A 72,089-nucleotide genomic window follows, 5' to 3' on the forward strand; every position below is an offset into this window, starting at 1 on the left:
CTTGAAACCGAGACATGTGAGTTGTAATTTACAAGTCGGTTGCACATCGATAATATGTAAACGCACCAGTAACTTGGTGTTATAAACCATATTGTTGTGTGTGATTTGATGAGTGGGTACAAGCGAGCATTTGAGTCGAAGTTTATCCGTTCATTTTACCCTAAGAGGGATAAAAGCGATATATGTGGGCCCCTCGATGATTTAGTGATGACACCCTAAGCGTTTGGCCAAGCCTGGACTAAGTTGATGTGTTCAATTGTAGTCTGTTTTTAGTCGTCATAAATTGGAAATCGGGAAACAACACATGAACAGAGAGTATGATTAAAATCCATGTATCAGTTCATACGATATCTAGAATGGAGGAATATATGATCCCTTATCTAAAGGACGCGCTTCTGATAAGATCAGAGTTGACAGCGGCTTTTGAAAGCTACGATTGTTGATTAGGCCGTACTTACAAAATAGTTATTAGACTTATCCAAGTGGGAGACTGTTGGATCAGGTGTCTAAGCCCATAACTATTTTGGTATGTACTTGACCCGATTATGAGCATGGTCCTTTTGGGTTGCCTTCACCATAGCAACTGACATGATGAATTAAGGAGAAATATGATTAATTATGATTTATTAATATATTATGTGAATAATATATCAAAAGAGAAATCATATTTATAATTAATATTAGTCAAGATTTAATTAAGAATTAATTTTGTGGCTAAAAGAGATTAATTAAATAAAGGGGGCTGATATTGCAATTGTATGATAGTTGCAAATTGGGCTATGGATTCCTAATGGAAAGGGTATTGGACGAAATCTATGGGAAGCCCATATGATTTTCGTCCAAGGGCTTTCTAGAGGGACTCCATGGGTTGCTTAAGGCCTAAGCAGAGAATTAGGGTTTCACCTGAAACCCTAGCAGCCCTCACAAGTATATAAAGACCCCTAGGGCTCCCAAAAACGTGGCTAAGCATTCCTTGGAGTATCTTGGACGTTTTTGGTACCTCCTCCTCCCTCTCCTAAGTCATCTTGTTGCTAGTGGTGTTTGTGACTCCATTAGAGGTGCAACACTTGAGGCACTAAGCTTTCTAAAGTCAAGATCAAGAAGGATTGTGATTGTTATTGCTACATAACAATCAAGGTAAAGTTTCTAACCCTAATCTGATGTCAATTTCGATAGTAGAATGTTAGATCTAGGGTTTATGCTTTGGTATTCAATGTTGTTGTGTTCATAGTAGAAAACCTAGATCAAAGCAATTAGGGTTGCATGTACACCATAGGAATGATGTAATGCTCATAACCAATCACCTTTATGCCTTTGCGTGGCACAAGGGAGCTAAAAACACAACCCTAACTTAAATTATCAACTAAACTTCCCTACTTCTTGCATGGATGAAAACCAAGGCCCAAGCTTGCATTTTATGACATTAAACACCCCAAAACGACTGAAAGGACAACTTAAAGGCCCTGGAGTATTCCATACTCACAAGGATCAAGATTTTGGGACAAAAGGGTATAAATCTAAGCTTGAACAAGATCTAAAGGAATATGCATCAAGGTTAAAGCTTTATACCACCAAAAGATGCACAAGGATGAGTAATTACTGGATCCCAAAGGCTTGAGTGAAACACTACAACTCCAAGAGTCTTCCTTCACCACCAAGAACACCAAAATGGCCTTCTAAGACTTCAAAAAACACACACACACATAATTAGGGTTTCGAAATGGAGGCTCTGAGAGATGAGGTTGAAGTTAGGAAAGGGTTGAAGTTCATAATGTCCTTTAAATAGGGTCCAAACCCCAGAAATTAGGGTTTTCCCTCTGCTTGCGTACGCCCAACGTACGTGAGGGGGGTCCGCGATCATCACTTAAGGTCCTACGCCCGACATACCCAACCCGTACGCCCAACGTAGGGATCAATGTTGCAACTTTTAAAGAAATTGGGCCATTACTGAAATTACCTAGAACACTAGTGTTCCAATTTTAAATTTGAAAAGAAAATCGTAATTTAAAAAAACATAATTTATTTAAATTTGAAAAAAAAAATCATATAACTAATGTAATTTTCAAAAAGAAAATTATAAATTAAAAAAAATATAATTTATTTTAAATATGAAAAAAAATATCATATAATTTGTTTAAATTAAAAAAAATGGAGTGCTAAGAGTGCTACCACTCTCTATGAAATGCTAATAATAAGGTGCTACCGAGGGACACAAAAAAAAATGATATGACAGTAAAAAAAGTGATGTGGCAAGGTGCTAGAAATATTACCACTCTCTAGCCTTAGTAAAATTGTTGAATGAGAAAAATTATTATTTTATTCTTTAGTTTAAAAGTAAAAAATAAATACTAGTAAACCATAAAAGTTAAAAAATTCACGATTATAATAATAATTTTGACAAAAATTTGTATAAATAATAGGATTGTACTTTTAAAATCATTTCATGATAACACTATATCATTGAAATGCTTGATTTGTCAGGAATTAGGGATAACTTAAGAATCTTACAGTAGGGTTCTCTTGTGTTTTTAAATGATAAATTTGTAAAAATGGTATGTGATTGTCAAAATTACGTGGTTTTGGTCCAAAAAAATTGTTGGTGCATAAGTGGTTCAATTTTGGATACCTTATGTGATTTTAGTCCATATGGTTGATATTTTTGTCTGGTTTTGGTCTACACCCAACTTGAAAAGATGAATATGCCCTTATATAATTCTTTTTTAATTTAATATATTTAATTTATTATTATTTTTATTTAAAAAAAAATACCACCCCACCCCTCAGGCCCTCCTAAGTCACACCCTCTCTCTCTCTCTTTCTCTTAATAACACTATCACCGGTCCACCCCACCACCGTCGCCGCCTGTCGGACACCACCACCTGTTAGACCACTAGCATCATCAGATGACCACCACCTGTAGAAAACTCATCGTCACTGTCACCTACACAAACCACCTTTTAGCCACCACCACCTCCGCCTGCCTCCTTCCCCGGTGAGCCGCCAATGCTTATGGATATCCTAGAGTTGCCGCCCTTCTCATTTTCAGACACAATATCGTCGTCGTCGAGCACTCTAACACCACCGATCGACATCGACCACCGTCTTCATCGAACCACCTTTCAACCACCGCCGCCGATATGCATCGTTGACCGTCTTCGGATTCCACCAGAAATGTTCATACATCATCGATCTACGCTATAACTCTATCGATCTTCACTATCGAACGTGTGCTCCATAGATCTCCACTCCATCAATCTACATCAGCGAACATCGGCTCCATCACCCCAAATATACACTTATTCCTTCATATTTCCACAATTAGGGTTTCCAACCGCCACTACCATAGGTCGAGCTACAGTCGGAGAAGACGAGTCGAGGTACAGATCTGGACCGCGAGGCTAGGGTTTTCTCCGCTACTCTTTCTCCCTCTTTTACTGGTACGACCTTCGGTGTTCGTTTCTTGATAAAAACGGGTATATACGATGGTGGTGGCATATTTTTAACACAGAAGACGAAGACAAAGGGCAACTCAATCGGTGACGGTGGTAGTTTTGAAGAGTCTTTTTCTGGTGGCAAAGGTGGTGATGCTTTACTCCGGTGGCTGATGTGGTGGTTTTTCGGTTGGTTTAGAAGGAATGGGTGGTTCACGGTGATAATTTGGATATGGAGAAAGAGGACAGTGATGGATGTGGTGGGTGGGCTTGACTTTTAATTTTTAATCTTTTAAATAATTTAAATATTATACCAATTACAAAAAATAGGAAAAAAAAGAAATTATAAGGGCATTAAAGTCTTTTTAAGTGTACAGGGACCAAATTCATTAAAAAAATCCAAAATTGGACCACTTATGCACCAACAATTTTTTTTGGACCAAAACTACATAATTTTGACAAATACAGTGACTATTTTTGCAATTTTGTCTCTTTTAATGGATACAACTCCACTGCAAAAGATTTATGTAATAAAAAACTAAAAAAAAATAAACGTAATTCTTCAAGTTTTGAAGTTATAACAATTCACTCTATTATACAACCCAAAAAAATAAAAAAGAAATCTATCAAACGTAAAAAAGAAATACACACAGAGATCACAAAACATGGAATTGGAAACCAGAAAAAGCAATAGAAATATAAGAGAAAGATTACTACATAGCAACATATGTTTTCCCAAGGATTTCCTGTTGGAAAAGCGTCAATTGAGGCCGGATTTTTCCAGTCAAACATTAGAGATGTTTGATAAATTGAAAATCAAAGGGAGATTAATTCACATCGTTGTTCAAAAACATACTTATGCTTCTCACGATGGGCATGTTTAGGTACACAGACGAGAGCTTTGGAGAAAAACGAAAGAGATGAAGGCAGTGTTGGGTGGGTTGAGCGTGGTGGAGAGGAGAGTAGCGGTGGAATTTTCAACGCCCTGAATACTTCAGAGGAAGGTCAATGTATGAATGATTCAGATGTTAAAATGATAACTCTAACCGAATAAGAGGTAAAAGGTGCTCAACCACACTCCTGATACGAACCATTAAGAGGTTACATCTGGATGGTTCAATTTTGAGGCTTACCAAACAACCTCCTTATCCGGTAAGTAATTGTATTTAAATTTTAATTAATTCGTCAAAATAATGTCTTAATATAGAAAGTTAATGAAACAAGTTTTTTTTTTCATTAGATCTTAATTGTTTATAAATCTGCACAATCTTTTTTTCTTTCATTTCCTCAAATGTGTTTTAGGCAATGGACACATAAAATAAAATTCTATTTCCTCAAATACCCTCTTGTCAAGACATTTTCATATGCAATTTAGACTCTAAAAAATAATGTAAATAATGAAGAGTAAAAAATTATTTTACTATGGACACGATAACCCGTACACCATAGGTGGTTCTTCCCGTTATTTGTCTCCATATATAGATTCGTGTAACTTGTAAACCCTATTGTAAAATAGATAGAAGTGTCTCTTGCTTAGCTATAGAGGTAGGATGATTAACATAATCGTGTGAACCACATAATTTCTATGTTCTTTACATTGTTACTTGGTGGCGGCGACAACGGGGTGGCGGCAGTGATGGTGATGGCGACGGCGGTAGTGATGGTGTTGGTGATGGGGTAGCGGTGGTGGTGATAGTGATGGTGATGGTAGGTCGGTGATTGTGGTGATGGTGTTAGTGTTGGGTTTTGTGCATTCTAACACTCCTATGGTGTACATGCAACCCTAGATGCTTTGGATCTATGTTTTCTCTAATATACATGCAAACTTTGTTTTTCCAAAGCATCATCCTAACTAGCATACAATGGAGTATCTTTACTACAAAATTCTAGTTAGATGACATACCTTTTGTTGTAGCTGGAAACCTTGAACCTTTAAGAACTTAGCACCAATATTGTGAATGCCTCAAATGGAATCACAACACACCTTTGGACAAAGGATGACTTTTGAGAGAGAATGTCTTGTACCAAAAACGCCTCATATGAACTCATAGAACACTAGTGTATGTAGTAACCAAGTTTGGATGCTAAGGGGTTTCTTATATAGTGTGGCAAGATTAGGGTTACACCATGTAAACCCTAATGGGCATGACTTTCCATAGTCCTTAGGCTCCATGGGTTTAAACCTCCATGGATCATCCATGGATTGTCACATGGGTTTAGCCCATCCTAAGGAATCATGGATCATTGGCCCACACCATAAGAATGAATGATTTACCAAATCAACCCCTTATATTTAATTAGTCTCTTTTGATCACAAAATTAATTCCAAACTAATTCTTGATCAATACTAATTAAATAATATGATTTTATATTAATATATTAGAACTTATAATATATTAACAAATCATAAATAACCTCTTCTCAAAAGTCCATCCTATCAAATTGTCCTGGTGATATGCAACCCAAATGGACCATGCTACTCTCGGGTCAAGTACATACCAATTATAGTTATGAGCTTAGACACCTTATCCAACAGTCTCCCACTTGGATAAGTCTAATAACTATTATTGCAAGTACGACTTCACAACCAGACTAGAAATCGTAGCTCTTAAAAGCCGCTGTCGAACTCTGACCTAGTCAATGACGCGTCCATTAGATATGGGATCATATATTCCTCCTTTCTAGATATCATATGGACTGAGACATGGATTTTAATCATTCTCTCTGTCCATCTGTTGTTTCCCGATTTCTGATTTATGACGACTGACTAATTGAACAAATCAAATCAGTCCAGGCTTGGCCAAGCACTTAGGGGTGTCATCACTAAATCATCGAGGGGCCCACAAATATCGCTTTTATCCACATGGGTAAAAGGAACGGATAAACTTCGACCCAAATGCTTGATTGTACTTACTCATCAAATTACACACAACTTTTTGTTTTATAACACCAAGTTACTGGTGTGTTTACATATATTAATGTGCAATCGACTCGCAACTACAACTCACATGTCTCCGTTTTAAGAATATAAGATATTATCGTCTCACAATCACTCGTGATAAAATCCATGAAGTGATTCAGATGAGCGTGGGTGTAATCCAATACTCGAATCTTATTCCAGGAGTACTCATAAACACTGCAGCTATGTCTAAAACACCTAGACAAACTACAGACCCATTCATGACAATCTTGCCTCAATACCTACTTCCAAAGTATGATCGACTGTGGATGGTTTGAATAATCTTGTTATTCGGGAAGTCAAAACATGCAAAGTGAAAACACATGAATAATACTAATCCTATATGACCCCAAAACTTTTGAGTGCCATATTGATTACTCATTATTCATTGTATAATGTTTCAATTTATCAACTTAATACTTGAATTAAAACAATAGTTATGTCATGCTCCAGGCATGCACACTATGTTTATCTATGGTCCTTTCTTTGTGAAATAGATCAATTGAAAGCATTTCAATGACACTCATTTCACAATTCCAACCCAAATTCTCGCCATTCGCTATAATCTGTTAGATTTTAAACTTATATGCAATGATCCTCTTGTAATGACTATGCACAAAAGTCACAGAGACTTGGCAACAGACATTACAAAGTATTCCAATGAAGAGCAATTCCATGGAAACGAAGCCTCAAATTCAAAGTACATTCCTTTGAACATCCTTCTTGCATAAAAGTTTCCTAATCTTACACAGATTTAAAGAATAAATTCCTCTTATGGAAACATATCCATATTCACATTTTGACTATCACTTCTGAACAAGAGTTACCTCTTCTCAGAGTATGTCAATATGATCCATCCATTTTTATACTTCCAACTACAAGCGACCAATCCTTGGCGAACCTTAGATTGTCCTTAACATTTGTTAACCACTTTAGTCATATCCGGTTCTAGTCCTTTTTCCCTCTTAATGCCCTAGGCATTTGGAAATTTTAGAACGCGAGAATATTATAGCATATGCAATCGATCCTATACCCGAAGCATATGAGATACAATTCATAATGTCTAACAAAAAGACTGTTGGGTTTTGAGCATTCTAACACTCCTAAGTGTACATGCAACCCTAAATACCTTGGATCTATGTTTTCTCTATTATACATACAATTATGAACATCCAAGGTATTATCCTAATCTAGCATACAAAATAATAAATATAACAAGATAGAATACATACCTCTTTGATGTAGAATGTCTTCATGAAGCTTGAGTGCCTAGTGCCCCAAGTGTGACACCTCAAATGGTTCACACAACACCAAATACACTTGGAATAACTTGAGAGAAACTTGAACACTCCTTGAAATCGTCTAGCCCTCACACTCACACATTAGTGCCCGATTTCTTGAGCCATGAGATTCTTTTATATGGTGGCTATTAGGGTTACACCATGTAACTCATAACTTTACCCATTCCTTATGCTCCATGGATTTTAACCTCCATGGAGTATCCATGGGTCACCCCATGGACTTAGTCCAACATAAGGAATCTTGGATCACAAGCCCACATATATAAGAATGAATGATTTACACAATCAACCCATATATTTAATTAGTCTCCTTTTGATCACTTAATTAATTCCAAATTAATTCTTGACCAATACTAATTAAATAACCTTATTAATATATTAGAACTTATAATATATTAACCAACCTTAAGTGTTATTTCTCTCATTATAGTCTATCCAAATGCATGATGCCATGCAACCCAAATGGACCATGTCGGGTCGGGTCAAGTCTTACCAATTATAGTTATGGACTTAGACATTAATCCAACAGTCTCCCACTTGGATAAGTCTAAAACTATTATTGCGTATGACTTCAGGAACCGATCAGCAATCGTAGCTCTCAAAAGCTTCTGTCGAACTCTAACCTTGTCGATGAACTCTGACCTTTGTTAATGACTTGTCCATTAGATAAGGGATCATATATTCATCCATTCTAGATATCATATGGACTGAGACATGGATTATCAATCATTCTCTCTGTCCATTTGTTGTTTCCCGATTTCCGATTCATGATGACTGACTGATTGAACAAATCAAATCAGTCCTGGCTTGGCCAAGCACTCACATGTATCATCTTTAAATCAACGAGGGGCCCACAGATATCGCTTTTATCCCGAAGGTAAAAGGAATGGATAAACTTCGACTCATATGGCTTGTTCTACTACTTGTTGAATCATACACAAAGGCACATTTTATAACATCGAGTTACCAATGCGTTTTCGTGCAATCAATGTATAACCAACTCATAGTAACAACTCATATCTCTAGGTTTGAAGAATATAAGATATTATCGTCTCATGATCACTCGTGATAAAATCCATGAAGTGATTCAAATGAGCGCGGGTTGAATCCAATACTCAGAACTTATGAGCACTCATGAGTGTTGTAGCACCACTTTGTCCACCAACTTGGACCTCTACAAACCAACCCATGACAGTCTTGATTCATATCTACTTCCAACATATGACCGACTGTGGATGGTTTGAATAACTTAATCATTCAGGAAGAGCGACTTAGTTATTCTGGAAGTCAAAACATGCAAAGTGAAACACAAGAATAAATGAATCAAATATGGTATCAAACCCTATGAATATAAATAAACACTTTTATTTATCACCATACTGATTACTCATTATTCATTGTTTCGGTTTTATCAACTTTATACTTGAATTAAAAACACTAGTTGTCCCATGCTCCAAGCATGTACACTATGTTTTTCTTAAACAATAGCTTTGCCATACACCAAGTATGCACTCTATGTTTGTCTATGATCCTTACTTTGTGAAATAAACCAATTGAACATAATTTCAATGATTCTAATTTCACACTCCCAAATCCTTATCGAAAAATGTGAGAATTTCAAATTCCTATCATTTATCGAAATCTGTTTAGATTTTAAACTTATATGCACTGACCCTCCTGTAATGAATATGTACAAAGTCACAAAGACTTGTCAACAGTCATTATAAGGTATTCCAATGGAGATCAACTCCATGGAAACTAAGTCTCATATTCAAAGTACATTGCTTTGGACATGCTTCTTGCATTAAGTTTTCTAATCTTACACAGATAACTTCCACCTATGGAGACAACTCCATATTCTCATTTTGACTATCACTTCTGAATAAGAGATGCCTCTTTTCAGAATATGTCAATATGGTCCTTCCAAAATTAGAACTATACTTCCAACTGTCCCTGAGCAACCAATCTTTGGTAAACCTCAGATTGTACTCGACAATTGCTTAATCATTTTAGTCATATCCAAGTCTAGACCTTTTCCCTTCTTAATGCCTCTGGGCATTTGGAAAAATTTAGAAATGACAAATATTATAGCACATGAAATCGATCCTGTACCCAAAGCAAATGGTACACGATTCATGATGTCTCACATAAAGACATGATTCTAGACCAGTCTTTTGCTACAATATTTTTATTTGCCATGTTTTCAAAATTTGACTATGAAGAGGGATGCCGTAATCATAATCGAATTTTGAGAACGCAATATATAGAATTTCCTTAAGTTGAACCAATCCAACATGAAATTCATATATATATTCTTGACTAAAGATGATTAAGGTCTCAATCTAAGCCTTTAGAACTGAAATGAAGTATATCATCTCCCTTAATTATAGCAAAACAACTTTTTCAATCCCTGCAGCCACACGAATTGAAACTTTTGTTTTCTATAATTAACATTGCTAACTTGCAACACTAACAATAATTATCATGCTCCCACTAACATGATGATTATTAGCATAACACTTATGCTCCCACTAGCTTTGACATGTACTCAGAAATCAGCTGGACTTCTAGAAATCAATACTTTATTGACTTCCTTACCAAAGTTCAGATTTCTGATACAAGATGCTTTGATAAAACTTTATCAAAATCATACACCTTTCCTTAGATAGCATGCATGTGTGTCTAAACAATTTCAGAACTATGAAAAGGGATGCCATAATCATAGTCTCAATTGTTTAGACCTTTTGCCATCTGCTTCAAATCTACTTGGTGGAAGTGTTTCCTCACCATCATTTTCATGAATCGGAGAGAAACCTTATGACCCTTAGATTTTATGGTGTATTTGTTCTTATCCATGTAAATCATCAAAACCATAGTCACAAGACAAGGATAATGACAAATCCAAACTCATATGGACTGAACTTATGCAATCTTAACTTCTTGCCACCTGGCAGTACAGGGCCTGCCATTGCTTCCAAGTTGTTATGCAACCAATTGAGAACTTTCAGAACTCCTATGCAAAGCCAACTTTAACTGGAATGGGCACAGAATATGTCAACATGATATGTTATAAACCTCAAGTCGTGTGCTAGTGAAGAACCTCAGGTTTTATTCTTGATTAGTTCTTGAAATTCTTTTTAGGATCTTTAAGACTCCCACTGTCCTCTTGACATATAAGACTATCTTGCCAAATATTCAAGAGATAGTGCGGATTCTTTATCAAGACAAACACTTCACACAATTGGCCTTAGTTGGTCTTTGTTTAATCCAAAACATCACAACTTACCAACTTCAAATGTACAAGAGTAGGACACTTTTACTCTTACATTTGACAAGTGTTATAAACCTTTCTTTAAGATATGCCACTCAACTTATAGTCTTGGAGTATGACTCTAAGACTTGTTTTGGAACGAAGTATGACTCATCTTTTTGATTTAACCATTTCAACAATTCATGACTCCTCTTCTTAGTCATAAGAATGCACTAAGATGACTTTAGAGGACCAATTGTGATATGGTATCTTAATCATTAAGATGATCATAAACATGATACTAAAGTACTCTCCCATCTTTTCAGATTTGAGAAACTTTTATCTTTCTGCCATACTTTGATTCTTCTTATTCGTTCTGTCTCACATTGAAACTTCTCCAATGCTACAGACTTATACTTAAACTTATAAGTATAACCATATTTACTGAACTTAAGTAAGTCATGACGAATAGTCTTCTTGATCTTTTGTGGTGGACTTGACCAGTGCACAAGAATGTGTACTCGATCCCTTAGTCCTTTCCTTATTCACATAAGGAATTAGTCTTAATTTTCCAAGCTGAAAGTTCTCATTCATCATACTATACAACTTGCATGATTCCAAGTTTCGGTCCAATTGAACCTTGGGTGATGAGAATCTTTCCTTATTTGGTAATATTAGACACTACCACAACCGAAAGAATCAAATCCATTTTTCCAATATTGCTATCAATGGAATCTTATAAGCAACAACTTTTCACAAATGCCATTGTAAGGATACTTAAAATAAATAAAATCAAAACCTTTTTCTTTTATTTTAAAACTTTGCGGAAAAACTTATCCTTACAATCCATATGAAAACCTTGTTGTTATCTATTCCTCAGCAATATAAATATCATAACTCTTAAGTAATAGCCCAAAATTCTGATCACCGAACCATGCGATTGAAATCCATCTTCGCGATCAGAATCAGCATGTACTTAATAGAGTTAGACAATGGATTTTACCTGAAGTAGAGCCAAACTTATTGACTTTAACATCCTTAGGTAAATTTGGCAGCTTCGTAACCAATGCCCCTTCATTTGGCAATAGTTACCTATGGACCCTTGATAATGGGACTATCTCAGACTTCGCCTCTCTCTTTACCATTGGGTCAACCGAGTTGACTATGGCCGATCCCTTTCCATTGGGAAGAGAGAGCTTTACTGGATATCCAATGTCATCATTGTCAATGTCCATAGCGTTTTAGGAAGTTGATCTTAGCAAATAGATAAGATCATTAAGGGTCTTGTCTTAGTCTGTTTCATAGGATTCCCAAAAGAACTCACTATGTGACTTAGAAAGTAGTTGAGCCACCAACTTTCTCAAGACTTTGACACCCAACTCTCCCGGCTTGTCAATATGTGACTACATCTCCAAGATGTGATCACACCTAGACCTTGCCTTGCCAATAGGGCTTGAGTGACCTTAAACTTTTTAGGAACTTGTGGGTTAGGGAGAATAATTGGATGAGGTGAAAGAAGTATGATATCCATAGGACATCATCTTCATTTAGGAAAGCTTGTTTCAAGAGATTTGGGAAGATCATAAATGTCTAGACCAGACATTTTTTGGGAGATATTCAAGATAGTTGATTTAAAGTCCTTAATATGACACCCAATATGAAATATTAAGGCTAGGACCCAACAAACTATTTTATAACTTAGAAGAGGGATGCCGTAATCCAAGCTATAAAATATTTGAAGGTAGGTGAATGACGATTCACCAATTTCCACCATGAAAAACGAAATAATTTATTAGGTTTAGTTGGATTTGAAAGTCCTAGATCTTTGAGATTCATTGAACTGTTCAAAGGCATGTTTCAATCTCGAGTGTGCCCTTCAGGTTTTGTGACTGGGATGTCGAGGATCACAAAACAAGGTGTGAATAACCATGCAAATATACTTGGTACCCTTAATATTTACCCCTTAATCAGTGTACCGGTTAACCACACACGCTCCACCGATACTATGATAAATATTAAGTTACCCTTTGCCTACCTTGTTAAGTCCAGGTTAGTGTGCCGGTTAACCACACACGCTCCACTAACGACTTAAGCAAAGTGCAAAGTGTAATTTCATGGATTAGCACCAAATTCACATTTTCCTAAGTAACTAAGATTGGGTATTAATAAGAGTTTAGTTACTTAGTATTTATCATTAATACTTTTAATGAAAGGAGAATTATAGTCCTTGTCCTACCCGTTCGGCTAACGACCCTCCACCAGTCAAGGAAGCGGTGGGTGAGAGTGGACACCCATTAAACTGCCATTTTATAGGCAATAACCTTATACCCCCCTTATAAACCGGCTTCGTGAATGAGGCCTACTAACGGTAAGACTGACTTTACTCTTATACATATATATAAATATTATTAACTTATAATATTATAAAGTATGAGGGTTGAATTTTAACTTTTAAAATTCTAAGGGCTAACTTGGAATTAAAGTATTGATAAGTGAAAACTTTTCAAATTCCAAAACTTGAGGGCAAGTTTTGAAACTATTCAAAACTAAATAATTCCATAACTTATGAGTTTAAAGTAGTTTTAATTAAAAAAAAAACTCTTCAAGTTCCATAACTTGAGGACAAGTTATGGAAGACTTTAAACTAATTAAAAAAAATAATTTTTTTTATTGTAACTTATGGAACTAATTAAGGTTACACTTTTTTTTTAATTTAATGAAGAGACTCTTGAACCTCCATAACTTGAGGACAAGTTATGGAGTCATAAAACCATTTAATTAGAACTAGACTCTTCATTTTGTAACCTTTCCCAACTTTTATGAGTTTTATGATTCTTAAATGTGACTTTTCATATAACTTGAGGACAAGTTACAAAAACACACTTTGGAATCAACTCTTAGATTAAAATGGATTGAAAACAACTATTTCACACAACTTTTCTATTAATCTCAGAACCTCATAAGAATAAGATAATTCAAATCATCAATCTTCAAGAAATTAGCATGAACATACAAACTAATACAAATCTTGAAATTATGACAATTATCTTAGAAATTGGATTAGCATGAACATTACCACATCAAAAACAAGTTTATAAGTCCAAAAACATCTTAGGGTAATGTTCCTAGTCCAATTCCAGCCAAAACAATCGAATATATGCATCCAACTCGATTTTTCAGCTACTTTTGCAAGTATAACAAGAAAACAAGCCTAGGCTCTGATACCACTGTTGGGTTTTGAGCATTCTAACACTCCTAAGTGTACATGCAACCCTAAATACCTTGGATCTATGTTTTCTCTATTATACATACAATTATGAACATCCAAGGTATTATCCTAATCTAGCATACAAAATAATAAATATAACAAGATAGAATACATACCTCTTTGATGTAGAATGTCTTCATGAAGCTTGAGTGCCTAGTGCCCCAAGTGTGACACCTCAAATGGTTCACACAACACCAAATACACTTGGAATAACTTGAGAGAAACTTGAACACTCCTTGAAATCGTCTAGCCCTCACACTCACACATTAGTGCCCGATTTCTTGAGCCATGAGATTCTTTTATATGGTGGCTATTAGGGTTACACCATGTAACTCATAACTTTACCCATTCCTTATGCTCCATGGATTTTAACCTCCATGGAGTATCCATGGGTCACCCCATGGACTTAGTCCAACATAAGGAATCTTGGATCACAAGCCCACATATATAAGAATGAATGATTTACACAATCAACCCATATATTTAATTAGTCTCCTTTTGATCACTTAATTAATTCCAAATTAATTCTTGACCAATACTAATTAAATAACCTTATTAATATATTAGAACTTATAATATATTAACCAACCTTAAGTGTTATTTCTCTCATTATAGTCTATCCAAATGCATGATGCCATGCAACCCAAATGGACCATGCCGGGTCGGGTCAAGTCTTACCAATTATAGTTATGGACTTAGACATTAATCCAACAAAGACATGATACTTGATCAGTCTTTTGCTACAATATTTCTATTTTCCATGTTCTCATAATTTTGATTATGAAGAGGGATGCCGTAATCATAATCAAATTTTGAGAACGCAATTAACATTCCTATATATAGAATTTCCTTATGTTGAACCATTCCAACATAACATTCATATATATATTTGACTAAATTTGATTAAAAACTCAATCTAAGCTTTTAGATTTTGAAATGAAGTATGAATTCCTCTCCCTTAATTATAGCAAAACAACTTTTCAAACCCTGCAACTTCGCGATTTGAAACTTTTGTTTTCTATAATTAACATTGCTAACTTGCAACACTTACCATAATAATTATGATCCCACTAGCACAATAATTATTATCTTACTAGCATAACACTTATGCTCCCACTAGCTTTGACATGTATTCAGAAATCAACTGGACTTCTAGAAATCAATATTTATTGACTTTCTTACCAAAGTTTAGATTTCTGATACGAGATGCTTCGATAAGAATTTATCCAGGCTTCTCAAAATCATACACCTTTCCTTAGATAGCTCACATGTGTGTCTAAACAATTTCAGAATTTACAGCAATAAGTCTCAAATGTTTAGACCTTTGCCATTTCTTACAATTCGAATTATGAAGAGGGATGCAGTAATCATAATCGAATTTGAGAATGCAAATATCACAATTGCTAACTATTAAAATCTACTTAGTGAAAGCGTTTCCTCACAATCATTTTCATGAATTGGAGATAAACCTTATGACACTCAGATTTTATGGTATATGTGTTCCTATCCATGTGAATTTGTCATAACCATAATCACAAGGCATGGTTAGTTACAAATCCAAACCCATATGCACTGAACTTGTTCAATCTTAATTTCTTGTCACCTGGCAGCACAAGGGCCTACCATTCCTTCTAGGGTTGTTATGCAAACAACTGAGAACTCATAGAACTCACATGCATAGTCAACTTTAACTAGAGTGGACACAGAAATAAGAATATGTCAACACGATAGGTTACAAACTTCAAGTCGTGTGCTAGTGTTTAACAATAGGTTTACTCTTGATTAGTTCTTGAAACTTTCAAGATCTTTAAGACTCCCAATGACCTCTTGACATATAAGACTCTCTTGTCAAGAACTATTCCTTGACAAACAAATATTCAAGAGTTAGTGCGGATTCTCATCAAGAATGACACTTCACACAATTGGCCTTAGTTGATCTCTGTTTTCTCCAAAGCATCACAACTTACCAATTTCAAATGTACAAGAGTAAGAAACATGTTACTCTACATTTGGTGAGTGTTATAAAACTTTCTTAAGATTATGTCACTCAAGACACAATCTTGGAGTATGACTCTAAGACTTGTTTTGGAACGAAGTATGACTCATCTTCTTGATTTAACCATTTCAACAATTCATGATTCCTCTTCTTAGCCATAAGAATGCACTAAGATATTCTTTGAGGATCAATTGTGAAATGGTTTTGATAATCATTAAGATGATCATAAAACATGATACTCAAGTACTCTCCCATCTTTTCAGATTGGAGAAACTTCTATCTTTCTGCCTAATTTGATTCTTCTTATTTGTCCTGCCATACATTGAAACTTTTCCAATGTTCAAAATTATACTTAAACTTGTAAGCATAACCATATTTACTAAACTTTAGTAAATCATGACGAATAGTCTTATCATTCTTTGTGGTGGACCTGACCAGCGCACATCCAGTGTGCCCGATCCCCTAGTCCTTCACTTGACTTACATATTCATTTGAACAAGGAATTAGCCTTAATTTCCCAAAGATGAAGGTTCTCATTCATTACACGATACAAGTTGCATGATTCCAAGTTTCTATCCAACTGAAACTTGGGTGATGAGAATCTTTCCTTATTTGGTAAATTATGACACTACCACAAACAAAAGAATCAAATTCATATTCCAATATTGCTATCAATGGAAACATATAAGCAACAAATTTTCACAAATGCCATTGTAAGGAAATTTTAAAAATAAGATAAATTTCAAAAATTTTCTTTATTTATAAAAATTGCGAAAAACTTATCCTTACAATGCAAATACAAGTGAAAATATGTTGTTATCTATTCCTAAGCAATCTATCATAACTCTTAAGCAGCAGCTCACAATCCTGATCATCGAACCATGTGATCGAAATCCATCTCTTCACGATCAGAATCAAGTTACTCTTTCTTTAAGTTTCCTTTCATTCCTTTGATTCTACAAAACATCAAAATGTAATTACATTACATCATGTATTAAGAATCTATAAATAGGAACTTAATAGAGTTAGATATTGGACTTACCTGAAGTAGAGTCAAACTTTTTGACTTTACCATCCTTATAATCTTTCAGGTAAATAGAGCAGCTTCGCAACCAATGCCCCTTCTCTTGGCAATAGGAACATATGGACTCTTTGGGAATGGCACGTGGGACAATCTCAGACTTAGCCCTTCTCTTTACCATTTGGTCAACCGGGTTGACTATGGCCGATCCCTTTCTATTGGGAAGAGAAAGCTTTTCTGTACTTCCAATGTTACCATTGTCAATATCCATGGAAGTTTGGGGAGTAGAGCTTCCAGTCAAATTTGCTTTACCAGTGCGCCAAATCATTGTTGATTCAGCAACAACAAGCAAATATGTTAGATCAATAAGGGTCATGTCGTGGTCTCCCATATAGTAGTCCTTAAGGGAACCCGCTATATGACTTAGGAAGTGAATGAAGAACCCAGTTAACCGCCAACTTCCTTGAGACTCCGACACCCAACTCTCCCAGCTTGTCAATATGTAACTTCATCTCCAAGACGTGAGTACATACAGACTTTCCTTCCTGCCAATAGGGCTTTGAGTGACCTTGATCTTGTGGGTGAGGGAGAATTATTGGAGGAGGTGGAGGAAGTGAAGTTCCACTACAGCACGAAGAAGGGATTAATCTTTCACCTTGATCGCCTTGTGGAAAATCATCTTTATAAAGAAAGCTTTTTCAAAAGATTCGGGAAGACCATAGTTGTCTAAACTAGACATTTATGAGGGAAAAATTCAAGTTTAGTTGATTTTAGTCCTTAATATAACACCCAAAATAAAATATTAAGGTTAGGATCCAACACAATACTTTACAATTCGGAAGAGGGATACCGTAATCCAAATTGCGAAATATTTGAAGGTAGGTAAATGTGTCACACCCCCAAACGAGAACGGCGGAAACATCCGGGGGTGGGTGACTTCATGTCAAGTATCACAACACATGTATTATAGTAATCAAAGTACAACAACCATTTCATTAATAATGTATAAGTTTTTACATAAGTGTTCAAACACTAGATGCTCAACATCAGAAGTAGATATAGTATAAGACAAAAGATGCAACACGGTACTAGGCTGTCTTCTTAAAAGCTCCGAGAGTATACCTGTCTACTAGATTCCTGAAAATACAAGTTATTTTGAAAGAGAGGATCATCATTAAAGCTGGTGAGTTCATAAGTATTAGTTTATAACACAAATCCGTTTTCTAGTTATTTGATACAGTAAACACGTTTTCCCCCAGAAAATCCTAGATTTTCTGATGTATTATACGGTAAGCAAACATGGTGAAAGTTTATGGTTTCTAAGTGGTATACTGTATTATAATTTACATAAAATCATAAAGAAAAGGCCTTTTCCAATACGAAAATAGTATTTCCGTATTTAAACTGGTAAAATACTGTATTATAGTTTTATAAAAATAAAACTATGTGAAGTTTTACTTATTCATACACTAATCATTAAATTCAATACCAAATGTGAGTTATCATAACCATGCTTGATGACCTAGGATCGCCTAAAACACGACGTTCTTCAGGCGTCGAAATATGGTACGACAGTTATCACCACAGGTCTGCCGACTTAGCTGTTGCAAGCAGCTCTGGTGCAGGATTGTCAGTCCCCTATAGATCTATACACAAATGTCACGCTCTCACACAAGGACACTCTGGTTATAATTTTTAGGACTTTCGTTTTATACTTAAATAAGTACTTGAAGCGTGTCTCACAAGTGTTATATCGATGATTACATATAGGATAATAAAAGGTTACTTTGTAATAACTATACTGAAAGTAAGTTTCATAAACTATATAAAATATAGTTTTATATGGTTGTTTTCTGATTGATGTTATCTAATGAATGTTTTCTACTCGTTTTCTATTAAGTACCAACGAATGAGTTCTCTAAGGAATGTTTTCTACTCGTTTTCTGTTAAGTACCAATGAATGTGTTTTCTAAACTATACTTATTATAGTTTAACTGTTGGTAAGAACCGGTAATACTGCTATTACATGAAGTTCACTGTTTGTACCAAAAAGTACCAAACAGTTTGAAAACCCTTTTATATTTATATAAATGTAATATTTATATAATTGTGATTAATTAGACCTTCAGTTATATAACTTTACCCCAAGCCCACAACCAAATAAGGAACAAGAAATGGGGTCAAATTATATATTCTAAATCTTTTGAATCCAAATTATATACTTTACACATATATAAATATGTAATTTTTATGATAATTATAACAATTTAAAAACTTGAAAGACATTTAAAATCATTTTAAAAGAGTTTAACAATGTCTCAAAAGAGTCTACATGACTTTAAATCATTTTGAAAGTATTTGGTAATCTTTTATTGTTAACACAATATTTAAAAACATAAGATAACCTTTTGTATTATTGTTATCACAGGTAAATATTAACACAATATTAATTGTGTGCAACTTGTATTCCCTCCCCCCCCTATAAGCATTTAAAATCATTAAGAAGGTAGATTATAGGGGTATGAACTCACTTGATAGGTGGTGATTCAGGCAGAGTTTCGTTTCTTAGAAGGGAGTTTTCTTGGTGTAACTGAGAGTTTTTGATGAAAATCCGGCTTCACTCGGGTAGAGTTTCAGCTTAAAATTAAGGACTTCGGGACTTCGGGGCTTGCTTCAGGTGGTAAGGAGGTACCCGGGACTTCAGAAGGTTTAGAAAGGCTTAAAGGAGTGTTTGAGTGGAGAGGGGATTTGAAATTTCTAAACAAAACCCGGAGGCCTCGCATCCGTTGGGCGTACTACTGAAAACCTCAGTACGCTGGGCGTACTGCTTGTACGCGTGGCATACTAGTTGGAGTCTTATCCGATCTTCGGACGTGGCGAGGCTACGAGGCACGCGTCGAGGCTAGTCTCATTACGCTGGGCGTAATCTTTTCGTACGCTGGGCGTAGTGGCCACCTGGATTCGGACATGTTGATTAAGCGAGATACATGTCACTTGCGAAGAAAGAGGCTACGTGGTCAATCCGGGGCCTTGCTTCCGAGTACGCTGGGCGTACTCTTGTACGCGGGGCGTACTTCCTTTTTCCAAACTTCAAAAATTCATATCTTTTGCATACGAACTCCGTTTTTACGTTCTTTATGTCCACGCGTAGGTGAGACAATGCTCTACAACTTTCGTTTAGACTCCGTCGACTAATTTTGAGTTTATTTTTAAAGTTATATTTTTAACAGGCTGGGACAGGAAAAGTCCGTTAAAAATTCATAACTTCTTCATCCTACGTCCGTTTTCGATTGTCTTTTTACCGTTGGATTTCTTTTGATAAGATCTCTGATTCTCGTTTAGGTTGTTTTGGCCAAAAGTTGCTCGATCTAAATTTCGAGTTTCAGGTTGCGTACTGCTGTGTCGAAACTTAGAAAAATCATAACTTCTTCATACGAAGTCAGATTTGGACGTTCTTTTTATGGACATTCTCGGTTTAACGTATACTATAAATTTCATGTAGATAGTTAAGGCTAAAAAGCATTTTATTGAAAAGTCACTATTTACGCTAAATAGTGTTTTGCAGGTTTTGTTGCGGATCTTTGATATGTCATAACTTCTTTGTCATAACTCAGATTTCAGTGTTCTTTATATTTTCGGAAACCTTGTTACTATCTCTACCACTTTATTCAACCCATTTAAGATTATTGAACAATTTATTTTTTTGACGCTTATTTTCGTTTCAATAAACTTCTATTTTTATTATTTCGAAATAAGTTACAATTTGACCTAGACTATTATATTGACTTGATATATCAGGTTGTTACATTATCCCCCCGTTGGAGGGAATTTCATCCCGAAATTATTTCTAAAGTGGTACTCATGGACTAGGGAAAAGATGTGGATATTTTTGTCGTTTCATCTAATCTTCCCGTTCCCAAGTGAATTCAGGTCCCCGGTTTGCAATCCAGTGAACCTTCACTATCGGGATACGACTTTGCTTGGTTCTTTTGATTTCTCTATCCATGATTTCTATTGGTTCTTCTACAAAGTGTAGACTTTTATTTAACTTGATTTCATCGAGTGGAATAACAAGTGTTTCATCGGATAGACACTTCTTTAGATTAAACATGTGGAAGGTAGGGTTGTATGTTACTAAGTTCTTGTGGTAGTTTGAGTTTTTAAATAATTGGACTGATTCTAGCAAGCATCTCGAATGGTCCGATGTATCTCGGATTTAGTTTCTCACGTTTGCCGAAACGTATCAAGCCTTTCCATGGTGAGACCTTTAATAAGACACAGTCACTAACCTGGAATTTCAAGGGTTTTCGCCGTTTGTCTGAATAACTCTTTTGTCTATTTCTAGAAGTTTTTAGTTGTTCTCGAATTTGTACAATCTTTTTTGTGGTCTCTCGAATGATCTCAGGTTCGGTTAGAGTACTGTTGGGTACTTGATTCTTGGCTAGTTGCGTATCGCCCACTTCAGCCCAGCACATACGAGATCTGCACTTACGGCCATGGAGAGCTTCAAATGGAGCAACTTTGATGTTGGTGTAGTAGCTATTGTTTTATGAAAATTCAATAAGTGGTAAATGGGTATCCCAAGCGTTACCAAAATCGGTCATATATGCTCTTAGCATATCTTCTAATTCTTGAATCGTTCTCTCATTTCGTCTGTCGGCTTAAAGATGGTAGGCTATGCTCATGACTAGCCTAGGTTCCAGAGATTTCTGAAGTGACTGACTGAACTGGGAGATGATTCTACTATCTCAAACGGAGATAACAGATATTGGAACACTGTGCAGTCAACTAATCTCTTGGACACACGTTCTAGTAGCTTCTCTATTTTGCCTATTTCCTTCAATTTGCAGGAAGTGCGTGGACTTGGTTAATCTATCGACGATCACCCAAAATGGTATCAAGTCCACCCGTTGTCTTGGGTAAATTGATTATAAAGCCCTATTGCAATCCGCTACCACTTCCACTCAGGTATCTCCGGTTGTTGTAGTAAGCCTGCGGGCTCTTGCTCTGAAGTTCATGATAAGACTCATACTTGGTTCATCCACCATTACCTCGTGTATACAAGTCGTATATAATTTAGATTGACAAAATGTTCGGATGGGTGGCTCTGCCCCAGGTCCACAACCAGAAAAGGAACAAGAGATAGGGCGGAATCACACATCCTAAATCTTGTTGAGTCTAAATTATATACTACTCTTGCGTATACACTTAGCAGCGGTAGATTAACCTCATGAGTTCTTAGTCTCTATTCTCGAACTTGACTTACAACACAAGTGGTCTTCCTATGAGGTCTATTGGGTATTCTACGGGTGGTTACTGACTTCTGAGACTTCTTTGGTGTTTTTCGTTTCGAGTTTCCTATCTACTGGGCGGGCTAGAAGGTGTGGTACCCCTCGCATGGGTACTTCTGAAGTTTTGAAGTGAGAGGTGATATAAGGGTTTGCGTTATGGATTGGAAGAATTTCATCTGACGGCTGATTAAGGAAAAAGTTCTTTTACACAAAATAAGAATTTTGCATGGTAAGGACCAAGCCAAACCATGTCGGATGAGGATGTCAGAACTTCTCGAAGAAATAGATATTAAGTCGTTCTGGAAGAAATGATTACTAGGATGATGAACTATCCTATGTACATAAGTTTTCAGCGCTTTCGGTTTTATTCTGTTATTATTGCTGCGAACCCCTTTTTGATTCGAAATTGGCGAGTACTTAACAATACGAGGGTTCTAATAATTTGAAATAATGAACTTTCATGAAATGATCCCTAGTAGGTCTCTCTATCATTGCTTGGTGTACACAAGTCATGCATAATTAAGATTGTTAAGACAGTTGACTAAGCAACCCTGCCCTAAATCCACAACCAAACAAGGAACAGGAAATGAGGTGGGATTACTCACTCTAAATCTACAAATCTTAATTATAAATGACTCTAATGTATACACTAAACCATCATAGCTTACCTGCTAGGGTTTTCAGTTTTTATATTGAATGCTGCAATTTGGTTCGAACGAGAAAGTAATTATAATTATAATTAATTATTGGAGTTTGGAAGCGTACCAAAAATATAGCAGGGTTCTTTGATGCTTCCCCATTCTCTGGGGTCAAACTCCTCTCGCTCCCCTGTCGTTCTTCTCTGTTGGACAGTCCCTCTTCTAATGTCCTATTTCACCACAAAGATGACATATTGGACTGGTTCCAACATTGGTAGTTGAAGTGATGAACTCGACCGGAGTCCTACAGAAGCGGGCGGTGTGCTCCTTCATGTTGCATCTATTGCAATGCAGTAGTCGGCAAGCTCCGTGATGATGGTAGTTGCACTTGCTGCAGTGTGGGAGGTTTCCTAAGTACGGTGTGGTCGGTGTTGGGATAGCAGGTCTGATGGGGGTATTGACTGCCCTAGTTTGTTGCCCTTCGGTAGGTTCTTGAGTTGAACAACTCCCTTTCTCGTTCTCGAACTTCCGCTTCAGGATATTAGGTTTGAGGTCTGAAGTGTCTTTACAAGTAGGCATTTGTTGCTGAAATTGGTTATCACCACAATCGGGATTGTCGATTACATTCCCACTAACATTTGCGTAGTTAGCATTAAGGTGAGCCATGACAACTGCTACGACTGCTGTGACTGCAACTTGAAACGTAGCTGAATCTATCTAAAGGATTGGTGTTTTACCGGAGGGTTGGTTACATTTCTTCGGAGGCATGATTCTGTTAAACGATGAGAAATAAATGAGCTCGTGAGCAATGATAGTTGTCTCTAGATGTATTCTAATCATTTATATCTACATATAAATTTGTCGTTTTGGTTATACGGTTCTCAATGTTTCGACCTATATCCTTATGATGCAGTCCTGGTAAAGAGTAGAAGTAAGTTTCTAGAATGGTTATAAACCGAGTGTCGTCCGAACTAAGTTATCTTGATTGGTGGATATCATGTTCCAACCTTCGAAAAGATTTGAAAACAATTCATAATAGAGTCTACATAAACTAGACTTATGAATTTGAGAAATAATCACTCTCAATTGAGATTTCGTGATCTGATTTACTGTTATTAGTCGTGACATGAAAAGGTGATAAACTTAATACTTAACGTGAGCAGTATAATAACTAACTCACTAGGTTGAATCGATTTACTAGTTATTAGAGTGACGAAAAAGTACTCAAATACTTCGCATGTATTACACGTGGTTTTCCTCTGTTCTATGTTCTACTCCTGGCGGTAAAGATTTGTTCTCTCCTGATATCTATATGGTGTCCTTCTCTTTTGTAGGTATATTGAATTCCTGTTCCGTCTTACTTCCAACTCTGACACTGATCCCCATTACTTCATAATGGAGAGTTCGAATCCCAGAAGTTCATGCAAACCTCTCATCGGTGTCCTTAATAAGGTAAAGACATTTGGTGGTTTCTATAGTTTCTTTACTCCTCATCTGTTTCTTTCTCGGAATACTCCTAATGAAACTCTGTTGGATTCTCGTTGATTCCTCTGTTGGTTGTTATGGTGAGGTGGTTACATCTATCTAAGTGGTTTACACGAGAATGGGAATGTCTAAAGAATCTATGAGATTAGTAAAACATTTTTGTTACAAATACAATTTTACGAAGATGATCCATTCCGGTCTTTCTATAACCACATAATTTGTACCGATTATATATAATCCAGATCAAATAAACCTTCGAATAAGTGATCCTACTCTAAAACCACATCCAAACAAGGAAAAGGAAGTAGAGTGAAAATCACCTATTCTAAGTCTATAAAATCTCAACTATATATAATTTTAACGTATACACTTAGTAATTATAGACCTACCACAAAAGGTCTTTTTAACAATTCCCTAAAGTTATTTATGGTATCTAAAATACTTCTATAGTATTTTAATTATATGTTTGATTCTTGAACTTCTAGATATAAGAAGTTGATAAGTTTTCAGTTGTGTTGTTATAGCATCCTAAAATACTCCTATAGTATTTTAACATTTATGTTTGGTTTTAGAATTCTTTTGGTAACTAGGTAAGTTTTAGACTTGTTGCAACACCACAATCACTCCCAAACACATGTTGGTCATATCTCAAATAAATATAGTTGATCAGGCTATATTGATCCCAGATATGATTACATAACTGTCCAGGTTTAACTGTAGTGTCCAACATCCAAATACTTTTGTTTTGTTCTTCTTGTGATACTCGTTCTAGTATATATATTCTGCATGTACTTATACTTTTATAAAATATTGTTATATTTTAAAGTATAACTCTTGGTCAGAGTGTTTTTATCCCAATGTGTTTATAGTTGTATATCTTTTATGACTGATATACTGAGTTCACTATAAATAATGCACCGATACCAATCTGTCACACCCCCAAACCAGAACGGCGGAGCGTCCGGGGGTGGGTGACTTCATGTCAAGTATCACAACACATGCATTATAGTAATCAAAGTACAACAACCATTGCATTAATAATGTATAAGTTTTTACATAAGTGTTCAAACACTAGTAAAAGACAAAAGATGCAACACAGTACTAGGCTGTCTTCTCAAAAGCTCCGGGAGTGTACCTGTCTATTGGATTCCTGAGAATACAAGTTATTTTGAAAGAGAGGATCATCATTAAAGCTGGTGAGTTCATAAGTATTAGTTTATAACTCAAATCCGTTTTCTCGTTATTTGATACAGTAAACACGTTTTTCCCCATAAAATCCTAGATATTCTGATGTATTATACGGTAAGCAAACAGGGTGAAAGTTTATGGTTTCTAAGTGGTATAATGTACTATAGTTTACATAAAATCATAAAGAAAATGCTTTTTCCAATACGAAAATAGTATTTCCGTATTTAAACTGGTAAAATATTGTATTATAGTTTTGTAAAAATAAAACTATGTGAAGTTTTACTTATTCATACACTAATCATTAAATTCAATACCAAATTGTGAGTTATCATAACCATGCTTGATGACCTAGGATCGCATAAAACACAACGTTCTTCAGGCGTCGAAATATGGTACGACAGTTGTCACCACAGGTCTGCCGACTTAGCTGTTGCAAACAGCTCTGGTGCAAGATTGTCAGTCCCGTATAGATCTATACACAAATGTCACGCTCTCACACAAGGACACTCTGGTTATAATTTTTAGGACTTTTGTTTTATACTTAAATAAGTACTTGAAGCGTGTCTCACAAGTGTTATATCGATGATTACATATAGGATAATAAAAAGTTACTTTGTAATAACTATACTGAAAGTAAGTTTCATAAACTATATAAAATATAGTTTTATATGGTTGTTTTCTGATTGATGTTATCTAATGAATGTTTTCTACTCGTTTTCTATTAAGTACCAACGAATGAGTTCTCTAAGGAATGTTTTCTACTCGTTTTCTGTTAAGTACCAATGAATGTGTTTTCTAAACTATACTTATTATAGTTTAATTGTTGGTAAGAACCGGTAATACTGCTATTACATGAAGTTCACTGTTTGTACCAAAAAGTACCAAACAGTTTGAAAACCCTTTTATATTGATATAAATGTAATATTTATATAATTGTGATTAATTAGACCTTCAATTACATAACTTTACCCCAAGCCCACAACCAAATAAGGAACAAGAAATGGGGTCAAATTATATATTCTAAATCTTTTGAATCCAAATTATATACTTTACACATATATAAATATGTAATTTTTATGATAATTATAACAATTTAAAAACTTGAAAGACATTTAAAATCATTTTAAAAGAGTTTAACAATGTTTAAAAAGAGTCTACATGACTTTAAATCATTTTGAAAGTATTTGGTAATCTTTTATTGTTAACACAATATTTAAAAACATAAGATAACCTTTTGTATGATTGTTATCACAGGTAAATATTAACACAATATTAATTGTGTTCAACTTGTATCCCCCCCTTATAAGCATTTAAAATCATTAAGAAGGTAGATTATAGGGGTATGAACTCACTTGATAGGTGGTGATTCGGGCAGAGTTTCGTTTCTTAGAAAGGAGTTTTCTTGGTGCAACTGAGAGTTTTTGATGAAAAGCCGGCTTCACTCGGGCAGAGTTTCAGCTTAAAACTGAGGACTTCGGGACTTCGGGGCTTGCTTCAGGTGGTAAGGAGGTACCCGGGACTTCAGAGGGTTTGGAAAGTCTTAAATGAGTGTTTGAGTGGAGAGGGGATTTGAAATTTCTAAACAAAACCGGAGGCCTCGCATCCTATTTATGGGAGGGGTCTGGTCCTCGGTACGCTGGACGTAATATTCACGTACGCTGGGCGTACTACTGAAAACCTCAGTACGCTGGGCGCACTGCTTGTACGCGTGGCGTACTAGTTGGAGTCTTATCCGATCTTCGGACGTGGCGAGGCTAGTCTTATTACGCTGGGCGTAATCTTTTCGTACGCTGGGCGTAGTGACCACCTGGCTTCGGACACGTTGATTAAGCGAGATACGTGTCACTTGCGAAGAAAGAGGCCACGTGTTCAATCCGAGGCCTTGCTGCCGAGTACGCTGGGCGTACTTCCTTTTTCCAAACTTCAAAAATTCATATCTTTTGCATCCAAACTCCGTTTTTGACGTTCTTTATGTCCACGTAGGTGAGACCATGCTCTACAACTTTCGTTTAGACTCCGTCGACTAATTTTGAGTTTATTTTTAAAGTTAAATTTTTAACACGCCGGGACAGGAAAAGTCCGTTAAAAATTCATAACTTCTTCATCCGGCGTCTGTTTTCGTCTGTCTTTTTACCGTTGGATTTCTTTTGATAAGATCTCCGATTCTCGTTTAGGTTGTTTTTGGCCAAAAGTTGCTCGATCTAAATTTCGAGTTTCGGACTGCGTACTGCTGTGTCGAAACTTAGAAAAATCATAACTTCTTCATACGAAATCAGATTTGGACGTTCTTTTTATGGGCATTCTCGGTTTAACGTATACTATAACTTTCATTTAGATAGTTAAGGCTAAAAAGCATTTTATTGAAAAGTCACTATTTACGCTAAATAGTGTTTTGCCGGTTTTGTCGTGGATCTTTGATTGGTCATAACTTCTTTGTCATAACTCGGATTTCAGTGTTCTTTATATTTTCGGAAACCTTGTTACGATCTCTACCACTTTATTCAACCCATTTAAGATTATTGAACAATTTATTTTTTTGACGCTTATTTTCGTCTCAATAAACTTCTATTTTTATTATTTCAAAATAAGTTACAATTTGACCTAGATTATTATATTGACTTGAAATATCAGGTTGTTACAAAATGACAATTTACCAATTTGCACCATGAAAAACGAAATTGATTATTAAGTTTTAAATAGATTGAAATTCGTAGATCCTTTGAGATTCATTGAACTTTTCAATGACATGTTTAAATCTCGATTGTGCCATTCAAGTTTGTGACTGGGATGCCGAGGATCACAAACAAGGTGTGAATAACCATGCAAATTAGTTTGGTACACCCAATGTTACAACCACCTAATCTATGTGCCGGTTAACCACACACGCTCCATTGATCTATGATTAACATCAAGCTACCCTTTACCACGCACTGTCAGTCCCAAATTAGTGTGCCAGTTAACCATACACGTTCCACTAACGACTTAACAAGGTGCAAAGTGCAATTTCATTGGTTAGCACCAAATTCACATTTTCCTAAGTAACTAAGATTGAGAATTTATAAGTGTTTAGTTACTTAGTATTTCATTATACTTTTAATGAGAATTTAAATGTCCTGTCAAACCCGTTCGGCCAACTACCCTCCACCAGTCAAGGAAGCGGTGGGTGAGAGTGGACACCCATTAAACTGCCATTTTATAGGCAGTAACCTTATACCCCCCCCCCCCTTTTTTTTATAGACCGTCTTCGTGGATGAGGCCAACTAACGGTAAGACTGACTTTGTTCTTATACATATATAAATATTAAACCTATAATATCATAATAGTATAAGTATTGAATTTTAAACTTTTAAAACTCTAGGGTTTGGAACTAAAGTGTAACGCCCGCAGATCCGGGCTAATCAATTTAGAGACGATGAGCATCAAAAATGAGTTTTTGATGGAAGATTATTTAGAAGGATTAATCTTAACCAAGTTTTATTATATGTTACAAGGGTTACATACATATAAAGAACGCCGAAATCCGAGTTATAACGAAGAAGTTATGGCCCGTCGAAGTTTTACGGCAAAACCGGCACGGCACCGGGAGACGTAAATAGTGAATTTACGGTAGAGGACTTTTTAGCCTTAGTGATCTAAACAAAATTTATAGTATACATTAAACCGAGAACATACAAAAAAAGAACGCCCAAATCTGACTTCGTATGAGGAAGTTATGAATTTTCTAAGATTTGGCATAACAGTGCACGACCCGAAACTCGAATTTTAGTTCGAGCGGTTTTTGGCCTATGCAACCTAAATGAGAGTTGAAGATCTCATTAATAGGAACTCAACGGTAAAAAGACATACGAAAACGGAGTCCGTATGTAGAAGTTATGAATTTTATGCGGACATTTAACAGTATAATCTCCTCCAACTGTTAAATTTAAGATCGGTCGAGAATTAGCCGACGGAGTCTAAATGAAAGTTTTAGATCTTGTTTTTACCTACGCATGGATATAAAGAATGTCGAGAGTAGAGCTCGTATGTTAAAGATATGGACGAAACTTGGTCCCTACTCTTCGAGAGCGATAAATTTGATACAGTTTTGTAAATCTGAGATAAAATGAGAATTAGCTGACGGCGTCTAAATGAAAGTTGTAGTACTCGTAAATACCAACGCGTGGATATAAATAACGTCAAAAATGGAGTTCGTATGAACGAGTTACAAATTATAATAGCATATTTACATATTAAAATAAAGTATAAATCATATATACGTACACACACACACACACACACACATATATATATATATATATATATATATATATATATATATATATATATATACAAATGTATATATCATTAAAAAGGTATCGACGATGCGGTTATTATAAGACTAGTGTTGAGTACTTTCGACATTAGTTTAGTACAAATATCGTTAAATCTATTTAAAATAGTATTATGAATGAGTGTTTAATCGTTTATATAACTATAAGGTCATTAAGTAATTATGGAGGGTAGTTTTTGTAAATTCAATTACTATAAATAAGAGGCTTGGGCTCTCATATTTCTTGCACCATTCTCTTGATTCAAGAGTCTTTCTCTTCTTATCCCCCGAGCATTTCGGTCCCTCGTGATTCGACTTCTCTTTCTGTAGTTTTAGTATAGTAAGGTGAGCGCTGAAGCGCTGCACGAATCTTTCTTAGAAAGATTCAGCAACGAAGTCCTGCCCCTGCAGAGCCCACCTCCTAGCTAAAACCCCATTGTAAGTAAGTTATGCTTACCCTATTTTAAATATAGTTTATATTTAAAATTAGTATTGTTATTATGAACTTATAATAAATATTTGAGCTATTATTATGACTTATATAAGTGTCGTTATAATTTTTAACTACTCGCGGTACGGGGAATCTGGTTTAAAGGGCCGCATAGGGTTGTTGGATTTCAAAAGTGCTATATGCCAAAATGGTCCTGCCCTCCGGTGTTTTATGTCTGGCCCCTGTCTGTACATAGTGGTTGGAAAGTATTGTTTAAACGCTTATATAATAATAATAATAATAAGACTAATAATTAGTCACGGTAAATATTAGACTAAAATCTAGTGGTAATAATACTAGGTTTCGTCGAAAGAAATTATTTTAAAGTAAACGAAGCGTTGTCCGAGTACTGAGTCACCACCTTATCAAGTGAGTGCATGGTCCCTTTCATTTTACACATAGATATAAAGTATTTAATATAAATTACGTGCTGTGAGTGCATAGTTACTTTCATCTTACACATAGATATGAAGTATTTAATATAAATTACGTGCTATGTGTGCATATTATCTGTGTTCTTGATATCTATGATGGATGAACGATTTATACATGTTTTAAATGATTTAAACTGTACATGTATTTTATATCTACGAAAATGTTGGGTAAAACATGGGTAGATGAAATAGTTGATGTGTGATAAAATGATGAGAAGCCTCAATGTTTAACATGATCTAGCCATCTAGCGGAGTATAGATGACGACCACAGACTATTCTAGACAGTCCAGTAGAACGCTAGCAGGCTCGTAACTTGTAGGTGTTTTTGAACTACGTATTCACTAGGTGTTTTTGAACTAAGTGTTCACCAGATGTTTTGAACTAAGTGTTCACCAAATGTTTTGAACTGCGTGTTCACCAGATGTACCCTGAAAGACCCTGGCGACTATGCAAACTTAGTGCCTGTTGTATAAACCATGGCGGCTATGCAGACTTAGTGCCTAAACCCTGGCGACAATGGACTTAGTGTCTGTTGTAGAAACCCTGACGACTATGCGGACTTAGTGCCTAAACCCTGGTGACGATGGACTTCGTGCATATTCCTTAGGATAATCCTTAGGAATGAATTAACAAGGAATAGCTGATTCTTAGGGTAGATCCTTAAGGGTAAAGAAGATAATGGGGATGGGTAATTGGGTTAACTGTTTGATGATTAAACATAATAATTATATTATTGTGGGTTGAAAACCCTATGTACTCACCAGGTTTCCCAACCTGACCCACTCAATTCATTTGTATCACATGTGTCGATATGAAGTTACATTACACTGAGAGATTAAGGAGATATAAATCACTAGTGATAATGAAAGTAAGTTCTGTTTATGCTTATGTTTCTGTATTGACGATGACATCCCAATGTTTTAAAATGAATAAAATACATTTCTTCGGAAATGCTTTGATAACGTATTTATCATGTTTTTCTGGGAACAAATTCCGCAACACTTTTCTTTAAAAGGTTACTCTGATTTTCAAAAATAAAGCATAAATAAATCAGTCTTTTCTGGTCGTGAAAATGGGGATGTCACATAAAGTATTCAAAAGGTGAAACTTTACAAAAAATCCAAAACTTGAGGGCAAGTTTTGAACTATTCAAAAACTTTTGGTATCCATAACTTATGAGTTTAATATAGGTTTTATGAAAAGACTCTTGACATTCCATAACTTGAGGACAAGTTATGGAGTTCATAAAAACATTTATGTAAAAGACTCTTCAAGTTCCATAACTTGAGGACAAGTTATAGAAGACTTAAAACCATTTAAAATGACATTTAAAAATGAGACCTTTCATTTCCCATAACTTGAGGACAAGTTATGGATTTCACCAAAAACAATTAGATCAAAAATTCCAACTAACAAAATCAAACAATTTGCATATGATCTAATTAAACTCATAAGTTAAGATAATTCATATCAAACAAGTTTCAAGAAATTAGCCTAATCACATAAAATAATTCAAATCATGAAACTTTGACAATTATCTTTTATTTTGGATGAGAATCATCATTACCATATCAACAAAATCAGATTTTATGAACTAAAACATCTTGTGGTAATGATTCTAATCCAAAACAGACCAAAAAAACTCGAAAAACTGCCCACTGGAGCACCAACTCGACGAGTACATGAACTGGGCTCGTCGAGTTAGCCATTTTATGAAGGGACTCGGCGAGTCACCCAGTGGACTCGGCGAGTTCACTGGGCAGAAGGCAGAAAAATCGATTTTTTTACTTTGAAAACCAATAAAACATCAAGTATAATGGAAAACAACCCTAGTCTCGGATACCACTGAAGGGTTTTAGTATACTACAACATCCTATGGTGTACATGCAACCCTAGATGCTTTGGATCTATGTTTTTCTCTAATATATATGCAAACTTTGTTTTTCCAAAGCATCATCCTAACTAGCATACAATGGAGTATCTTTACTACAAAATTCTAGTTAGATGACATACCTTTTATTGTAGCTGGAAACCTTGGACCTGTAAGAATTTAGCACCAATAGTGTGAATGCCTCAAATGGAATCACAACACACCTTTGGATAAATGATGACTTTTGAGAGAGAATGTCTTCTACCAAAAACGCCTCATATGAACTCATAGAACACTAGTGTATGTAGTAACCAATTTTGGATGCTAAGGGGTTTCTTATATAGTGTGACAAGATTAGGGTTACACCATGTAAACCCTAATAGGCATGACTTTCCATATTCCTTACGCTCCATGGGTTTAAACCTCCATGATTCATCCATGGATCGTCACATGGGTTTAGCCCATCCTAAGGAATCATGGATCATTGGCCCACACCATAAGAATGAATGATTTACCAAATCAACCCCTTATATTTAATTAGTCTCTTTTGATCACAAAATTAATTCCAAACTAATTCTTGATCAATACTAATTAAATAATATGATTTCATATTAATATATTAGAACTTATAATATATTAACAAATCATAAATAACCTCTTCTCAAAAGTCCATCCTATCAAATTGTCCTGGTGATATGCAACCCAAATGGATCATGCTACTCTCGGGTCAAGTACATACCAATTATAGTTATGAGCTTAGACACCTAATCCAACAGTTAGGTGGATGAGTGTATGTGTGTGTGTGTTTGTAGGTGGGTGTGGGTGTGTGTGTGTGTTTGTGGGTGTGTGTGTGTGTTTGTGGGGGTGGGCTTAGGAGTGGGTGGGTAAGGGTAGGTAGGGGTGTGGTGAGTTGGGGGTGTTAAGGTGAGGGAAAGTAGAGGTGAATATGGTGGGAGTGGGTGTGTGTTTATATTTTAGAAAAATTGTGGATCGAAAAATATGGAAAACAATGATTATCGGTTTTTCAAAAATTTCCAACTTTGTAATTTTAGAAAACGGAAAATTTTCATTTTCCGTAAAAAATTTAGAAAAATAGACGAACTAAACGTGTTTTTAAAATTCTCATTTTTCTTGGAATTTTTTTTCTAAGAAATGGTCCATTTTTCTGCAACTAAACGCAATCTAAATTTTTCCACATATTTTTTTTCTTCACATCATTTGACCCTCTAAATTTATATCCATAAAATATTGGTTTTCTTTATGTGAGATGGTGAGACACGTGCCTATTAACTACCTCCCACACATCTTTATTACAAAGAAGTATTCTAATTGTTTTTTTATGCTTAATTTTTTATTGAAAAAAAATATATTTCAAGATAAAGTATATTTGGACTCAAAAAGCTCTTCTTTTATTTCCATTAAGCTGCAGAATATATTATTAAAAATATTCAAATTTTTGTAGAAAACTAAGATTTCCGCAAAACGCTTTGCGAAATCTAAAGTTACCCTAAAATTAAATTACAAAAAAATAATATATATTATTAGAAAATTACAAAACTTGATGTTGTTATGCATAGTGTCTTTAAGAAACATAATGTGGTGAGCAAAGTAAGGGGTTTTTGAGATTGCTTTTTTAACCAACTTTATTGGTTTTTTTAAAAAACCAATAAATTAAAAACTATGTTTGGATAATAGAAAATAATTTTCAATTAGGTTTCTTTGGTAAGGTTAAAAAAAACTTCAAAAAGTTACAAATATGACTTTTTAGAAAAGTTACAAGTCAATAAGTTACTTTTACATCATTTCACATATATAAAATAACCAAACATTTTTATAAAAACTTCTTTTGAAAAAGTCACAAATCAATAAAAAAAATTTATCAAAATTTTTATCTCTAAATATTATTAAAAGAGAACCCTTAATTCTAAACTGAAGAAATCAAAGCCATTGATTGCACTTTAATCCTATATTTCTCACCCTTAGATTATTTGCTCACATCATCCTTTGTCAACCCCTTTATTTTTATCCACCAATTTTATAAAACATATATTACGGTTTAAATTAGGAATTCTATTAATGACAGTTAAATCTCACCGTAAATAAAATGAAAAAGTACCCCGCCCCACCCTTCATTCCCTCGTTATCAGTACCCCTATGATCTTTTCCTCTTTCTTCACATAATCTATCTAACCTAAGTTTTGTACTGGATAAGAAAGTGGGGAAAAGAAGAAATAGAATACTTGTGGGCTTCGATCTGTGTGGATCAGTCTTATGTTCGATCATCATGGAAGAAGGAAGAATGATATAGAGAAATTTTTCTTTGGATTCTACTTTAATTTGATTGTAGTTTAGATTGATTTGGGCTACTTTTTAGATTATGATTATTTTATTTTGTTTCAACTATGAAGTTCCAATCTATAAAACCTTTCAATTTAAGTTTAAATCGATAATGGTTATCTTTTCTAAATCTGCTTCAATTTTTGTTCTTATGTCTGGTATTGTTAATTTTGATTTTTTAAATTATAGGTATTGTTAATTTTGATTTTTTAAATTATAGGTATCTAGAGAGCAAAAGGATGGGCAACAACACCATTACCTCTAATTTATTGTTTCGATTTGGAAGATATGACTACCAAGTAGTGAATTTGATATGTCGATTTTATTATTTATTTTTACATTTTTGTATATGTGTTTAGTCAATGATTGTTTTTTTTTTGTGGCTTACCAGGTCGTGAATGGAAGATATACTCGAGTCAATGTCTATAATGTTTTACCCCTTCGATCTCTTCTTGGATTTGGAGATGGAATTCAAACCCTTATACTAGAGAGTGATCCACATATCCTACAACTCAGCAAAAAACTCAATGGTGATATGTGTTTTGATTTATTGTAAAAAACATTTTTTTTTGTAAAAACACAAATCAAGAAGTTATTCACCAGTCCCTTTTTAATATTATAAAAAAAGCATCTTTTATACTCAATAGTCAATACTAAAGAAATACAAAGTTTTAATATACCATGTAAATAGATTACATCAATAAACCTTATTGGCAAATTTTTGAGGTTGATTACTTTTGGTTAATTAGCATTTTTTTTCCTTTGCAAAACCGTCTTCTGATTTTATCTGTTACATATAATTATGTTTTTCAAGGAAGCATACATAGAACTCATATTGCTAACTTTTTTTTTGTGTTTTTGGAATACATTTTAGTTGTGAAATTGATGCTATGCGGATACTTACATTGTCTGGGCATGCCGAGAAGTATAGTAAGAACCTTGCACAACCTTATTCTTCTATTTAACTAGTTTGAATCTTCTTATTGAGTTTACTTTCTCAAGGATAAATGGGTACACTGTACACTCTTGAAAATAGGATTGGGAACATTCTATCAAAGTTTTCTCGGCAATAAGAGAAGATATTAGTATAAAAGTTACAATATAAACCATTTTTAATTACATAATAATAACTAAACAAAGATATGCGAGGGATTATCTTTATAATTTAAATTGCAATATATAACATAAATATCGTATGAAATTTTCATTATGTTCCATTCCATGCCTCACAAATTTTTTTCTGGAATCCATTATGTTATCTTGCTTTTACGATTACATATCCATTCCATTTCTTTGTTGTTCCATTCTTTGCAACATTGCATATCTCAAAAAAGTAATTCTGAAATCCATCACAAAATAGAAAATGTTTTATAAACTCCTATAAAGGAAGAAGAAAGATAAGACTAAATGAGTGTATGGTGTTAATCTAATTATGATGTTCTTTCGTCTCTATTTGTATGTTTGTAGCTTGTTTGTAGTACTGTCTATAAAATATTGTTGTTATATTTGAAAATTTATTTTCCCCTTTGATATTTTTGTGTGTATATTTTAATCTTTAAGGTTTTTTTAGAGTATTTAAGGAACCGTTTCTTCTTAGGAATGGGGTGAAGTCAATGGCCCTAAAACTGGAAGGTAGTTGTATTCAAAGCCACTTGAATATTGAAGATTTTTGTTGGCATTAATTTCAATAATCATATGTGCCCTAGAAGAGATATCAGAACTATAGTTTGATGATAGCTTGTAAGTTCACCTTTTTTTTCTTAGCTCAACTTACTCATAGTTTATTTTTTCTAACGCTTCTTGTATTTTTTTTAAAATGTTGTATATGTGATGACTACAAGGTGTGGTCACTCCTGCCTAGGATCAAGGGTAATTTGATAACTCTTTAAATATTACATTTTATTAAAGAGTACAAACGAATATTTTTGACTTTTGGTTCCTTATGAAAAAGACAAGGGTATAATGGTACTTTTAATATAAATTATTTACTTTATTATTTATTACCTTCTATGTCTACACCATAATTATCACCTTTTGATTATGCTTATTCAATCTGTCATAATATTTTCTTTGATCTAAATTTACGATTTTCAGGTGTTGCTGGAATTGTAAAAGTCAAGGACTGTTTTCAATTCGTTAATTCCATCAATTATTTTAATATATTTTGGGTTATAAGTGCTTTAGATGGACAACCGAAGCTTTTGATTATATTTGATAAATAGTAGTTAAAGGGGGGTTGTTTTGTTAGATTATTGATTATAATATTGAATCAGTTTTACCTAACTTTTCTAAAGCCTTTGGCACCATCTTAAATGTCCATTCGTTGGTAATTAATGTGACAGTGGAAAATGTTTTTAGTATTGAACTTTGCAAAAAAGTTCTTTATTAACATCGTACATTTAAAATTTTTTTTTATTACTTTTAAGATGATATGGATTTGTTTTTCAAAATTTTGATTTTTTTTATCTTGTACCAAATATACATCCAACATAAAAGGAATGCACCCTACTTTTGCATGGCAATTTCCCACATATTTATGACTTATATAAGTTATCTGTTTCAAAAATAAAGATTTCGTTCAAATCAATTTCATCAATGAAATCTGGAAAAATTCTTCCATTATGTTATTTACTAAAATCTCATCTTTTTTATTTCATTTATAAAAGCCGAACCCCAAAACAAAATCATTTTGTTTGGAATTCAAATTCTTTTGTCGTATCTCTCTTTTGATTCCAATCAAAGTGTGCACATGTGGAGTTCAATCCATCCCGTAAGTTTATTAAAAATACTTTCATTTTTTTTGTTTTGTTTCTTCCTCTATTGTTCTCTTTCTGTGTGTATTGTTTTTTTTCACACTTGTTTCTGTGTTATCGTGTGTATGAGTATGTTTCTATATGTGTGTGTTTATGTTCTTGTGTTTGTTTATATGTTACTATGTTTTTTGATTTTTTCTAAAAAAACAAATGAATGTGTAAATTTCATTTTCTGCTAATGTTTGTGTATGTCTTTTTTTTTTCCCGAAAATACAATGAAAACTCCATTTTATACCATCTTACATTCCAATTAGTACCAATTACAACACTGTACTTTAACTTTAACAGTTACATTGTGCGAGTGTATGTTTTTTTTTTCTTTTTTCTGAAAATAAAACAAAAACTCCAATTACAACAACATACTTTTGACTTTTACATAATTTATTATTATTATTTTTGTTTTTTATAGGGAACCAAAATTCATGCATTTTGTATCAAAAAATGGATAACATGAAACCGAAAAATAGATTTTAGAGCCAAAACCTATATTTTTTAATTATATAATTGGATGTTAGTAGGAATTGTTTATTATTTGGAGTATACATTGGATATGATTATGATTTCTATATTATCTATGTTATTTTACTGATGTAGCTGCCAGGTGAAGAAATTAGTGATCATTTATATTTCTTCCATTTTTACTGATGTAGCTGCCAAGTGAAGAAAAGATATTTGTAAAATGTTTTAGGACACTTGGATTTTAAATGTTTAGTTTATGTATTGAAATCATTTATTCCAGATGCAGCCATGGTTCAAGTATTCAACTTGGAGAGAAATCCCTATTCAATTTATTTCATTCGAATTGTTTTATTTGTCTCCGTAAGGTAGTTTTAATCAATTTAATTCAATTATACATTTCATCCTAAAGATTCAAAACTTTTCTATCGGCTGCATACCAGGTGTTTGATTGAATGTTTTCATATTTTGTTGTGCATTGTACTCTACTCTCTGATCTGCCTACATTTGCATCAGGGTTTCAAGCCAACCAATGTAGCAACAATTAACTTCACATCTCCGTCACAAATACTATGGATCCTATGTACAACAACGAATAACATTTACTCCATGTGTCTATTGTATTCAAGTAGAGTTTTAGAAACGTGTTGGCATGTCTGAACCTTCAAGCTTTCAGGTTCTTCTTTTATCTTTTACAATTTCTTGATTTTATTTTTAAACATCACAGAGAACCTATTTATTTTCTTATAATGTAAGTATTGAGTATTGAGTCTTTGAGGGGTAAACCATGAGGCTCTAATGAGCACAAAGATCTTGAGGCCCATAAAGGTTTATCTTTTTGAAATTAGTTTAAAACACATAAGATACCCCATACTTTTTATTGATTTGTTTGTTGTTACCAGAGATCTTGATGTGTTGCAAGATCTTTCGTTTATATCTTTGAAATCTTCTTGCCTTATTTGATTATGATATTTTTGTTGCAATTATCTTTATATTTTTTATTTTTTTTTATGTATTTAAAAAATAAATAGTTTCTTCTTATGTAGGGATGTGGAAAGTAATATTTTTTTTCCGGACCACTACTTGAATGGGTAATTGGAGCATCTCTCGATTTCACTACTCCTTCCTATTTTCAAAAATTAACTCGGACCGTCCCTCGTTTGTTTAAAACTTGCACACTTCATCTCTTTGGATATAAAAAGACCATTATACCCTTAATAATTTCTTTATTAATTTTCTTTTATTTATTTATCATTTTTAAATTAAAGAAAAAGAAAATAAAAAAAACTTCCCACTAACCCACCCCTCTCGTTTCCCTTTCCCCTGTTTGCTTTCGTCCCCCAACTCTCTTAAAACAAAAATGGCGGACTACTCTACATCTCTCTGCTCCGGCGCCGATTCTCCTCCGTCTCTCACTACTTTTCCGGCGAGAGAAGCCGATAATGATGAGGTCCTGGTAAACGATTAAAGACATGGAAGATCAGAGTCACTCGTTGAGATCTAAAACCCCAAAATCTTTTGCTAGAAGACGATTGAAATTTGAAAATCTCTGATTTCAGACCGTCGACGTCGCCGGATTCACAAAAGGACATAACTTTTGCACCGGTAATCGTTCGTCGGAAAGGCTACGACTGATCGAAGGCGGACAACGTGGAACTTCGGCGTCACTGCGTGTGGAATTCCGTTGTTTACACTTCCTAATTGAACTTTCGCACCAGAAATCTGAAAATCTCTGATTTCAAACCTTAACTTCACCACCCAACACAACTTCATCCATCTCTGAAACCAATGCTTCGTTTTCCAAAATCGCATAAGATTCAGATGAGCAAAACACAACAACTTATGATTTTTGCATTAGGGATTTTGGTTTTGGATTTGAGTTTGAATTTGCAGGTTTGATTTTGGGTTTACATTTGAATTTGAGGTTTGATTTTGGTTTTGGGTTTGAGTTGTAGATTGGATTTATGTTTCGCATTTGAGTTGCAACTTCGAGTTTATGGACAGAGATGGTGACCGGAGCTGCTACCAGACACTAAGTCTATGGACGGAGATGATGACCGGAGGTGGTGCCGGGAACCGAATTTATGAACGAAGATGATGATCGGGATCTTGAAGAACATTAAATGAATTGGAAAGGAAATAAAGAGATGAAATGGGTCATAATATTTATCTTTTTTTAATTAAAAATAATAAGAACATTAAATTAATTGGAAAAGAAATACCAAAAGGGCATAATAGTCATTTCAGGTACTGTAAGGGATGAAGAGTGAAAAATTAAATTAATGGGGGATGAAGTGTGCAAGTTTTAAACAAACGAGGGACGGTCCGAGTTAATTTTTGAAAATAGGGACTAAACACGCTTTCTGGCATATGCACGAGGGACGATTGGTGTAATTTACCCTTAAATAAAATACTTCATATCTATGTGTAAGATGAAAGTGACTATACATTCACTTGATAAGGAGGTGATTCGGACTGCACTTCGCTTCTTAAGATGATCTTCTTTCACTAAACTGGGAGGTTTGCTTGAAAACCGGGCTCTGCGCGGGCATAGTTTCAAACCGAAAAACTCTTTTTCTCGGAGCCTTCGGGCGCTCCGGGGCTTTCTTTTAATGCTAGGGAGGTTTCCTAGGCTTCGGGGGTGTTTTGGAAGGGTAGAGAGAGAGAGTAGAGAGTGAAAGAAAGTTGAAAAATGGCAAAGGAAACGAGTTGCCCTCGCAACCCTTATATAGGCCGAAGCCTCGTAGTACGCTGGGCATACCCTCGGTGGTACGCTGCGCGTAAGGGGTAGGTGTCACGATTCAGATGGAGCAACGTGGTCACTTCGGATCCACATAAAAAGTCAAAAACGTGGGGCGTTTGCTTCTCGTACGCAGGGCATACTTCGGTACGCAGGACGTCCGAAGGTACGCTGTGCTTACCCCTCGCATCAGCTCACATTTTCTCATCTCGACTTCTAAAATTCATAACTTTCGCATACGGGCTCCGGTTTTGACGTTCTTTATATCCACGCGTAGGCGGGACCGCACCCTACAACTTTCGTTTAGACTCCGTCGGCTAATTTTGATTCTATTTTTAAAGTTATATTTTTAACAGGCCGGGACAGAAAAAGTCCGTTAAAAATTCATAACTTCTTTATCCGACGTCCGTTTTCGTCTGTCTTTTTACCGTTGAACTACTATTAACGAGACCTTCGATTCTCGTTTAGGTTGTGTCGGCCAGAAATCGTTCGATCTATTATTCGAACTCCGGGTTGCATACTGCTAAGCCGAAACTTAGAAAAATCATAACTTCTTCATAAGAAGTCAGATTTGGGCGTTCTTTTTATGAACGCTCTCGGTTTAACGTATGCTACAGATTTCGTTTAGATCACTAAGGCTAAAAAGTCCTCTATCGTAAATTCACTATTTACGTCACGTAGTGTCGTGCCGATTCTGTCGCGAAACTTCGACAGACCATAACTTCTTCGTTATAACTCGGATTTCGGCGTTCTTTATATCTCCAGAATCCTTGTCACGACCACTACAACTTTCTTCATTGATATCGGGCTTATCTAACATTTTTTTGACGCTTATTTTTATTATATCTTACAAACAAATATATAATCACATAAAAGCACATAATTCACATAATATTCAAGTAATTCATCTTTATTACTTTAAAATAGGTTACAACGGTTGATTAATAAACATTTGTTTGTATATACTTGTTTGTAAGATATAATAAACATTTTTATTATATCTGACCTACCAACCCGTCAACCGGTGACCAACCAACTCGAACCCAACTCGATTGTCAGACTTACATATAATAAGTATTCTTAAATGAAAAAGCAAAAGCTTAGCAATTTTAATTCAAAAAATTGGTGTTGATGTCGTCTATATCATGTAAATCACAATTACAAGAATCAATATATATATATATATATATATATATATATATATATTATAGTTTTTAAACAACGTTCATATCTTCAAAACATTTTGCATGATTAGTTTAAATTAACAATTTTACAATTATGTTATATCAAATATCTTTTGACTAACCATTATAAAGTTACAAATAAAACATGTATTTTTTTTAAATTAATGACCTAGAAAGGTAACAAACTTTGGTCTTTGTCCACATTTAGGTAACCATGTTTTTTTCGTTCACATTTGATCATTGAACTTGTTTGACCTGTTCAAAATAGGGTAATATGACCGGTAATTAGCGGTAACATTACCCTATTATGAACAAGTCAAACAAGTTTACTGGTCAAATGTGTACGAAAAAAACATGGTTACCTAAATATGGACAAAAACCAAAGTTCCTTACCTATTTTGGTAATATTTGGTTCTTTATGTTAAGTGCAAGTAGTCATAAGATCCATTGATGTGAAATGAAATTGGGTTGTCCGGTCTTGTGTATGAGGAGATGGTTAAGTCTTGGGTCAACCCAGTTTAGGCCCAACTAGTTAGGGGTTAGGTTGTATACGCTTAAGGGGTTAGGTTGTATGTGTTTTAAAGACCGAGCAACACAGCTTAGCCCATGACTAGCCGGGACTAAACTGGGTTAGACCAAGCCTAACCTAATTGTTCATTGACTGTCGGAGCCTAATCCCATGACACACAGTCCCTAAGACGGTTCTTGTCTAGTATTACCAAAACGGGTAAGAAACTTTGGTTTTTGTCCGTATTTAGGTAACCATGTTTTTTTCGTACACATTTGACCAATAAACTTGTTTGACCTGTTCATAATGGGGTAATATTACCGTAATTACCGGTCATATTACCCTATTTTGAACAGGTCAAACAAGTTCAATGGTCAAATGTAAACGAAAAAAACATGATTACCTAAATGTGGACAAAGACAAAAGTTCGTTGCTTTTCTAGATCATTAACCTTATATTTATATGTCCACCACCTTTATGCTAGTCGTAATCTAGTTAAAGTTTAAAAAACAACCCCAAAACACCCCTTGAATTCTTAAAACATTTTTTGCAAAATGCACATAGAAATCCTCCTATTTTAACAATTGCACCATTTAAAATTAAAATAAAACAATAAGAAAACAATTGAAATTTAGGTATTCTGAATCTTAAAAAAGTCAAAATCGAATTTACCCGATCAAACACCGCCAAGACGTTGGCCGTGTTGTTAGCGAATCCTCCGGCGCAGTTAAGCGAGGGTGTTTCTTTCCGTCGAGCACCGACCGGCGACCGGGAAAGCATCATTTCTTTGTATATATACACAATATATATGGCGGCCTTGCTTCGCAGGGGACTCTCTTCGTCGACAGTTTCTCGTACTCTTCTCTGCAATGGTACCTTTTAAAATACTTTCCTAGTTTCCTTTCCTTGTACGTTTATCATTCCATTTCTTCAAAAAATTCAAAATTGCTACGAGCTTCGAAGTTTTCTTGGAAAACTTGCAATCTATGCTAGGAGACACAACAAAGTACTACAATCCGGAAACTATTGCTGGCATTTAGTAACATAATTCATATAATTAGACTAGGTTTTACGCGATTCTTTTCCTAAGAGAAGGTGTAACTAATAGAAGAGAGAAAGTGCATATGTTCTTGCTATGTAAATGAATTGTGATGTGTTTGTGGTTACAATAGATTTGCCCATCCGTTTTTATCTCCAAATTCATCTATTTGGGATCTAACATTTAGAGCGTCACTTCATATAGGTGTTCCTTCAAGGCAATTTAGCAGTTCCACTGGTGCAGTGAAGTTTGATTTCACAGACCTCACGTAAGAACACATCATATGCACGATTATGCTTCCAAGTTGTTCAACACAAAATAGATATTTAATGAGTGTTTTCTTATTTCAACTTGCAAACATAACCTAAAATGTCTTGTTACTATCTTTTTGTGTGGGAAGTCATACAACTTATTACATACATTATAGTCGTCCTCACACATGGTACCCAATTGCTCGAAGAAAGAAGCGCAATGTAATTCTTCACGTGGGTCCTACAAACAGTGGGAAGACATATCATGCATTAAAGAAGTTGGAGCTCAGTTCTTCTGGTATCAATTTTGTTTCTCCCCTTGTAAAGATTCTCACACAAGAATCCTGCTAAAAGTTTGTGTATCTCTTTTGAATCAGGTATCTATTGTGGCCCTTTAAGATTATTAGCATGGGAGGTAGCCAAACGATTGAACAAAGCAAAAGTTCCCTGTGATTTAATTACTGGACAAGAAAAAGAAGTTGTTGAAGGTGCAAAACACAAAGCTGTCACAGTAGAAATGGCTGATGTCACATCTGATTATGACTGTGCTGTTATTGATGAAATTCAGGTTTGTTTTATGTTTTAACACTCCTAATTCTTGATGTTACATTGAGTATTTGTTTATTTTATTACATAATGAAGTAATGAACATTGTGTTTTTAATTATATGCAGATGCTAGGATGCAGGACACGTGGATTTTCATTTACACGTGCTCTTTTAGGAATTCCAGCTAATGATCTTCATTTATGTGGAGATTCTGCTGCTGTTCCACTAATTCAAGAAATATTAAGTGTGACTGGTGACAATGTCCAGGTATTGACTATTGAATTTGAAATAATGTTTGTGGATGATGTCATAAATCTTAATAAGTTGTCCCACTATTTTTCTTGTTTGTTTAGGTACAATATTATGAGAGGCTATCACCATTAGTGCCTTTAAAAACCCCCCTTGGATCTTTTTCAAATATTAGAACCGGTGATTGCATTGTCACTTTCTCACGTCATAAAATATATAAACTAAAGGTGCGTATGCATGTATGTGTGTATGTATATGTATGCAATAATAGTTTCTAGAATGTATTACAAATGTTTATGTTGTGTTGTTAGAGAAAAATTGAAGATGATGGGAAACATTTGTGTTCTGTAGTATATGGTTCATTGCCTCCAGAGACTCGAACAAGGCAGGTATTTACTTCTTTCTCTTGTGTTTATAATTATATGATTCCATTAAAACTTTTTGAACTGATGTTTTCTCTGAAAACTTCAGGCAACAATGTTTAATGATGAAAGTAGTGAGTTTGATGTTCTTGTAGCAAGTGATGCAATTGGAATGGGACTCAATCTTAACATTTCTAGAATTATATTTTCGGAAATGGAAAAGTTTGATGGATTTGAAATGCGTCCACTTTCTGTTCCAGAAATCAAACAAATTGCTGGTGAATTATTCTATATCTAACAATCTATATAGTATAGTATACTTTCAAAGTAGCATTATAATAAATTAATACATTTCTATATATATAATTTATAAATCAATATATTGTAGGTAGAGCTGGTAGGTATGGATCTAAATTTCCTGTTGGTGAAGTGACTTGTTTGGATCCTAAAGACTTACCCTTGATTCATTCATCAATAAACTGCCCATCTCCAATTTTAGAGGTATATTATTAATACAATATATTCATTTCTTATCATCATTAAAAAAACATTCTTAATGTTTTTATATGGTTATTAAAGAAAAATTATGTTTCTGATGCAGAGTGCTGGATTATTTCCTACTTTTGATCTTTTATACATGTACTCTCGCTCACATCTAAATATTGGTCTGTGCCAAATACTGGTTAGTTATTATTACCTATTTTCATTTGCTTATGTTTGAAGTTACACTTGGCACCCTGGAGCCTGGACTATTTACCCAACAAGCCCTTTAATGATATTCTTATTACGAAAACCGCCCTTAATTTTTGGTGTCAAAGTTCTCTTTATTTATCTTTGATTTTTCTTTCTTCAGGAACAATTTGTAGAGAATGCGAAATTATCAGCAAACTATTTTATTGCTAATTGTGAAGAAATGTTGGTATGCTTTGTGCTAAACTTTTAGGAATTTCCCAATTTTGCTAATTTTGGATATAGTTTTTTTTAATTATCGAATTATTTTGCTATATGTTTTTTTTACAATAGAAAGTTGCTGCAGTACTTGATGAGCTGCCAATTTCCTTGCATGATAAGTACCTTTTTTGTCTTAGGTACATCCTTTTGCCTTTAAATATATATATATATTTTTTTTGTTTTTTGTTGATTTTTCAATTTATTGAAAATTGTTTTTTTTCTATAGTCCTGCTGATATGAGTGATGAAATCTTATCTCAGGGTCTCACACAAGTAATTATCTATTATAATATTTAGTTTCTTTGAAATATTTTTTTAGATGATGATAACAGAATTATTTTTATAAATTAGTTTGCCCATACTTATGCAAAGAAACGCATTGTTCGACTTCGAGAAATATTTACTCCAGGCACGCTTAAAGTCCCAAAGACTCAAACTGAACTTAAAGAACTTGAATCTATTCATAAGGTAAGCCTCTCGTCTTTTTTTCTTTCTTAATATTTTATAAAAATTAATAAAAAAACAATTTATTATTATAATGATTATCTAACACTATGCTTCGTCTTATTACAAGGTCTTGGAACTTTACGTGTGGTTAAGTTTCCGGCTTGAAGATTCCTTCCCAGATCGAGATCTCGCATCATCACAAAAATCAATTTGTGGCATGTAAGTAATCTTAGGCCCTTTTTTTTAAAATATTTTTTAATTTACGCAAGTTATTAAACCCTAATTTAACTTTGCGAATCTAATATTTCAGGTTGATTGAGGAGTTTTTGGAAAGACTAGGGGTTCAGAAGCCGATGCCAAAAAAGTTAAAACAATTTCGATAGCTTCAACAGACGTTTCAGTCTAATCTCCAAAATATATAACTTTTGTTTCATTCGATTACATCAAACAGAAGAATATTGAATAGCTATTGGACACGACCACTTTCAGGTATTAAAAGCTTAACAAACAAGGATAAGGCTAATCTCCATTGATGTGGATTGAAACAAACAATTGTTCTACTAATCTGATGCACGATCATGTAAAATTCAATGAAGACGGATCAACAAGAACATGTTTTGATGCGGTTATAGTTTATCTCACATGTGTTACATTTTACATACTAGAAAAATAAACTATAAAATTCATTTGTTAATATTCTTTATGCATCCATTGCTTAGTAGAAACACTGTAAGTTCTCTTTAATCGATTTATTCAACTTTTTTGTTATGCTTTCTTGAATTTTATTTAGTGTTGTGGATCATGTAAAATTATCTTTATGTAAGTGTTTAATTAGCTTGAGTAAGTCTTTATCTCATTCTAGTGACTAGTTATAATGTAATAGTATCGCTCTTGTACAACAGTTTGAGACCACTTTAAAGTGTCTATAGGAGTTGACTCGACTCCAAGGTGTAAACTGCTAAGTGGGCGAACCACTCTAAATATTGGTGTTCGACGTACAAGTCTTCTTTCCTATCTTGTTTACTTTCTTTTCTTGCATCTATTTTTATGATTGAGAATATTTTTTTTTGTTAACTTGAGTTGTGTTAAACTTTTCTCTAAACAATTGTATTGGGGATGATTGTGTGATGTAATTTTTGAGTTCATTCCATTAAGGACCTTCCCCCTAAGGTGCCTTTACATCTCCTATCATCCCCATTGTTCAGAATGTGGAGGCAACAATCGAGACCTCACTTTCCCGATTCGACCCTGAATGCACAGTCCTTTTAGGTTGCCCATAATTATGATTGGTATATACTTGAATTGATAGTAACACAGTCCAAAACTTTTGGGTTGCCTTCATACTAGCAACTAGACATGATGATTAATTGAGAAAGAGAAAGAATTTATTAATTTGATTAATAAATTGGAATGAATGATTTATTAATGTATTATGCAAATCATATATTAATTAGAAATCATATTATTTAATTAATAGTTAATCAGAAATTAATTGGAATTAATTTTAGGATTAATTGAATTAATTAAAAGTGCAGGGACTGTTTGGTAATTTAATGATAGTTGAGGAAAGAAGCTTTAGAACCCTCCTTAGAGGGTTGGATGAAAATCTTATATAGAAGCTCTATAATTTTCGTCCAAGGGCTTTGGATGGAAGGGATTGGGCTTGCTTGGTCCTTAAGCAAAGCAAGTAGGTTTTCCTACTCTTAACCCTAGCTTTGGCTCTAAGTCAACTCACTATATAAAGACCCATACCCTTATGAAATTCGGCCACTAGAAACCCTAGAGAGTTGTAGCCAAATTTTGAAGCATCTTCCTCCCTCTCACATATCATCCTCTTGCTAAGTGTGTTTGTGATTCATTAGAGGTATTACACTTGTGATACTTGCTCTCAAGCTTCAAGATCTACAAGGTTTTTAGATTGTTGTTACTACACAACAATCAAATGTATTTTTCATAACCCTTATTTATATTTTTCGATTATTATCTATAGATCTAGGGTTTACATGATGTTGTATGTTCAATTAGAGAAGACATAGATCTTATTAGGGTTGCATGCACACATAAGATTGTATGTTTATGTTAATCCCATCAAAACTCCCCTTAGCTTGTAGACGATGTGCTACTTAACTTCCAATGATGTTTTTGTAACTTCTTGACACATAATGACAAAATATTATAATTAATTAATCCATAAATATACTTACATGGCCTAACCAAAATGACAGCTCAAACACTTTATTTTATCTGTAACGATCGCGTTTCTTGCAAGACATTTCTTAAAAAATATGCAACTACGTTAGTCGACGATGTAATTTTTCTTGTGAATCAATGAATAAAAAAAATTATTCAAACATAATATGTGTTTATATGAATGTGATATATATATATATATATATATATATATATATATATATATATATATATATATATATGCTTAGGTTATTGTGTTATAACTAATTATTGTGTGGATGTAAGGATGATTGTGGTCCAATCATTTTTATTAATTTAAGAAAGTGATTTATGTCTATTATTAAATTAAAGAAAATAGAATAATCACATAAATCTCAATATATCGGTAGTTTAGTCAACACATCTACATTTAAAAAAGGAAAATTGCGGATTTTAAGGGATAATAGATTCTATTAATTTTAAAAATCTGATTTTAGGGATGATAATTCTTTTAATTCGAACATTCTTGCAGAATATGTTTATGAGTATATTAAAAAATAACAACATTCTTGATTATAAAAAAATACATATCCTGACAGAATATATATTTTGATTGAATAAACTTCTTGAAGAATAACAAAATTTTTGGAACAAGTTAAAATTTTTCATTACATTCTTACAAAATAAAAAATTTTATGTACTATTATGTGATACTGTTACACTCATTAATAACAAAAAAACACAATATATAGATTATTCTACAAGAATATACTATTACATATAATCTTCTCATTATATTGTAGAATATTCTGTCAGAATATAATGATGATTAATCCAATTATTTTGGAAGATGGTGACCATTGTTCATCTTAATCCCCCACACTGTCACATCCAACCTTCAACCCTTGATCGTCATGTTCCCTTCACACATTTTATGAGAATAAATGTCATGAAATCGAATTATGTAAGAATAAAATTATGTGAGAATGCTATTATATGACAAATAATAAAACAAACTTTAGTAATTCTAACATAATGCATACCACATGTTCGCTTGGTCATGAAATCAAATTCTCTTTTAGGCATTTCCACAAACACTTTTCGTGCAAGATATATAGACAATGTAAAAAACTAATTTTTTTCATATTCATTTACAACACATGAATTCCGAAAAAAAACATTTTAATCAAATATAACATGGGAAATCATTTAAGAAAATATGACTCCAACAATACATTCATTTTAAAATACATTATGACATAATAGAATACATTTTGCTGAAAAAAATTGGTGGGATTATCTTAGAAAGCTTAAATATTTAATCTTTATGTAATATGTATGATGGAAGTATTCATAATTATACTTCTCAAGCCCACAAGAAATTGAATAAATTAATCTAATTTAAATACAAAGGAGTGATAACTAAACAAATAGCAATAAAAAACATACACAAATTTACCTCATTAAAGTTGATGGTGGGTACTATCACAATCCAATTTTTTTCACATTATTCTGTTAAAAGACGCATGAAAATCTAACTTTTTATTTATTGGAATGCAACTTACGGATTATTGGTTTATGTAGACAGAGAGATAAATGCGGTAAAAAATGAAAGAGTCGACAATAAGAGGAGAAGGAGATGACGCCGGCCAAGTGTGCTGCTATTTTTTATAATTCTTGAAAACACAGATCAGCCGTCTTTTTCCCTTGGATATTTTTAATCCAATTCATCAACAAAAACTGGTGGCTTGAAGACTATTTGAAAACCGAACCTGATAATCGTGGATGAAAGTAGTGGTTGGCGGTGGTATTGGGTGACAATGGTGGTCGGACGGTCGGGAAGAAGGCGTTGAAGATGGAGATTGCAGAGGCGCGGTGGTCGGCAACCAAGATAACTGTTGACGATGATTTTTTAGAGAAAGAGGGGGAATAGGCGGTGGTGTTACAGGAGAACAGTTGTAGATAAAATAGGGGATAAATTAGGTTAAAAGTCAATGAAACTACCATGATTATAGGAAATATTTGTGGAAGTTATTTATCAAGTTATTAGAGTACCCTTATTTAATTATTTAATTATTTAATTAATTTTAAAATTGTGATTGGTCCACAATCAATCTTACATCCACACAATAGATAACTAGAACATTTGAAACCAGCTCTCTCTCTCTCTCTCTCTCTCTATATATATATATATATATATATATATATATATATATATATATATATATATATATATATAATGTGCGTGAAAATCGAACGAATATTATGTGTATATGATATTTGTATAAAAAATTATTTTAGAACTTAATAAATAGGGCTAAATAAACATCTAAAAATAAAATATTACTTATGATAAATAATCTAAAAAAAAGTCGTAGAGGTCATGATCACGAGCCCTTACATATAAAAAACGCATAAATCTGACTTCGTATGAAGAAGTTATGATTTTTCTAAGTTTCGCGTTCAACCCGACACAACAATATATGTCATAAAAAGTGAAACGAAGATAAGTGGCTTGTTAGAAAAAACAATCTAAACGAAAGTTGATGTCCTCGTAAATACAAGATCTTTGATATAGAGAAAGTTGAGAACAGAGTCTGTATGAAGGAGTTATGAGTTTTGCACAGTCTTTTACATTGTAATCTTCATAGACTGTAAAATTAAAATAGAATGAAAATTAATTGATAAAGTCTAAATGAAAGTCGTAGTACTCGTCGATACAAAACCAGAGATATAAAAAACATCGAAAATGGAGCTTGTATGCGAGTGATATGATTTTTTGAAGTTGTGAGAATACTTGTGTCTACCACATGTTAGCACCAGGTTCAAGCCTTGGCGCCTAAGCTGAGGAGCAACACGCTTGGCAAAAGGCGTGACACGCCCCCTTTGAAAACAACCTATAAATAGCAACTCAAACACTCCTTATTCTCCACACCTCTTACTTCAGGTTTCTCTCTCTAGAAGCCCTGTCTCTCTCTCTAAAATTCTAACTTTTTGGAGTCTCTAAGTGTTCGCAATGAGGAGCTTCTATGACAGAAAGCCCAACATAAAGAAGTGTTGGGCATCAAAGTTCTATTCGCGATTTTCCGAATTTTTGTTAGAATACTCTGTAAGTTAAGTTGCACTTACTACGCTTTAAGTGTAACTTATATTTATATTCATAGTCATTATTATGAACTTATAAATAAAATTTATCAGTAATACCAGTCGTTATATTGATCGATCTACTTATGAGAGTGATGTCTAGGCTAGATCTGTGTCGTGTTTAAAGTGGAATTTCCAAATAATTTACTCTGTATACCAAACGGATCATACCTCCGATACGATCTTTCATGGTGTTCCTTATCAACTATAAGTCAGTATTCTTTTGGGATTATTAATAAATCTAAAATATTATAATTATAGTTTCGGAAAATATAAAATGATGACTAAGACTTAGTAATAATTGTTTATAGGTCGTTTAAAAGAGAAAACAAAAGTATTTGCCGAAGATCTAACTTTTCCACAAATCATTCACCTTTAACAAGTGAGTGCATAATTACTTTCATCTTACACATAGATACAACATTTTTTTTAATTGCTTAATTTTATATGTGATATTTATATGTATTTATGATACATGTGTTTTAGCATGACAAGACAATGCTTATTTGATTATGTTGTTAAAGTATTGATTTATTTTAAATATCATACTTAAATCATATTGGGTAGTGAATGGTTATGAAAGATAAAGTAATGGTGTGAGGCCGTGACCGTTATGGTACTATTGTACCGTTGTGATCCGTCATCTAGCAGAGTATATATGACGATCACTGATTATTCTAGAAAATCTTGTGGAACACTGACATACTCATTACCTGTAGGTGTTAATGAACTGTGTGTTCATTCGATGTACTCTACCCCCATGGTTGCCTTTAGTGAATTATATTGCTAAGAAATCCCCTAGGTAATATTATCTACTTGTTGCTTACAATGATCCTTTAGGATACAATGTTGAATCATAAAAGTGACCCTCTTGAACTCAGCTACCGCAACCATCTCAGCTACCGCAACCATCTTTCTACCGCAACCGCTTCAGCACCCGGAGTCAATCTTGTTCATCAGCAACCGCATCAGCAACCTGAGTCAGCTACCGCAGTCAACTTAGCTAGATTACGTTATTTGTCTTTTATGTAATACACTCTATTATCCAGTATGCCTTGCACGGCTGCTTATAGAGTTGTAATCTAGTGTAGTTTCTAAGTCTCTATAAATAGAGACTTACTCTCTTTGTATTAACAGAGATAAGAAAAGGAACCGATAACTTATGAATTCTATCTGAATACACATTCTGAAGTTATCTCTCTTATCTTTCTTCACTCATATCTTCTTACTTAAATCTTATCATAATCCTGCTGATCATAATCCCTCTTCGGAGCAAGTCTTTAAGACTTAATCACTAAGCTTGATCTTCCTTATTAACTTGGAGTGAATGCATTCCTTGTTATGAATCAGCTTAAGTGTATTCTTGATATAACAATTGCTGTCATTTCCATTCCTTTACATTTCCGCAACTAACTCTCTAACTATCTAACTATATTATTGTTGAGCTTTTAGATCATTTGAGATTAACTATTCCGCATTATACTTGTTCTAACTTTTGTTCAAGTGTGTCTCCAAGTTTTTCTCTCAACAATTGGTATCAGAGCCAAAGTGGCTGCTTTTTGAAAACGGAACTCTGATTTTTCAAAGAGCCTTCTATACCACTAAAGCTCATTTCTTCAAAACAAAAAAAACAATTTCAAATGGCACAATCATTATCTCTAAATGTTTCCAACAGTGTCGGTGGTTCTAACCGAGCCCCAATACTAGTCGCAAATGAATATCATCACTGGTCACAAAGAATGGAAAGGTACTTGAGAAGACTGGGTAGAGATGTATGGCGATCCGTAGAAGAAGGACCACATGTTCCAGTCCTTACACCAGTCCAAACTGACGGCGCTGCAACCAGGCTGGGAGGTGGTCAACCAGCCATGAGCTGTCCCACCAAGGATGATCTCGATAAAATGGAAAATGATGCTGTTGCTTTTTATGAAATCTCTTGCGGAGTTGCTCCTGACAACTTCGATATTATCATAAATTGCAAATCAGCAAAAGAGATCTGGGATGTTCTCAAAAACCTGTACGAAGGCTCGGAACAAGCACAAGATAAGAAGCTTACTACCGCACTCAACGAGTTCAACAACTTCAAAGCTCATACTGGAGAAAGTTTGGAAGACTCCTTCAAAAGGTTCAACCTGATAGTCACCAAGTTATCCAATGCGGGCACCATCCGCAGTAACCATGAAATCAATCTTCAGTTTCTTAATGGTTTGGGCAGACATTGGACTACGGCCAAGATGATAGTCCAAGGCGATAGAAAGATTGACTCCCTGTCACTTTACAAGCTCTATGGAGAGCTACAAGCTCAAGAATCCACCGTACTCAAAGACTGTGCTGACTTCGGAGGACCACTTGCTCTCATAGCACAAGCTCCACCGCAGTCACCTTACCCTTCCTCGTATGACACTCTACCGTAGTCATACGAAGCGGATTCTGAATATGATGATGAAGAAGATTTTCAGAAGGCTATTGCTCTGGTTAGCCAACAGTTCAACCGTCTACCACCTCCTTCCTTCCGCAAGAATCAGCAGTTCAACAAACCTCCATTCAACCGTAACTTCGGTTCTCAGAATAACTACTATCGACTTCCCAAAAGTTCTCATCCACCACCGCAATCTCAGAATATTCAACCAAAGGAGGTACCGCAGTCTCCTCAAATCACTGACTCTGGTACTCCTTCAGAAGACAAGACTGATGTTGTAACTGTTGGATAAGGTGTCTAAGTCCATAACTATTTCTGGTATGTACTTGACCCGACCCGGCATGGTCCATTTGGGTTGCATGGCACCATGCAATTGGATAAACTAAAATGAGAGAAATAACACTTATGGTTTATTAATATATTATAAGTTCTAATATATTAATAATATTATTTAATTAGTTTGATCAAGAATTAATTTAGAATTAATTAAGTGATCAAAAGATAACTAATTAAATATATGGGTAGATTATGTAAATCTTCCATATCTTATATAGTGGGCTAAGAGGCTCCATGGATTATCAAGTTGGGTTCCACCCATAGGATGCTCCATGGATGCTCCATGGGAGTTACAAACCCATGGGTCATGGAAATGAAGAGTCATGACACATTAGGGTTTACATGGTGTAACCCTAGATGTGTCAACACTATATAAGAAACCCATTCTCCACCAAAATAGGCTACACATAAGAAACAAGAGGGCTAGAGCCGATTTTGCAAGTGTAAGATTCTCTCAAAGTTTACTCCTTTGCATTTGTGTTGTGTGAAGCATTTGAGGCATCACACTTGGGGTGCTAGGCTCACAAGGTTTCAAGGATCATAATCAACAACAAGGTAAGTTATTCTATCTTTCATTCAAGTTAAAAATGTTCCCCATGTATGCTAGATAGGAATATAACCTTGGAATTCAACTTTGCATGATTATTAGAAAAACATAGATCCAAGGTTATTAGGGTTGCATGTACACTTAGGAAGTGTTAGAATGCTCAAAACCCATCAGTGGTATCAGAGCCTAGGTTTGTTTGTTGTTTTTTTTTATTGTGTGCAAACAACTTGAAAAAAAAATCGTTAAATTACAAGTTTTTTTAAGTGTAATTTTTGATTCTTGAAAGTGTTCATATTCATGTTCTTGAACTTATGAAGATTAGATGATCATAGAAATTGTTTGTAACCTTCATGGTAGTTTAATTCATGATCATAATGTGTTTTAATGGAGTCCATAACTTGTCCTCAAGTTATGGAAAACCAAAAGTCTCACTTTTATTAAAGCCATTAAAAGAACACAAGAGTTATAAAAATGAAGAGTCTTCATTTTTATTACTCAATTAATTCATAAGTTATAAGAAATGAAAAGTTTTGGAAGTTTATAAAACTTGCCCTCAAGTTTTGGAACATGTAAAGTCTTGATTAAAACTTTAGTTCCAACCCTTAGAATTTTAAAAGTTAAAATTCAACCCTTATACTTTATAATATTATAAGTTACTAATATATATATGTATAACGTCAAGTCGTCTTACCGCTAGTACGCCTCATTCACGAAGCCGGTCTATAAGGGGGGTATAAGGTTGTTGCCTATAAAATGACAACTTAATGGGTGTCCACTCTCACCCACCGCTTCCTTGATCGGTGGAGGGTCGTTAGCCGAACGGGTAAGACAAGGACTTATAAATTCTCATTAAAAGTATGATGAATATTATAAAGTAACTAAATGCTTTTATTAAATTCCCAATCTTAGTTACTTTAGGAAAATGTGAATAAGGTGCTAATCCATGAAATTACACTTTACACTTTGTTTAAGTCGTTGGTGGAGCGTGTGTGGTTAACCGGCACACTAACTTGGACTTAACAAGGTAGGTAAAGGGTGAATTAAGGTTTACCATAGCATCGGTGGAGCGTGTGTGGTTTACCGGCACATCGATTGAGTGATAAACCTTGAGGGTACCAAGTGATTTGCATGGTTACTTCACACCTCGTTTTGTGATCCTCGGTATCCCAATCACAAAACTTGGAGGGCACACTCGAGATTGAAACATGCCTTTGAAAAGTTCATTGAATCTCAAAAGAATCTAGGAATTTCTAAGAACCAATTAAAAACCTAATATTTATATTTCGTTTTTCATGGTGGAAATTGGTGAATCGTCATTCACCTACCTTTCAAATATGTTATAGCTTGGATTACGGCATACCTCTTCTAAGTTATAATATATTGTGATTGGATCCTAGCCTTAATATTACATTTGGGTGTTTTATTAAGGACTCTCTTAATATCTAAACTAATCTTGTTCTCTTCTTTCAAATGTCTTCAAACAATGCTGCTTCTGGCTCTAATCCTAATGGCTCCTTTACCCTTATGAACTTGTGTGGGAAAGTCACTTTTGATGGATCCAACTTCAATGAATGGATCAGAAACATCAGGATGATTACCCGCTACGAGGACAAAGAATATGTCCTTGACAAGGAGCTTAAGGAGATTGATGAGACCACTGCAACTCCCCAGGAGATCGCTGACTTCCGGGCACATGAAAGGGATGCTACAAAAGTGGCATGCATCATGTTGGCCACCATGACAGCGGAACTCCAAAAGTCCTATGAGGACTTCTACCCTTTTGAAATGCACCAAGATCTGATGGAAAGATACCATCAAAGTGCACGACAAGAGAGGTATGAAATCATATGCTCTATCATAACAACCATGATGAAGGACGGGGAATCCGTCATGAGCCACATGCAGAAAATGCAAAGGTATGTGGATCGGTTGCTGAAGCTTAATGTGAACTTCCCTGAGGAGCTTGCAATAGATATCATTTTGCACTCCTTACCATCGTGCTATGATCAATTCCGCATGACATATCACATGAATAAGGAAGAGGTCACACTCAGCAAACTTCAGGGACTCCTCAAGACCGCAGAAACATGTCTTAAGGGTAATTCGGTTGTTAACACTCCTACTCCAAACTCCGGGAGTTGATTATGATGAGACCTTTTCTCCAGTGGCCAAGATTAAGTCTATTAGGGTTCTGTTAGCCATAGCCGCATTTCATGACTATGAAATATGGCAAATAGATGTCAAAACCGCTTTCCTTAATGGAAAGTTGGCTGAGGATGTTTACATGAGTCAGCCAGAGGGTTTTGTCAACACAGAGTACCCTAATAGAGTGTGTAAGCTTGAGAAATCCATTTATGGGTTAAAGCAAGCACCTCGCAGATGGAATCTTTGCTTTGATGAGAAAGTCAATGAATTTGGCTTTTCTGGGAGTGAAGATGAATCTTGTGTATATGTCAAGGCTAGTGGGAGTATAGTTAGCTTTTTGGTATTGTATGTGGATGACATACTACTCATAGGAAATGACATCCCAACTCTGCAGGAAGTTAAGTCCTGGCTTGGGAAGTGTTTCTCTATGAAGAACCTAGGAGAAGCTGCCTATATTCTAGGGATAAGGATCTTGAGAGACCGGAGTAAAAGACTAATTGGACTTAGTCAGAGTACTTACTTGGATAAGGTGTTGAAGAGATTCGGCATGCAGGACTCCAAGAAAGGAGAGTTACCCATCCAGAGTAATGCCAGATTGAGTAAGACACAAAGCCCTAGTACTGAGGCTGAGATAGCAGAAATGAGTCGAATACCTTATGCTTCGGCTGTAGGATCGATCATGTATGCTATGACGTGTACTCGACCTGATGTAGCCTTTGCTTTGAGCATGGTTAGCAGGTATCAGGGGAACCCTGGCAAGGCACACTGGATTGCGGTAAAGAATATCCTCAAGTACCTACGGAGGACTAAGGACTGGGTCCTTACCCTCGGTGGGAGTGAAGACTTGAGAGTTGTAGGGTATAGTGATGCTAGCTTTCAGACTGATAGGGATAATTTCCGCTCTCATTCAGGCTGGGTCTTTACCTTAAATGGAGGAGCAATTTCTTGGAAGAGTTCCAAGCAAGAGACAGTGGCTGATTCAACTTGCGAATCAGAGTATATAGCAGCTAGCGAGGCAGCAAAGGAGGCGATATGGCTGATGAACTTCATTGGAGACCTTGGAGTTGTACCAGCTATTAAAGAGCCAATGGAAATTTTCTGTGATAGTGAAAGTGCAGTTGCCTTAGCCAAGGAACCAAGGGATCACGGGAGATCCAGACACATCGACATAAAATACCATTTCATCAGACATCGAATAGAAGAAGGACTCCTCGTGGCAAAGAGGGTATCATCGGATGAGAATCCAGCAGATCCCCTCACGAAAGGACTGACTCGGGTTAAGCATCTCCAGCATGCTCGGAGCATAGGGCTGAAGGATGATATTAGATTTAGTAGTTAGATAACCTTGAAATTTGTAAAGTGTAATTGACATTAGATGATGAATAAAAGGTGTTTTATTTATGAGTAAAGTGTTGCTATCTCTTGTCGATCGTTTACTATATTTCTTTTGCATGTTTTGACTTCCAGAATAATTATGTTTGGTATATCATATTATTCGAACCTCCACAGTCGGTCATATGTCGGAAGTAGGTATGAATCAAGACTGTCATGATTGGTTGCAGAGGTCTAAGATGTTGGACATGGCTACAACACTCATGAGTGCTCATAAGTTCTGAGCATTGGACTCAACCCACGCTCACTGGAATCACTTCATGGAATTTATCTCGAGTGATCGTGAGACGGTAATATCATATAAGTCTTCAAACCTAGATATATGATTTGTTACTTATGAGTTGGTTATGCATTGATTGTACGAAAACGCATTAGTAACTCGATGTTATAAAACGTGCTCTTGTGTATAATTCAATGAGTAGTAGAACAAACATATGAGTCGAAGTTTATCTGTTCCTTCTTGGATTAGAAGCTGATATCTGGGCCGCTCGATGATTTTGTTTTGACCTATGTACCGGGCCCGGTCAGAACTAAGTTGATGTGTTCAATTAAGTTCTTTGTCAAACAAATCGGAAATCGGGAAACAAACTGCTGGACAATAAGTAAGACATTGTTCCATGTATTTGTCCGGCTGATATCTAGAACAGAGGATTATATGATCACTTATCTTAAATGGCGTATCATCATCTTCTTAGTTCCGAGAGACCTTGAAAGAGCTACGATTGCCGATCGGTTCCTGAAGTATTGCAGTTATAGTTATTAGACTTATCCAAGTGGGAGACTGTTGGATAAGGTGTCTAAGTCCATAACTATTTCTGGTATGTACTTGACCCGACCCGACATGGTCCATTTGGGTTGCATGGCACCATGCAATTGGATAAACTAAAATGAGAGAAATAACACTTATGATTTATTAATATATTATAAGTTCTAATATATTAATAATATTATTTAATTAGTTTGATCAAGAATTAATTTAGAATTAATTAAGTGATCAAAAGATAACTAATTAAATATATGGGTAGATTATGTAAATCTTCCATATCTTATATAGTGGGCTAAGAGGCTCCATGGATTATCAAGTTGGGTTCCACCCATAGGATGCTCCATGGATGCTCCATGGGAGTTACAAACCCATGGGTCATGGAAATGAAGAGTCATGACACATTAGGGTTTACATGGTGTAACCCTAGATGTGTCAACGCTATATAAGAAACCCATTCTCCACCAAAATAGGCTACACATAAGAAACAAGAGGGCTAGAGCCGATTTTGCAAGTGTAAGATTCTCTCAAAGTTTACTCCTTTGCATTTGTGTTGTGTGAAGCATTTGAGGCATCACACTTGGGGTGCTAGGCTCACAAGGTTTCAAGGATCATAATCAACAACAAGGTAAGTTATTCTATCTTTCATTCAAGTTAAAAATGTTCCCCATGTATGCTAGATAGGAATATAACCTTGGAATTCAACTTTGCATGATTATTAGACAAACATAGATCCAAGCTAATTAGGGTTGCATGTACACTTAGGAAGTGTTAGAATGCTCAAAACCCATCAGTAATTTGTCACAAATGCAACAAAGAGAATCACTTTGCACGAGATTGTAAGGCCAATGTAGTATAAGACAGAGCATTCTACCTTAGAATGGCTCAAGAGTTGGAAGACAAAGAAAAAGCCGAAAAGGCAAGGGCATACGTGGCCCATGTCAAAAGAGACCATCAAGTCTGGTCATCCGGAGACGAAGATGAGGCCATCAGCAGTGTCAAAGGAAAAGGGAAAATCTGCATGCTGGCCACTGCGGATGATGATGGGTCTACAATGTTGAACAAGAACTACTGCTACATGGCAAAGGATGGAACACTAAGCATCGTCGAACAGGTAAAACTCATGATCCAAACTCTAAACTATAGCATGCATGACTGTCAGCCTTACATAGATGATCTTAATGACACTTGTGCTGCCGTCCTTACAGACTATAATAAAGCCTTAGATGAGAAGAACATTGTGTCCCAAGAGATGTTCCACGTGAGAGGACGACTGGATTACAAAAGACTTAAGATGGCTATGTTAGAGAAGGACCTAGAGTTAGAAAAGGATGCAAGAATGTTATGTGAAACCCAATTAGAGATAGCTTTGAACCAGAGAGATTTAGCTCAGAGAGAAATTGTACGCTTAAATCTCTTAATTGAAAAATTGTTTAATGAAAGTGAAGCTATTGAAAATTTGGTAAACAATGGAACCGTGGACAATACATACAATTGGGGTTGGTCAAATGGATATCCTACCTCAATGGATTCCTCACCCCGGTTCAACAAAGACAGACTGTATGTCCCTCCAGACCGAGAATTTAATTTCCCTGTCAATGACAAGACTTTTCCCGAAGATATTAAAACTCACTTCGGTAGACTGCACTACTTAAGCAATAATTGTGTCATTGAGGAAATTGTGCCGGAGGTTTCGGGTCACACATGTGATCAAATTCCTATCTGTGGCACCATCTATCCAAATTCTCAAACTTCATCCGTAGTTGACGAAGAGATTGTTGTTGAGGGCCCCGAAGTCTCAAAAGACTTTCCATCTCTGTCCTCAGACCGCAGTGTCTCTCACTGTAGTCAAATGTCCCACAAATGTCCCACCGAAGTCCCATCTAAGACTTACTCAACGGTAGTCAAGTCATCCCTACCGCAGTCATCAGTTCAAGGAACTGTAACTCTTCAGCCAATATTTCATGAACTACCTATAGAAAATTTTGAAGTAGGTCAATGTTCCCAAATTCCTGAATCCTCAAGCTCTGATGACTCAACTCCGCGTTTTCAAAATCATTCCAAGAATTCCAGGAAACCGCAGTTGAACAACAATGACTGCGGTTCACCAAAATCTTTGGCAAAAAAGGCTTTTAAAGAAGAAATCAGATCTCGCGGTACTAATAGACAAATTTTTTCAAAAAACAAGAAGCAAGTCAGATTTCCTAAATCCAAAAGTCCTAAAAAATTTGTTTTCTCTCACTACATTTCAAAAAACTCTTCTTTCAAGAAAACAAACAAAAAGGAAAGTTCAGTTTCAAAAGTCATTCCTACTCCTTCTGACACAACCCAAAAGGATGTTCAATCTTTTCGAAACTATGTTTTTCAGGTCTATTCTTCAAATGATCCTAAATGGAAAGGTATTTTACCCACTCCAACACTTTTAAAGTCACGTCAAAATTTCAAATGGAAGGGTATCTTACCAAATCCATAAAAAAGAATTCAGAAATCTACACGTGCTAAAACCTTTCATAAACAGACTTTTTCAAAACCCAAAAACACTCGTGTCAGGAATAACCCATCTTGGACCGGTAACAGATCCAAAACATCCTTAAAACCGCTGACCAATCACATTGTTAGATCAAAAAACAAAATCTCCTTTTGTAAATGTCAGTGTAGTTGTCAAAAGGTTTTATCTCATGTCAAATCGAGTCAGAGTCAGAAACCTCGTATTTTTTCAAAAATTCACAGCACTCCAAATCTACTCAAACACCCAGGACTAGGCTCAAAAGTTGACAAGAGACCTGTCCCTGCAACCTCGGACCATGCATCACTCAGAAACACATCAATTGTCCCAGGCTCCAAACTTGTTTGGATGCCTAAACTAACCGTGTAATTCTCAGGCTTTGTGCAAGGAGGAACAAGAAGAAGAGTGGTTAATTGACAGTGCCTGCTCCTTGCACATGACCGGAAGGTTAGAGTACCTTCGGGATTTCAGGCCTATATGCAATGGTGGAAATGTCATGTTTGGTAACAATGCAAACGGTGTCATCCGAGGTTACGGTGTTCTCACTACGGGGAACTTTTCCATTCAGAAGGTTGCTTATGTAGAAAGCCTTAAACACAATCTCATCAGTGTTGGCCAACTATGTAAAGCAGGACATCGTGTTGAATTTGATGATCAGTTTTGCTACGTAATGACGAGTGATAGAAACACTTGCCTGATCAAATCTCGATCCGAAGGTACCATGTACCCTTTGGATGTTTCTCTAATAATTGGTAAACCGCAATTGTGTTTCTTGTCCAAAGCTGTATCCGAAGTCAGCTGGCTATGGCACCGTAAGCTAGCTCATCTCAACTTCCGGTACATCAACAACTTAGTCACTGGAGAACTAGTCCGCGGTCTCCCTATTCTCAAATTTAGCAACGATACTCTCTGTCCGGCTTGTGAATGTGGTAAGCAGTCTAAAGCAAGTCACCCTCTGATAATGGACTCCTCTATTTCTGAACCACTGGAGCTATTGCACATTGATCTCTGCGGTCCATCAACCGTAGCCAGCCTCCACCACAAGAAGTATATACTGGTTATTGTTGATGACTATACACGCTTCACATGGGTCTTCTTCCTCAGACTCAAATCAGAGACACCGCAGATCTTCATCAACTTCATCAAAGAAATCGAACTTCAGATCAAGCTTCCAGTTAGACGCATCCGCAGTGATAATGGAACCGAGTTCACTAATCATCTTCTTAACAGTTTCTTGGTGTCCAAAGGCATTTCTCACAACTTCTCAGCACCCTACACACCGCAACAAAATGGTGTAGTAGAAAGAAGGAACCGCACACTAGTAGAAGCAGCCAGATCCATGCTTAACTTCGCCCAACTTCCTCTCTACTTCTGGGCTGAAGCAGTAGCAACCGCATGCTTTGTCCAAAACCGAAGTATCGTGTGCAAACGCCTCAATAAAACACCATATGAGGGCCTTAACAACCGCAAGCCCAATGTTCGCTTCTTTCATATTTTTGGGTGTAGATGCTTTGTGATCAACAACAGAGATCAACTCAACAAGTTTGCACCGAAGTCCGACGAAGGCATATTCCTTGGTTACTCCACTAACAAGGTTGCTTATCGAGTGCTCATCAGGCGTACAAGGCTGATCATTGAAAGCTTCGATGTGAAATTTGATGATTCTCACATCCGCGACGCCCTTACATCTACTGAAACCACCGCAATCATGGAAAGTGACATTCCTGCCTCTTCAGGTCCCTTGAATCTAGTTGAAGTCAACTATGAGGATCTTTTCGATCCTATTGAAACGGCGAAACTATCCGAAGTTCTTGTGTCACCCACAGCTCAACAACAACATGCTGATGTTTCTGGACCATCTCTATCTGAAGTAGCCTCTCTCAATACTTCCACCTCTCCGGTTGAGGGGGAAAGATCTACTCCGGATCTAGCCGCAACCGTCGAGGTTCCAGTACTTGATGTTGTTAAAATTCCTGTCCGCAGAGAAGCATTACCATCAAACGTATCTTCGGATTCGGATGATGAACTCATAGAAAATATCGACACTAGAACTGATCCAAAGATTGTCACTCTCCCATCCGCAGTCCAGGGGGAACCTTCTCAGGTTCCAGAGGAACTCCTATCTGCAACCCAGGGGAACCTCACCCAACTGCTCAAGAGAATTCCGTTCCAATAGATCAAGATGACTCAGCAGGATGTTCTCAAGTCCAGGGGGAACTGTCATCTCCAACCGCAGATTCCTCTGACATTCAAGATATTCCCTCTACCGCAGCTGCTGATCATCTGCTGCCACGTCTTCATGTATGGACGAAAGACCACCCACCAGGTCAAATCATTGGGAACCCATCCGCAGGCATCCAGACTAGATCTTCCAAGGACCTATCTGATCACTGCCACTATGCAGCATTTATGTCCTCGGTAGAACCCAGAACGATCAAAGAAGCATTGCTTGAACCTGACTGGATAGCTGCAATGCAAGAAGAGCTTGAAGAATTTCAAAGAAATAAGGTTTGGCAGCTCGTTCCGAAGCCACGTGGTCACTCCATTGTTGGCACTAGATGGGTGTTCAAAAATAAGTTGGATGAATCTGGTGCGGTAGTCAGAAACAAGGCAAGGCTAGTTGCAAAGGGGTATAGTCAACTTGAAGGCATTGACTACGATGAAACGTATGCTCCGGTAGCACGCATGGAAGCTATCCGGATCTTTCTAGCATACGCAGCCCACAAAAACGTCAAGGTACACCAAATGGACGTTAAGAGTGCCTTTCTCAATGGGGAACTAAAAGAAGAGGTTTATCTTCATCAACCTCCAGGCTTTGAAAATGTTAAATTCCCAGACCACTGCTACAAGCTTGAAAAGGCAGTCTACGGTCTGAAGCAAGCCCCAAGAGCATGGTATGAGACTATTTCTGAATTCCTTGTCTCATCCGGGTACAAGAGAGGAGTGATTGATCCCACACTATTCAGAAAAGCAAATGGCGACCACCTCATGATGGTACAGATATATATGGATGATATCATCTTCGGTTCGACTGATCAAGGCATGGTGGATGAATTTGCTAAGCTCATGACCAACAAGTTCAAAATGAGCATGCATAGAGAGATTAATTTCTTTCTAGGTCTTCAAGTGAAACAAGTACCGCAAGGCATATTCATTCATCAAGAAAAATACACCACTGAACTATTGAAGAAATATTCTATGGACAACTGTTCATCTGCTAAGGTCCCCATGGCCTTCGGTTATAAGATCTCTGATGATCCCTCAGGCGAATCTGTGGATCACAAGACTTATAGAGGCATCATCGGCTCTTTGATGTACCTCACTGCAAGCAGGCCAGACATTGTCTTTGCAACTGGTGTATGTGCAAGGTATCAGGCTGACCCAAAAGTCTCACATATGACCGCAGCCAAACAGATACTACGGTACCTGAAAAGAAGCAAATCTCGGTCTATGGTACCCCTCAGGCAATGACTTCAGCCTGCAAGCTTTCACAGATGCGGATCATGCCGGATGCAAGCTCGATCGAAAAAGCACTTCAGGAGGATGTCAATTCTTGGGTGAAAGACTAGTCAGCTGGTCCTCAAGAAAACAAAGCTGTGTCTCTCTATCAACTGCAGAAGCCGAGTATGTGGCCGCAACCAGCTGTTGCTCTCAAGTCCTTTGGATGAAAACTCAACTAATGGACTACGGGTATAGAATGCTGCGGATACCGATCTATTGTGACTCTGAAAGTGCTATTGCTATTTCTCACAATCCAATTCAGCACTCCAAGACTAAGCACATTGAACTACGGTATCATTTCATCAAAGACCACATCTTAAAAGGTAATATTGAACTCATCTTTGTCCCTTCTCATGAAGAGATTGCTGATGTGTTCACAAAAGCGCTCGATTCAACAAAGCTTAACATCTTCCTGCAAATGTTAGGAATGATGAATCCAGACCCGCAATTCTTTTTGAATTGTTAGCTACCGCAGACCATCCTTGGCCTCCGTTGCGGTTCTAACTGAGAATTACATGTGATAGATGGTTTTGGTACCGCTGTCTAGGTACCGCAACCATATATCATACGTATCTCTCATGGGTCTTTATGGTCTGTTATTACTAATCTTTGTACAAGTGTTTTCCTCAGTTCCTCACTACAGTCCTTCCTTGTTCATCCGCAATGACGTTTCTCAACCGCAATGAAAGTTTCATCCGCAATGACGTTTCTCAACCGCAATGAAAGTTTCATCCGCAATGACGTTTCTCAACCGCAATGACGTTTCCAACTGCAATGAATTTTCCATCCGCGATCATCATGATAATTTCTCAACAGTTTTATCAACTCTTGAATCTTTGTGTGCTATTTAATGATCCTTCATTAAATTAAACATTAAAGACAAAAAAACATTCTCTTTAGAAACTGTCACATTCTCTTTCTAAATAATCCTTGTATCAGACCTATTTTAGGGATGATGACAAAAAGAACGTTTTTCAATAAACTCATCCTTAATTTGTCCTTTCCTCTCCCCAATACGTCCCATCCGTTACAACTTCCTCTCCCATCACCCCCTCGATCACCTGACGTATTGACATGCGTCTGACTTTACATTAAATGCAAAACCCCTTTTGGAAATCTCCCAAAATCTCTTCAAACCCGTTTTAATTATGTGTGGCTGAGATTTAATCCAAAATTCATAGATTCCCCCAAAACCCCAATCGACATTTTACCATATCCTTACCATTTACCTAGGGTTAAACACTTTTTTACCCCCTTTATAAACCCATCTTCTTCCCCAACAATACTTTACGTTTTCTGAATATCGATTCTTTCTCCCAAATTCCTCAAAACCTTCATAACTTTCAAGAACTCTGTTTTCTTCTCTCAAATCTTCAACAATGGTGAAATCAGGTGCATCAAAGAAGCAATCCAAGGCTTCAGGTTCTGTAAATCCAACAGGTTTCGACTCTCCAACAATCGCTTCAAGTAATTTCAGAGCAATATTTGAAGATCATCCTTCATATAATGCTCCCATCAAGCTTATGATCAAGTTTCTCAGGAACCACCCTCTGTTCGGTCCATTCGATGCATTTACAGACGTTGATCCAGTTTCTACTCTATTCAAATGTGCATTCTCTGCATATCGCCCAATGGAAAACCCCCAAGAAGTTCACCTCAATCTCATGAACGATTCTTTGGTCATCTTGTCCAAAGAAAAGTTCTTAAATGCCATTAATCTTCTGGTTCACCCCTCCATCAAGATTTTCTCACCTTCAATGGCAGATGTTACATCCGCACTCTACCAGATGGGGTATCAGAAACCAATTCGAGGGAGTGGTGAGTTCAAAAAGAATCAGCTGCTGCGGTATGGCAGTTTGTGTGTCATTTTGTCATCCGCTGCCTATCCGGCAGAACCGGAGGCATCGACATCATGGGACTGAAGCTACTGGAATTGGTATGGAGCATCTACACAGGCCGCGACGTAAACTATGGACAAATCCTTTGGGACGACTTCCTCCAATACATTCCCAAAGAGCACCCAAGGGAGAACCCAACCGAGCTCACATTTGCACGGTTTTGGTCACTTTGCATCTCAGACTTACATGTGGATGCTGGAATAGACATGGGTAGTGACATCAACTTTTTCGTCACTAAGGATCTTAAAAGGTACAACCCTTCTTCTGATCAAATGATATTTAGACCGATCCGCAGACTCCCTACTCATATCCTTTCTTCTCTTGGTCTTGAGACTGCTGATGTCTCAGACCACATTGAGGTTACAGAAGGTATTGCCCCATACCCTCCTACCCCGCCTCTTCCATCCGCAGCCATTATCCCTGAGGGTACCGCAGTCCCCTCTTCCACTACACTATCCAATCTTTCTCAAAGAAGAAAGCAGTTGGCAACCAAGAAACAAAGAACACCCAAGAAGGATGCTCCTAAACGAACCGCACCCACCAAGAAACGCAAAACAAAACCTGCCCCAATCATATCTAGCAGTGATTCAGATGAGGATAGGCATCCAATCTCTATCTTCAAGAAAAGGAAAACAACCGATACCACTATCCATATGCGTGACCGGACCGATGCTGAAGCCTCTCAACAGGCTCCAGTAGTCCTTGAGGTGCCCGCACAACCATTCGACACCATCATTTTCCAGTCAGACTCAGAAAGTGAGTCTGATTCTCAACTACGTGGAGACTCCCCCCCAGTTCACTCCCAAGAGGACGACACTGGTTCACGCCCTAAGGTCTCCAGGGCTTCCCGACTGCATTTCTTTTCACCAGAGGAGTTGCGCTCCATCCTTCTTTCTGTCACCCAAACACTACAAACACCTTCCCACCCGCAGGGCACTTCTTTCGCCCATGCCAGAACTGAGCAGAGGCCACACTTGACCACGGGTCAAGGAGACCGAGGAAGCTCAGGAAATCCTACTCTGCTTTCATCTTTTACAGGTGGTTTAGGCACGGTGAGCACAAATGTGCAAGGATCCGTGGACCCGAAGGACACTTCGGTGCGCTTTGAAGGATTTGACCATGATGCATCCAATGACTCTTGGTTACAGTACAATCCGGTAACTGAGTCAGACAAGAAGAAGTATGCTGTGTTCCAAAGGGCTTTCCAAGCCCGCAAGGAACAACAAATCAAGCAGCAACAACAGAAAGAACAGGAGATCCAGTCCGTGGCTAGATATTGGGCAAATGCCATCAGCAATGCCAGTACCGTAGCCACCATTCAAAAAATTCAGAACTGGATGGATCAGATGGCTGAAACAATTTCCAAAGCTCAAGCTTCAGGTGCAGCTGCAGGTACCTCCAAAGTTCCTCCTACTCCAACTCCCATTCCATCTCCCACTCCTACAGTCAATCCATCACAAGACGAAGAACCTGCAATCGAACTCAGTTCAGCTCCCACCTTCGGTATTGATGATGAAGACATCCAAGAAGTAAACAAGCCAAGCCCTTCTGATGATGACCTCATGATGTTTGAAGAAGAGGAGTCCAACGGTTCTCAACATTCGACTTCCAAGCCTAAAGAGAAGAAGAAAAAGAAGAAGAATGTTGTCACCCGGAAGGAGTTCATGAGCCTTCAAGCCAAAATCGATCAGATCCTGGCTGCGGTCCAGCCTACTCAACCGCAACCTGAAGACACTCCAGGACCGCAGTCACTGATTGAAAGAATAGAGCGTCTGGAAACAAGGGAACGCATGGCTGCTGAACGAATCTCTCTCCAAGTAGAGATGGGAATCCGGTCCCTTGACAATAACTGCAAGGCTGACCACAAGGACTTCATGGCTGCAGCGGAACGCCTCATTACTGAGGTAACCACAATCAAAACGGATCTTCAAGCGGCCATCGCGGATCAAGCTTCTCAGTCTCAGAAATTGATAGATGAGACTCATACTGCTTATGAGTCCACTATCTCTGTTCTTCAAGCAACCATCAACAGACTGCAGAAATCCCTTTCCTCCAACTTCCATGGCCCTGAGATCCTCCAGCTCACCAAAGAAATCCACATGTTGCTCTTCAGCTCCTCCACTCCAAACAACCAACATTTGGCAGAAGCTCTCAAAGCTCAGTTCCAAGAAGTCTTCAACAAGGTGGATGGACTTAAGCAATGGCTTGAGGAAGCACCGGGGTTGCATCCCTCAAGAGGGGGAAGCGATGAAGAACAAGAAGTCCATCACTCTGATACTTCTATTCATCAGAGTCCCCCCATCATCACTGAAAAAATTCCCACACCACCGCAACCATCTCAACATACTCTATCTCCTCACACTTCACCTCCAAAAGATACTCCCAAAAAGCCAGAGACTCCTCCGCACTTCAAGAACTTGGCTGAAAACATGTCTTCTCCTAGCACCACAGACTCCCCTGCCACCACTCAAAGGAAGCATGATTGGAAAGCACCCAAGCTGGCAGAGTTAATTTGGAGAGAATGCGGGTTTGACACCATGATGGATGAGTCCTTGATCAATTCTTGGATCAATCCGCACCGCAGGCTCCTAGACGAAGATTACAGACCGCACCTCACTTATGCTGAACCCCCTGCTGATGGATACTGGGATATACCAATTTCTCCAAATGCCAAGTACTTCACTGTATTTGAGCAGTTTGACCAAAGCCTTCCAGATCACAAGAGACTGCCAATGGAGTTTGAGAGACTTAGTCTTTTTCATGCTAAACATGCCTCCTCCATTGAAAAAATATGGTCTAACGACAGACCATCCGCAGTCAAGAACTACAAAGTCAGGAAATTTATGAAGGCTGACTACATCCAGTATACCCTCACCAGAAGGGAGCATGACTACATCCGCACCCAGGCAGACTTTCCTTGTATGAATCCAGAAGAAATCTTCCTTATTGCCAGGGTGTTCCAAAACAAGTCAGAAAAGCACCCTAAAATGCAGATAGCGCTTGAAAAAGCCAAGTCTTTTCTCAGGGATACGGTCTGTGACTTTGCCAAGATAGATGCGGATATCTACCCCACCATCCTCAAGAAGTTTGATCTCCCACCTTTTGAACCTGTGCCAATGCCTTCCGAAGGCTTCCAAGAAAGATCTCTAGGCGCAACAAACTACCCTGAACTTGGAGTCATATTCAAAAGGAAGACTGACAACGTCAAATATTTCATTCATATGACTGCCATGCACCGCCTGACCAAGAAACAACTTGACATCTGCCGGACTGCAATTGAAAGATCTAAGCATACTACCGCAGAAGTCAAGTTCGAGATCACAAGAAGAATCACATGGTTGGAAAACGTCAGGAAGTTCTGGTGGATTTTGATCAAGTTCCTCAAACTTGATAGCTGAACCGGAGTTAAAGAGGTCACTTAGGGGGAAATTGTTGAATCATAAAAGTGACCCTCTTGAACTCAGCTACAGGGTAAACAACTCAGCTACCGCAACCATCTCAGCTACCGCAACCATCTCAGCTACCGCAACCATCTTTCTACCGTAACCGCTTCAGCACCCGGAGTCAATCTTGTTCATCAGCAACCGCATCAGCAACCTGAGTCAGCTACCGCAGTCAACTTAGCTAGATTACGTTATTTGTCTTTTATGTAATACACTCTATTATCCAGTATGCCTTGCACGGCTGCTTATAGAGTTGTAATCTAGTGTAGTTTCTAAGTCTCTATAAATAGAGACTTACTCTCTTTGTATTAACAGAGATAAGAAAAGGAACCGATAACTTATGAATTCTATCTGAATACACATTCTGAAGTTATCTCTCTTATCTTTCTTCACTCATATCTTCTTACTTAAATCTTATCATAATCCTGCTGATCATAATCCCTCTTCGGAGCAAGTCTTTAAGACTTAATCACTAAGCTTGATCTTCCTTATTAACTTGGAGTGAATGCATTCCTTGTTATGAATCAGCTTAAGTGTATTCTTGATATAACAATTGCTGTCATTTCCATTCCTTTACATTTCCGCAACTAACTCTCTAACTATCTAACTATATTATTGTTGAGCTTTTAGATCCTTTGAGATTAACTATTCCGCATTATACTTGTTCTAACTTTTGTTCAAGTGTGTCTCCAAGTTTTTCTCTCAACATACAATGATCCTTTAGGATAGGTACATTGGGATGATTTTTTTAGGATCAAGGAGTGAGAATAATGGGAATGGGTAATCGGGTTAATTTTTTGAGTGTGAAATATATATTAAAAGATTTTAATTATATTATTGTAGGTTGAAAACCTTATGTGCTCACCAGGATAGCAAACCTGACCCACTCAATTTATTTGTATCACAGGTAACAGTAAGAAGGCTATGGAATAAATGATGGTATCTGCCGAATGATAAACCAGATTAAGGCCATTAGTATAAATAAAAGTTGCAAACCTCTAATGACTAGT

General features: G+C 36.1%; 1 protein-coding gene and 1 long non-coding RNA gene across 5 annotated transcripts; both read left to right on the forward strand.

Moving 5' to 3' along the window:
* The first annotated feature begins 4,336 nt into the window (after positions 1-4,336).
* LOC145168919 (uncharacterized) lies at positions 4,337-35,797 on the forward strand. Its single transcript, XR_013742179.1, has 3 exons — positions 4,337-4,583; positions 35,491-35,569; positions 35,662-35,797. It is a non-coding gene; the product is annotated as an uncharacterized LOC145168919 (long non-coding RNA).
* Positions 35,798-43,606: 7,809 nt separating this feature from the next.
* On the forward strand, positions 43,607-47,584 carry ATSUV3 (ATP-dependent RNA helicase). Of its 4 annotated transcripts, XM_079041485.1 has the most exons (17): positions 43,607-43,843; positions 44,215-44,278; positions 44,411-44,559; positions 44,639-44,829; positions 44,935-45,075; positions 45,162-45,284; positions 45,369-45,446; positions 45,529-45,697; positions 45,808-45,920; positions 46,021-46,101; positions 46,273-46,338; positions 46,443-46,507; positions 46,597-46,642; positions 46,721-46,837; positions 46,944-47,035; positions 47,127-47,180; positions 47,306-47,584. In XM_079041485.1, the coding sequence occupies exons 1-17, from the start codon at positions 43,780-43,782 to the stop codon at positions 47,310-47,312; spliced, it is 1,620 nt and encodes a 539-aa protein (XP_078897611.1). In that variant the 5' UTR covers positions 43,607-43,779; the 3' UTR covers positions 47,313-47,584. The 4 variants fall into 4 exon arrangements, with proteins under 4 accessions (XP_078897611.1, XP_078897609.1, XP_078897613.1 ...); XM_079041483.1 differs by having other exon boundaries at positions 43,608-43,843; positions 47,127-47,584; XM_079041487.1 differs by having other exon boundaries at positions 43,608-43,843; positions 44,471-44,559; positions 47,127-47,584.
* The last annotated feature ends 24,505 nt before the right edge of the window (positions 47,585-72,089 follow it).

Source organism: Lactuca virosa, chromosome 4 (genome assembly GCF_052849685.1).
Source record: "Lactuca virosa cultivar CGN04683 chromosome 4, Lactuca_virosa_CGN04683_v6, whole genome shotgun sequence".
Lineage (NCBI taxonomy): Eukaryota > Viridiplantae > Streptophyta > Magnoliopsida > Asterales > Asteraceae > Lactuca > Lactuca virosa.

Excerpts from the sequence above, each read along its gene's own strand:
- ATSUV3 (XM_079041483.1), top strand. The coding sequence starts at position 43,780 with ATGGCGGCCTTGCTTCGCAGGGGACTCTCTTCGTCGACAGTTTCTCGT. Across the intron at positions 44,279-44,410 it reads TTTGATTTCACAGACCTCAC|TCATACAACTTATTACATAC; the intron begins GTAAGAACACAT and ends TTGTGTGGGAAG. Across the intron at positions 46,838-46,943 it reads AACTTGAATCTATTCATAAG|GTCTTGGAACTTTACGTGTG; the intron begins GTAAGCCTCTCG and ends TCTTATTACAAG.